At 46.3% G+C, this 72089-nt stretch overlaps 1 pseudogene; it reads left to right on the plus strand.

The window, feature by feature from the left end:
• Positions 1–17878: 17878 nt before the first annotated feature.
• LOC138487535 (zinc finger protein 883-like) lies at positions 17879–31321 on the plus strand (annotated as a pseudogene).
• Positions 31322–72089: the final 40768 nt, after the last annotated feature.

Below are 72089 nucleotides of genomic sequence, written 5' to 3' on the forward strand. Positions count from 1 at the left end.
CACAACCACGGCAATACCATGTTGGCAGTTACCATGAAAATGTGCATTTTGTATTTACAGCGGATCATGTTTTTGACACTAATTCCCAAAAACATTACTTTGGGAAAACTGGAATGGGTCACTTTCCAAGTAAATTTGCCCCACCCACACAGTTTCTGAAGACCCTCCTCTACCATTTGATGTATTCCTCCCCACCCTGAAGTTACAGTCTCGCTCTGTCCCTGATTCCCGGGTGTTCATCGATATAATCCGCTTGTGCTTATGCTTTCCTAGGTATTAACGTTGCCTGGTACCTCGTTAATAGCTCTCTCTTCAATCCGGACCATCAAATTTGTTCATGGGGCGTTACTGCCTAGGAAACCCCTGTTGCCCGGCGTTATTGCTTACATAGCTCAGTATTAATAGTCCATGCCTTAGCAGAGAAGCTTTTATCCCTGGCAAAAGCATGCTTTTACCAAAGATGAATAAGTGGTAAGCTACGAGTCCCTGCTGCATCGATCTGAGTATAACCTGTAGGTGACAGGCTATAATTCCAGAGGGTCAACTCTGCCCTTCCATGTTAGTAAATTAACTTTTATTGAGTTAGGGGTTCATTTCCATTACTGACACGACTGTTGGCTTTCCCCGTTCCTCCGAACACATTCCCAATATTATGAGTACAGGTTTGAAATATTTTAGGTGATCACTGGGAAGTTGGAACTCAAAAGAGGCCAGGGGCGGTGATGGGAGCTGTGCCGGTTGCGTCTCAGGGGCATGTTGATCATCACTTTATTTCTGCTCTTCTGCACACCTTACATGCTGTCCATTCCATTTATCTTCGTGCCATGCCCAAAATCGCACTCTCTGCAATAGCACTCTTTGGTGGTCCTAACGAAGAAAGCAGTGCTATACAAACCACACACCCTGTTTAGTTTAAGGTAAGAGGCAGTGCATGTGTCAGTCGGTTGGTGAGAAATTTGTGTAATGCTTTAGTACTTTGACTTGCTGTTTACTTCCAGTAATGCATTTATCCAATTTGCATTGGCTGGTATTTCATTGGCTTGCCTGTCAAACCCTCATTGCAGTCAAAATGAAAAGAATTGAGGAGGTTGGCTGGACTGGCACTCTCAGTAAGGCAGCGGGCAAGTTGAGCTGGGACAACAGTAGAAGGGCACACTGTTCCTTCCCTCCCTCTTGAGGACTCCTTTCCACTGCATATGATTCCCCCCTCATGGTGGCGTCATTGGTTTACCAACTGGGCATTATGGAAACTGTCCTCGGTGTGCTGTATGGGCATATTCGAATCTGGCACTGCAGTGCCAGTTGAGCTTATCAGGCTTGACGAAATCCACTTGAGCATTTGAATTGTTGCCAACATTTTAGGTTGGTAGAGTATCCTTTTCCTAATCCACAAAGCCTTGTCCTAGTTCACCTCGCTCTTCCTAATCCCTCTGTTAAAGTTTCCTTTCTCCTGTCTCCTCCTTTCTCGTGCACTCTCCCCTCTTATTCTCCTTCTCCCACCATCATGCTCTCCTGTCTTATCCACCATCCATTTCTTTCCCCAATCTCTCACAATCTCTACCTCTTTCATTTCTTCATTTTCCTTCTGTATATTCCTCTTTGTCACCCTCTTTCACTGCTCTTTCTCTCTCCTTTCTGCATGGAAAGTGTAAGGGAGCTGGCTGCTGAAAGCATACAATAGGATGCAATCTATGATAAGTAACCTTAATTATATCATGTTGATTTGTACCACACACCACTGCCATTTGCATGGTGTCTAGGTGCTCACATGGCTCTGTAAGAAAAGTGGGTGGGGGTTATTTAATGAGGGAGAGAGGGGTAGGATAGAGGTTGTGCTCTTCTGTTGGTGCTTGCAGGACCTGAGAAACTGCTGTATGTGTGTGTGAGCTTTCTAGATGTGATTTGTTATGTGCACTGGGCATGTGTCCAGAAGGGTGGTATCCAGTGTCTCAGTTGTTTGTTGTCTGCGAGTATTTGGTTTTGTAGCATGAATAGGGAGGGTGTGTGTTTCGTGTGTTTTAGGTGGGGTGTTTTACTAGCCCTCTGGGCATGTCTAGTACGCGAGAGGTGTGGAAGATAGAAGGGGTTGGTTAGTTGGTTTCTGGGGGTCTCTGGGTATGGAGTAGTTTCATTGTCGTTCTTCATTCTGTGTTGTCCCTTGTTTGCTTTGGTCCAGGTAGGTGGTTTGCCAAGTTGCGTGTCTGTTTGTCTCGTTTCCTAAATGTTAGGTGGTCTCCGTCATTCTCATTGCTTTTGGTATCGAGTTCCATAGTTTGGCTATCAGATAGGAAACGTCAGTTCCTTCGAATGTCTTTTTCTTGTAGCATCTTCCTATTTGGAGGTTGTTGCTCGAAAGTTTCTTCCTGGTTGGTAACGGGTGATTTCAGCTAAGCGCTTTGAAGTTAATGTGTTTCTTTGCTGGTAGCCAGTGCAAACGTCTTGGGCCGGTGTGATGTGGTCTCTTCTATTTAGTCTCAGGAGTAGTCTTGCTGCGTTATTTTGGATGTGTTGTCGTTTTTTTTGTTAGGCGTTCTGGCATTCCAAGGTAGAGACTATTTGCATAGTCTAGTCTTGATGAAACCAAGGAGATGATCGGAAGGGTTATGTGAGAAATTGAGGTAAGGGTGGATCTCTCTTATTAATCACAAGGGGTAGAAACATCTGAATATGCTGACACAATCACTTTCTAAGCCTGCAATTAGATCTTTGTTTGGTATTTCTACATTTTGCAATTGTGGGCTTGCTTGGTTGGAGGGTTTGAGGTATGCATGGAGCATAAGCTCTGTTATTGAGCATGAAACATGCAAGGCACACTGAGAAGAACAGCTATTTTCGTTGTCCCAGAGGTAAACGGTAAGCCTCTAATGCTGCACAAATCTTTCTGTGCCAAAAAGGGGCATGTAAACTTCATGGTATCGGATCATCCTCAAATCAGTTGTAGCAGCATGTTTACATGAATGTTGAAGCTCTCTGTGCATGGGCGTTGCTGGTAAACCGATGCTTGGTCTTGGCAGAGCACAGTATTATCATCCTATTGCAAACAGTAGTTAGCTAGCAGTACATGGCCTCCCCACACATGGTTGCATGTCTTGCATGTCTGTAATGTGTTTCGGACAGGGGCATTCCTGCGTTCTGTCCCTGCAGTAAACTGATTGATGCGGTTATACCATTCTGTTGGACATTGTTTATGGGTAACTGGGGCTGGAAGATGTGCTTTAACATTATTGCCAGCGGTGCAGAGATCAAAAGCATTTTATGAACCTTCCAAATGTAAGCTGCTGTGCTGACTTTATGCCTTAACTGATGATGTAAAATGCTCAGCCAACAGCGGCCAACCTATCACAAAGTAACAGTCAAGTGATGACCAGAATGTCAACCTGAATATACCTTGAGCTAGATTTCCTTGTGGGGCCAGCACAAATTCTGCTGGGTCGTGAAACACCAGCCCTGAAACGGGAACCCCTTTTTTGATAAATAGCGTGAACCTGGCTTACAAAAAAAGAACACTACTACGTAACAAGAAAAAAACAGTTTTTTTTTTTTAATTTTTTTTTTTTATTGTTACAGTTGATAAATCAACTTTTCAATATAAAATACAGAAATAAAAAGCATTACATATCAATTCAATTCCACCTTGATAACATGACAACATAGATTAAAGCTTACAAAGATAAAAAAAGGAGAACCATAAGCATAACCATAATCATAACCAAAGCCTTGGCCAATGACTAAATCGATCCTCAGATCATATCTAATCAAACTAAATCCTTAATGACACTAACTATTAAAATTTCATTCAACTCTCTATTTACAATACAGCCCACAGAAAAGTAACAGGACAGAAAAGTAAGAATGAAAACTAAATTAAAAATTCCTTCCTGTCTTCTTTACCCTTACAATGCAAGTGAAAATGAAAACTAAGTTAAAAGTTCCTTCCTATCTTCTTTACCCTTACAATACAATTTATTCTTCATTATTTCAGCAGCCAACGCCCTTATACGATTTCAAAGTTAAATACATTTGATATAACCAAGGCATTGATTGAACACATTCTTGCTTAATGATCGTACTCAACTATCACATCAAACATTGGATCATTTGTTGTCATCAGTTAATTTCAAGGCCAATAAATAGTTGACTATTGCAATTCTGACTTTGGTCAGTCTGGTATTATATAAATACCACCACAGTGATTCTTTCGACAATAGTGTGTAATCTTCGAAATGAGGTCTAAAAAACACAGTTCTTTTCTCAATTAAAGAGGGGCAAATGACTATTAGATGATGTAATGTTTCCCTCACTCCAGTAATTTTACAAAATCTACAATAGCTCATCTTTTCAGAGATTAGTTTCCATTTTGCTAATACATCCCTCGTATGCCAGATGTTAAGCCTAAATCTCAAGAACATGTCTCTATGTCTCGCACCCGGGAATTTCATTACGTATGATTCAGCTGTTCTTAACTTCTTTATCTCCACCTTATACACATTTCCTTGTTTACTATTTATGCATTGGTCATAAGTCTTGCACCAATCCCATAATAGAATTTTGGTCTTTGCTTTCACTGGATTAGTGATCAACATATTATCAGATACATCAGTTTTTATCAAAAAATCTCGAACCATTCGCCTCCACAATGCCATCGCATGGTGCTCTGTCGTTAGAATATATGTTGACAAGATATGCATGATTGAGTCTTCTACTATTGAGATAAGAAATTTACGATATATGCAGCACATTTTCCACATATATATTGTGTAGAGTGATGTCAACCCAAACTCATATCGAATTAAATGTATTGACACCGATTTGGGCAGCTTCAAGATCGATTTCCAGTAAATACCCTCTAACACAGACCAAAACCTATCATCTCTCCAGGATCTCGTTTCAGCACCATAGGTCACTGTTGGTACTGCTTTCTGGCAGTAAAATATGATAATAGGTTTCCATGTAAACATTCCATATTTATGATTCAATAAGGTAGCCTGGGCAGTGGCTGTTTTCATTTTCTGTCTAATTTCCTTATAATAAGGTGTGTCTGCCTCAGTTGTATTTACATTGAGGCCAAGGTATTTATATTCCTTAACATTTTCCAACCGCTGTGCTTGCAAAAACCAGGAGAGATGAGCGGTCTTTCTCTTGTACTTATTTTCAATCGTCATAGTCTTTGACTTTGCCAAGTTTATACTCAATTCATTTTGCTTGACAAAAGTTCCTACTACTTCCAGCAGCCTCTGTAACCCCCTGGCTGTTTTTGACAGCAGAACCAAATCATCCGCATAAAACAACCAGGGGATCACACTTGCAGCCAGCCGTGGAGAGTCCGCCACCACAGTCTTAAAATCCTCAGCTATATTAGCTATATAGAAATTGAATAAGGAGGAGGCCTATCGGCACCCCTGCTTCAAGCCTCTAAAGGTAAGAATGTTGCGAGTTAGGGTGCCATCGAGTGAAGTTCTCACTTGAATTGAGGTATTCGTGTGAAACTCCTGAATCCAATGTTTCACATATTCCGGACATCTCCTAAGTTCTAACTTCCTGAATAGCAGAGGCCTAGAAACAGAGTCAAAGGCGGTTTCAAAATCTATGAATGCCATGTACAGGTTTTGATTCATCTGGAGTTCGTGTTTTTTAATGGCATGAAGGACCTGTAGATTAACTCCTGTTCCCAGCCCCGGGCGAAAGCCCGTCTGAAATGGATCATTAATTCCAGATTTTACGGTCCATTGGTTAAAATCTTCCAACACAAAACGGGCAAACACTTTCCCAGGTGCATCCAATAATGCTACCGGCCTATAATTTCTGGGATTAGTTTTATCCCCTTTTTTATAGATAGGGATTAGTATTGATTTCTGCCAAGAGGTTGGTAATTTGTTTGTGTAAATTACTTGATCAAATATTACATGCAGAATGGCAGCCCATGCTTCAGGATGTTCTTTTAACATGGAATTTGAAAGCCCATCCGGGCCGATTGCTCTTAAAGAGCTCAATTTCTTTATATAGTATAAAATATCTTCCTCCAGGATTTTTAGTTGTACTAATCCCTTAGGAACCTGACCTGGTGGATATTTAGCCCAAGTACTACTCGCATATAAGGATGAATAATACTCTGTCCAAACTTCCTCCGGCACAGCATTAACTTGGCTAATAGATTGAACAGGAACATATACACTTTTTATCAAACCCCAAATCAAAGCAGAACTTTTAGTTGTCAATGAGTATAGCATGATTTTTGCATCTTGAGAAATCATATGAGCTCGATGCTGTTTTAGCCAATTTTTATATGAGTTCTTCATTTTAATAGTTGCTGCTTTACGTAGTACAGGATCCCATGTCTTGATTCTACGTATCTCCTTCCTGAGTTGTGTTTTTCTTAAGGACACCTCATTATCACTCACGTGTCTACGTGTTTTATAATCATTCTGCCCCCCATTAACGCTATTCTTTTTGAATAAATGCAAGGCTGGAAGATAGTTCCCCTCTTGATATAAAAGGTTTTGCTCCAACATATCTTTTGGATATGAGATGATTTTCAGTAGGTCTGATAACATAGGCGGCGTCCATCTAAAACGATTGCCCTTCGCAGAAACCACTACGGAGTTGTGATATGAATCCTTGGCTTTCCCCATCAAATCGACATTCCATTGCCATTTAATTGCCAATATGCTGTGATCACTCTGTTTAAGCTCTAAAACTTTGAGCTCAGTCAGCATATTGAACATATTATTATCAACAAAGATGTAATCAATTATAGACGTTGATTTGCCTCTTCGCCAAGTACACTTAGGGGGAATGTCTTCAGATATTGCACCATTCACCATATTTAGACCTCTTTCACTCATCAGCAAGTTCCATTGTCTAGCAGTTGCCAATAGTTTTCCCGTGTCACTTCCCAAACAATTCATATTCAAATCACCCGCCACAATAGTGTGGTTAATCGTGGCATCCCTTGCTATTAAGTCTAAACAGTCCCCCATGTCATTTAAAAAGGTGCTATCTTTAATATCCAAATGATTCCAGTAGATATTCACACAGGCTATGTTTTTTTGGCCATGCGTAATTTTTACAACTTGAATATGTCTATTTGGGGAGTGCCACGGCATCAACTTCCATCCATTACCAGTCTTGAGTACCACCAACAGACCCCCTTTAGGTCTACCACGATTTTTACTAGTCGCTGGTATCAGTTCCAGTTGATGGTTTTCCCAGACTGGCACAGATTCCAACCATACTTCTTGGAGCATTAATAAGTCATATTGTTCTAACTGTATCTGAGACGTGGAGGACAAATGAGCACTACCTCTCGTATTCCAAGATGCCGCCCTTACAAGTTGTTTTCCTGTGATGTTATTTAGCTAACATCTCCTCTGCATTACTTCATTAGCTGCAAAGGTGACTACTCGTGATTGTTTGACAGGCATATTGGAATACGAGACTGAGACCGGATTTTGCCTCCATGGTTTACCTTCAGGCATGTTGAACAATTTTGGTTGAGTTAGTTCACTTCTCTGCGTATTCTCAGCCAAATTCAGTAACATGAAACCCATCTTATAGATTTCCATTCTTTCTTGCCAGATTGCATCCTTTACCATATCTGATGTCATCCAGATCTTAACCACCGTTCTATCATATTCATGAATGAATTCAATCTGAGCTAAATCTGATGACTTCACACTTTGTAGCCGTGGAACATTTCCCAGAATATTTAGAACTGATGATCTATTTAGATCGTGCACCCCAAATTCCCCCCCCCCTGCACTGCATTATCAAACTTACATGAGTCAGCTCATTACAGTTACCATGTCTGCCGTTCATTCTCTCATTCTTTTCATTGTTTCTCCCATTATAAGTTCTATTAATGCTAGGAGTGTTCTGGGCACAGGGGATCAGAGGTAACCTCACCTCTACTTGCCTGCCGACAACCCCCCTATTCAATTCCAAATGACTCGACGGAGCGTTCACAGGCACATTCATTCTCCCCTCTTTTAACCACTTTGGAGGGTTTTCATCCATGTATTTAGGGGTCATTACCGGTTGTGTCAAATATTGGCGCAGTGATTTTTCAATTTCTTCTCTGCGCTCTTCTAATGTTAGATATTTCTCTGGTCTAGGCAGTGCGAGTAATCCAACTTCTGAAGATTGATCAACCTCACCAATTCCAGCCTCAGTTCTTTTGTCTACCTCCTGTTTCTCGTTCATTTTACCAATTTCTAGGACCAATTTATCCAACGGGGCATATTTTAGTTCAGATTGAGAGGTGTCTGATTTCTCCTTCACTACCTGAGAGTGTAGTGTTGATAGACCCTTTATTTTGGCTATTGCCGCATATTTTCTCACAATTGCAGCACTTTTATCCTGCAATCGTTTATCAGGCAAGGTTAATAACTTTATGAATTGCCTGGAGTTTTTACTTTTTTGCAGCTTCGTTATTTTCTGATTCTTTTCCTTCTTTTGTGATAGTACTTTAGTCCTATGAGCAGTTTTTTTAGAATGTATCTGCAGATTCTGAGCAGAAAATATATTAAAAACTGGAATATCTGATGTGACCACCTTATGCTCTGTAGCATTAAAATGTATTTTATTTTGTTCTTTTTGGTCACTTATCTCTAGAATTTCCTCCCCTTTTTCTTGATGCATCGCACAACCATTTGTTTGTTCTTTACATTTTTTCTTTTTTGGTTTTGTAACGATTGCCTTTACCTCATTGGCTTGATCTTCTTTATCTAAACACATTATCGCTCGCACAACCTCTACTATTTGAGTTTGTATGGTTTCCTTTTGGTTATTGTCCACTTGTATCATCGGGACATTCCTTACTTCCCGTTGATCATTTATCGATCTTGATTCAACCAATTCTTTTAGTAAAAAGTTTTGGTCTGTAAGACGAGAGTCTAAGGATTCATATAGTCTGGCCAGTGTAAAAAGGGCAGTATTCATAGCCTGTAGTGTAATTTCTGTCCCTAATGTTGCAACTAGCCCTCCACCTTCATTTAGGTCTCTTTCTTTAGTCCTGCCCTGTCGTGGTGTAGGATGCGTAAAGGAAATTGATAGTACTGAGGACTCATGTTGTGAGTCAGTAAACATCACTGGTGATTGCGAAAGATGGTCTCCTTCATCCAAATCACCAGCTTGTATGTCCTGATTATTCATATTCGAATTCAGAGGCCTAATGGCCTCCTCTATACACATATCAGCACATCCATTCTCTGATTCCTTACACACGACAGTCACTCCCATCGCTCCTTTGGTACCATCTTGTGGACAGGTAGTTACCGGTGCGTGTATTAGTACAGTGGTTATTTCATTTACTGGGGGTGGTACAATCAGACCCGTTTTAGCTGGCACAACAAATTCACCCAAAAGGTCCTTCTGACTGAATGCCATCATCAGGGAATCAGAGGGGGAGCATAAGTCTATTGCACAATTTGCATCACCCTCCAATTTCTCAGTTGCATTTTGCACTTCCTGCCCAACATTAGAGACCACTACTGTTGAAACACTTAAGGGTGGGCTTTCTTGGTAAAATTTCCGAATATCCGGCATATTCGATAACAATCTGGCGCGTGATACGTTCTTGCGAGGAGCGCTCGGAATGCTGTTAACACGTTTGGGAGTAACCAATGCAGTGTCAAAATCATCATTTCTAGCGCCTTTAGGTGGCATGCCTGTGCATAAGGTAAACATTTCACCAAGTTAGTGGGAGACTTGACAACACTTCACTAGAAGCAACCAAGGCTTGCCACTTATACAACCAGTTAAAGCAAAAAACAAGTCAATTTTTATAATGTTGATTCACCCCTCGCCACTCGCTAGCTCAAACAGCCGTAACAGCCCTTTTGATAGCCCTATCACATATGCACGTCCACAATACGCGTGTACTACTCCCAATGTAGGGTTTGATAAGAATTGGCTGACTGGGGAAGTCGCAGCCAAAATATCACGTGAAACTATAAAACACCACGTATAGATAAGTTTTCACAATACCTTCAAAATACAGGTTGTAGGAAACGCTTGCATTCTCATGTTAACCTAAAAACTTCAAAAGGACCATAGAATTTCTATTCGCTCAAACCAGCCAACCCAGCCTCACCAGCGAACAGCCAACAGTACTTTGCTGTACTTTTCGCGGGTGCGCAGCGCGTGTGTGCTAGGCTGCGTGATTTTTAAAGGGCAGGCAAGGCGTCATAGGTCAGGGGGCAGGTCCATCAACCAAAACACACCTTAAAAATAAAAACAAAGAAGGGAATTGTAAGTGAACTGCTTCGTATTACACGATCATCAAGAAGCCCACAGTGTTCTAGTATGCTTCTATGTAAATGTAAATGTCAGCACACAGTCACCTCCTTTTCCCTTTGTAGAAGTCCAGGCAGACCAGGTGTCTCTGTTATAGACGTCCTCCAGTGCCAAATGAAATGAAAGCACTCGATCGTACTGAACGCTTTGAAAGCACAAATAAAGTTGAAAGGCTCAGATTCCAGCAGCAGTCAAAAGCCAACACAGCCAACAGTACTTTGCTGTACTTTTCGCGGGTGGGCTAACTTCTCTATATTCTTTATTTTTCTCATCTCCTAGGTGTAGTGGCTGAAGCTAGAAGAAGGCATCAAGCCCTCTGATGGGGGTTCCCAGGAGCTCCTGGACCCGGTGAAGCTTTACAGATCAGGGCAACCTTCTATGCAGGATTGTACGGACTCCCTGGAGTGGGTGTCATGTCACGCGGGAGACTGGGGTCTGCCGCTCCCATTTCCTCCTGGCGAGTCTACCCGCGCGTTCGCGTCTGGGGACTCGCCGGGAGGGGAGCAACGGATTACAGAGCCGGCGGCCTTCGGCGCATGCGCGGAGGTCCTCTCTCTCGGTTCCGCGCATGCGCCGTGGGGGCTTGCCTTCCAAGCCTCGTTCTGGGTTCGCCGGCGCCCGGAAACGGAACGGTTTGCGTTCCAGGCCTCTCGGGCGCCGGCGGCCCATAAAAGAGGCCGCTAGTCAAAGCTGCCCGCGTCTCAACGCGGTTTGCTTCGCTTTCCTCGTTGTTCCTGCCCAGCCTTACCTGTGGCCTGTCCTGGGCCTACCTGCCTCCAGCCTTACCTGTGGCCTGTCCTGGGCCTACCTGCCTCCAGCCTTACCTGTGGCCTGTCCTGGGCCTACCTGCTTGCCTCCAGCCTTACCTGTGGCCTGTCCTGGGCCTGCCTGCCTCCAGCCTTACCTGTGGCCTGTCCTGGGCCTGCCTGCCTCCAGCCTTACCTGTGGCCTGTCCTGGGCCTGCCTGCCTCCAGTCCTTACCTGTGGCCTGCCCTGGGCCAGCCTGACTCCAGTTCTTATCCGGGTCCTGTCCTGGGCCTGCCTGCCTTCAATCCTCACCTGGGTTCGGCCCTGGGCCAGCCAGCCTCCAGCTACTACCTAGGTTTTGCCCTGGGTCAGTCTTCCCTCAGCCCATTCCGGAGTTCTGTCCTGAGTCATCATTGTGTAGAGGGGACTTATCCCACACTAGCCTGCATTCCCCCTGTTCCATCTTGGGCACGTTCCTACAGTTCTCTAATTGGCCAGACTACTAGTTCCAACTGTCCTCACTCTTTCCTGTCTTGCCTGACTCCGAATCTCATCCTGTGTACCATTGGAACTATCTGCACCAGCCAAGCTCCTTTGCCTACTACGAATACCTTTCTGCTACACTGGTCTATCTATCAACTGTCGCTGCACTGAGGTTCTTGGAAGATTCATGGTCTGGACAACAAGCTCTACCTGGACTATGGTTCCCTCCATCTGAGCCTACATCCTCTTGTCACGCTTACCTGGGAGAGTGCCTTTGTGACATTGGGGGTTGGTCCATCCTTCACCCAGTTCCTCATTTGGGTGGTGGAGAGGCTGATTCCTCGTGCCGCTATCTCATCAGTTCCTGGACTCCAGACTGGCGACCTCTGCGAGACCAACCACCAAGACTACAGGTACGCGGTCCTCTCGGGCCAATCAGCTTGACAGATTGAGACGCCTTCCTCCTGATTCAGAGATGGATGAATCGCAGGACATGAGGAACGAGTTGCTAGCGCTCAGGGCCGAGATGACCGCCCTGCGTCAGGAGAATCAAACATTACGACAAATGATAACGCAAGGAGCACCTAGTACCTCTCAAGGAGAGGGATCATTGGCTCATACAACACCCATCAAATTCGACGGAGACCCTAGACGGGTGGCGGAGTTTTGTAACCACTGCAGAATACACTTTCTCTTCAGGTCTACCTACTTCAACACTGATAGGGCCAAGATTGGTTACATCTTGGGGAACCTAACTGGGAACGCATTAGCTTGGGCAACTCCGTTTGTGGTTACGAACAGTCCTATTTTGAATGACTTTGCTGCCTTTGAAAAGGCCTTTCTTGAGGTATTTCAGACGCCGAACCTGGCCTCCGTTGCACAGAATCAATTGATGGACTACAAACAGGGAAGCAATGACGTCATCACCTACATCAGCCGTTTCCGACTTTTGGCTACTGACTCCCAGTGGCCCGAAATTACACAGAAGACACTGTTTCGTCGAGGCCTGAGAGAGGAGTACAAGGATGAGTTACTTCACATCCCTGAACCAGAGAGCCTTCAACTCTTGATCGATCAAGTACTCCGTGTTGACCAAAGGCTAGCCGAACGAAAGGCTGAGAGACGTCGGCTTGACAGAAGCGGTCCCCGGACAATCAACACACCTGCTGGTTCGTTTGGGTCGACCGAGTCCGGACCTGAGCCCATGCAAGTAGGAGCCATGAGGGGACCTTTGACGGAAGAAGAGAAGAAACGAAGGAGGTCTTTGCGTTTGTGTCTTTACTGTGGAGCAGCTGGACATTATTTGGGTACGTGTCCTTTGCGTCCGCAGAAGAAGAAGTCGGGAAACTAGGAGACCTGTCGTATACAGGAAGGGCAACGACAGGTCCCATTCCTTCCTCAGACCCTTCTGTTATTTGTTCTATACGTCTGCCCATGCAACCAGCGGTACTACAGACCCTGAAGGTCCGAATTAAACTACCAGACAAGAACCTGGAAGTATCCGGTCTACTGGACTGTGGGGCTTCCGGCAATTACATCGACGAAACGTTCGTCACCAGACATAAGATACCACTCGTTTCCAGACACACGCCTCTGTCGGTGGAGCTTATTGATGGTACTCCCTTGTCTTCTGGACCCGTTAGTCAGTTCACAGTTGGACTGGCCCTTCTGATTGCTGATCATTACGAGGAACTAGCCTTTGATGTTATCAAGTCACCGAACTACAAGATGGTTTTGGGATTACCTTGGTTGCAACACCACAATCCTTTGATAGACTGGAGAACCCAGACCTTGACCTTTTCATCCGAACGGTGTGCTCAAGAATGCAAGCTACCCGTTCCCACCAGGACCGTCTCGACTTCTCTAATAACGGACAGCAATGGGGTTCATCTATGTTCCACGTCTCTGGTCCCACAGGAATATTCCGAATTCAAACATGTGTTTTCTGAACCTGGCAACATACCCCTTCCTCCACACCGTTCTTTTGATTGCTCCATTGACCTGCTACCGGACCACGTTATTCCCCATGGGAAACTATATGCTTTGACACGTGACGAGAAGCTAGTTCTTCAGGAGTATTTGTCGGAGAGTCTAGAAAAGGGGTACATTGTGCCATCGAAATCGCCTGCAGGATTCCCCCTGTTTTTTGTAAAGAAAAAAGAAGGTACATTGAGACCCTGTGTCGACTACCGGCAGTTGAATGACATAACAGCCAAGGACCGGTATCCTTTACCCTTAATTCGCAGCATCCTTGAAACCCTGCATACTGCGCGAATCTTCTCCAAATTGGACCTCCGCGGAGCTTATCATTTGGTGCGCATCAGGAGTGGGGACGAGTGGAAGACAGCTTTCAAGACATCTTTTGGGCATTTTGAATACAGGGTTATGCCTTTCGGCCTATGTAATGCTCCCGCTGTTTTTCAACGATTCATGGACTACATCTTTGGTGACCTGTTAGGGTTATCCGTTTGGGTTTATCTGGACGACATATTGATATTCTCTAAATCCTTAGACGAGCATGTGGAACATGTTCGTGAGGTCCTTCATCGGCTGTCCGTCAATAACCTGTTCGCCAAAGCGGAGAAATGTAGCTTTCACCAACCCAGCATTGAATTCTTGGGATTTGTTATCAATCAAGAAGGCATTGGGATGGATCCCAAGAAGGTGCGAGCCATACAAGAATGGAGACATCCACACGATATCAAGGCTCTCCAACGCTTCCTGGGATTCGCAAACTTTTACAGGCGCTTTATCCCACAGTTCTCACAGATCTCGGCGCCCCTCACCAGGCTAACCAGCAGCAAGATCACGTTCGAATGGGATCTCGTGGCTTCCCGGGCTTTCGACGTATTGAAGTCGGCCTTTATGGCTGCCCCGATCCTGCGCCATCCCCAGGAAGAGTTGCCTTACATAGTGGAGGCCGATGCTTCCAGCTTTGCTGTAGGGGCAGTCCTTCTTCAGAAAGATCCTATCACGTTGGTAGAACATCCAGTAGCCTATTATTCTCGCAAGTTGAGTCCCAGCGAACGAAACTACGCGGTGATTGAGAGGGAACTGTTAGCCATCAAGACCGCATTCGAGGAATGGAGACATTTTCTCCTCGGAGCACGCTTTTCTGTGGAGGTGCGGACAGACCATCGCAATCTGCAATATCTTCGCTCTCTGCAATGTCGGACTCCTCGTCAAGCCCGGTGGGCCTTCTTCTTCTCTCCGTTTGAGTTCCATGTTACTTATATCCCGGGAACCTCCAATACGAAAGCGGATGCGCTTTCCAGGTCCCTGGAAAACGTAGATGGGACGCCCTGTCCAGAACAGCCACTGATTTCTCCTCGCCGTTTTCTGCTGGCCTTGTCCTCTCACCTTAAGTCCATCGCGGAAGCCACTCGGTCGGATCCAGAAAGAACGTCCCTTCTTAGTCGGCAACTAGTATCAGAACGAGACGGACTGTTGTTTTTTCAAAGAAGACTCTACATACCCAGAGGAGCCATTAGAAGGGGCATTCTACACGGATTCCATGATTCACCCATAGGAGGACATCGCGGGGTCAGAGCCACTCGAGAGTTGATATCCCGACAGTTCTGGTGGCCTGGTTGGGCGACCGAGGTCCAGAAGTACATTGACAGCTGTCCAATATGTGCCCAGTGCAAGGTTCCCAGAAGACGACCATTGGGTTTGTTAATGCCCACCGAAGTGGCTCCCTATCCATGGCATACCATCGCCACCGATTTCATTGTGGATTTGCCTCCATCTGAAGGGTACACCTGTATAATGGTGGTTGTGGACAGCTTCACCAAACTGGCCCATTTCATCCCATTCCGGAAAATCCCTACAGCTACTCAAATGGCTTCAGCGTTTCTGCACGACATCTACCGGTTGCACGGCCTACCGGAGAAAATCATATCGGATAGAGGTACCCAGTTTCTTTCATCATTTTGGAGACAGGTGTGTGGTCATCTGGGAATACATAGAGCTCTAAGCTCAGGCTATCACCCACAGACAAATGGGCTAACCGAAAGGACCAATCAGACTTTGGAGGGGTACCTCCGCTGTTTTGCCAATGCCACACAGTCTAATTGGAAAGGTGGGCTAGATCTGGCCGAAGTATCCTACAACAACACTGTTCATGCCTCCATTGGAGTCAGCCCATTCTTCTGTTCCACTGGTCTACATCCTCGGTTAATGCCTTTTCAACCAGTTCCGTCTAGTACTGTTCCCTCTGCTGATGATCTGGTCTTACACATCCGGGAACAGCAAGAACTTGCACACAAGATCTTAAGTGAAGCCAAGGATCGGATGAAGAGACAGGCAGACAGGAAGAGGAGTGCAGAACCTAATTTCCAGGAGGGCGACAAGGTGTGGTTGTCCTCAAAGAACCTGCCTCTCCGCAATCTGCCCGTCAAACTGGCCCCTCGATATTTGGGACCCTTTGTTATCACCAAACGGTTGTCCTCTGTAGCCTTCCGTCTTCACCTACCCTCTTCCTGGCGTGTACATCCCGTTTTTCACGTGTCCCTGTTAAAACCCTATGTGGTCGATGATTATGGCCGCACCTCTCCTCGTCCGGCCTCTGTTTTGGTACAGGGGGTCCCTGAGTTTGAGGTACACGAGATCTGTGATGCCCGGTACCGTAGAGGGGTGCTCCACTATTTGGTTGACTGGAAGGGGTACCCGGCCTGTGATCGTACCTGGGAACCGCGCCAGCACGTGCATGCTCCCCGGCTGATACGTGAGTTCTACGTACGGTTTCCCTGGAAGCCTGGGGCCCCGGGTCTTCCTGGGAGGGGGCATAGTGTCATGTCACGCGGGAGACTGGGGTCTGCCGCTCCCATTTCCTCCTGGCGAGTCTACCCGCGCGTTCGCGTCTGGGGACTCGCCGGGAGGGGAGCAACGGATTACAGAGCCGGCGGCCTTCGGCGCATGCGCGGAGGTCCTCTCTCTCGGTTCCGCGCATGCGCCGTGGGGGCTTGCCTTCCAAGCCTCGTTCTGGGTTCGCCGGCGCCCGGAAACGGAACGGTTTGCGTTCCAGGCCTCTCGGGCGCCGGCGGCCCATAAAAGAGGCCGCTAGTCAAAGCTGCCCGCGTCTCAACGCGGTTTGCTTCGCTTTCCTCGTTGTTCCTGCCCAGCCTTACCTGTGGCCTGTCCTGGGCCTACCTGCCTCCAGCCTTACCTGTGGCCTGTCCTGGGCCTACCTGCCTCCAGCCTTACCTGTGGCCTGTCCTGGGCCTACCTGCTTGCCTCCAGCCTTACCTGTGGCCTGTCCTGGGCCTGCCTGCCTCCAGCCTTACCTGTGGCCTGTCCTGGGCCTGCCTGCCTCCAGCCTTACCTGTGGCCTGTCCTGGGCCTGCCTGCCTCCAGTCCTTACCTGTGGCCTGCCCTGGGCCAGCCTGACTCCAGTTCTTATCCGGGTCCTGTCCTGGGCCTGCCTGCCTTCAATCCTCACCTGGGTTCGGCCCTGGGCCAGCCAGCCTCCAGCTACTACCTAGGTTTTGCCCTGGGTCAGTCTTCCCTCAGCCCATTCCGGAGTTCTGTCCTGAGTCATCATTGTGTAGAGGGGACTTATCCCACACTAGCCTGCATTCCCCCTGTTCCATCTTGGGCACGTTCCTACAGTTCTCTAATTGGCCAGACTACTAGTTCCAACTGTCCTCACTCTTTCCTGTCTTGCCTGACTCCGAATCTCATCCTGTGTACCATTGGAACTATCTGCACCAGCCAAGCTCCTTTGCCTACTACGAATACCTTTCTGCTACACTGGTCTATCTATCAACTGTCGCTGCACTGAGGTTCTTGGAAGATTCATGGTCTGGACAACAAGCTCTACCTGGACTATGGTTCCCTCCATCTGAGCCTACATCCTCTTGTCACGCTTACCTGGGAGAGTGCCTTTGTGACATTGGGGGTTGGTCCATCCTTCACCCAGTTCCTCATTTGGGTGGTGGAGAGGCTGATTCCTCGTGCCGCTATCTCATCAGTTCCTGGACTCCAGACTGGCGACCTCTGCGAGACCAACCACCAAGACTACAGGTACGCGGTCCTCTCGGGCCAATCAGCTTGACAGTGGGAGAAGGTTGAAGTAGAAGAGGGTACACCTTCCAGTGATTATCCTTACTCCATTATCCCGGTGACGATGAAAGTAGATTAACCTATTGTCCAGGATTGTAAGGACTCCACAGAGTGAGCGAAGGTTGAAGTAGAAGATGGTCCACCTTCCAGTGACTGTCCACATTCTGGTAATAAGACGGGTGATGAAGGGGAAGTGGTTTCTTTAAGGAATTGTCGGGTAGCCAATGATTTGGTGAAGGTTGAGGTTAGAGAATCTCTCTCTAGCGAAGATTGTCAGCATTCAGAGGACCCCATGAGGACTGAAGAAGGGAAAGCAGTTTCTGAGAGAGAAGTTCAAGACATTAAGAAGTGGGGGAACCTGGAAGAAGATGAGAAATCTACCATAAATTATCAGAATTGTGAAGGAAGCAGGATTGGAAACTCGACTGCAGGTAAAACAAAGTACAGTAATACATTTTTTTCAAATGGTTGCATTGCAACTTGCTTGACCTACAGGAGGAAAGGCCACAAAATGTGCACTCATTCCCAGTTATTAATGAGTGCTAAATCATGTTTGGTGAGTAAATGGTGTGCTGTGTGCTTGTTAACAAATTGCATTCGTCCCGGGGCAAGTGACTATTATGCCTGCCAATAGCCAGCAACTTGATAGTGTTACCCCAGGCAAAAGGTTGCCCACATGCCCCTCTCCACTGTTTCATTACACAACAAAGGCAGGGCCAACTATGTAATGCGACATTTGTACTGGCCTTTGAGCACTAATTATTTGCCTGGGGTGCACCATTACTAATGGTCAGGTGTTGGCTAATGAGAAATCATTATATCGGTTGTTGGCATATGAGCACTTATTACTTGTCAGGGGATGCACTTTTAGCACTCATTTATTTATTTGTATTTGTAGAGCGCACTACAGCCCACAGGCATCGAGGCGCTTTGCATGAAAATGTAAGGAAGCTTAATTGTTATTACAGTAAACCAGTCTTGGTTACAGGCATGTTACAGAGAACAAATGATCACAGGGAACACGGGATTGACAATTCAGACAAATAGCCTAGTTTTGATGGCTTTGCGGAATGCCAAATGGGAGTCAATCATCCTAAGGTGCGCAGGAAGGGCATTCCAGAGTGAGGCGGCCATGGAGGGGAAGCTAGTGCCACCTGCCTGCACTTTCCTACTTTTGGGAGTGGAGATCAGGTTGGTGTAGGCCACCCTAGTAGGCCTTAGAGAGGAGAGTTTCTGTAATTGTATGGCCAGGTAGGGGGGTGCTAGATCATGGAGGCATTTATACGTGAGTGAGAGAGATTTGAAGATGATCCTTTCTTTAACTGGCAGCCAGTGCACCTGCCTCCTTGTTGTGGAGATATGATCCTTTCCGGGACCTTGTAAATCCCACTAGACATGCAAGGCTAGTTCCTTATTTGGTATGACGAACTAAGAGAAATGCACTCTCCCCATGGCGACAGGTGACCAAATACTTAACAGTGCTTTGTGTAAAATGGTGCATGTCACCATACATTCACTTCATAGCTGGTGCAAAATATTTACCAGTACTTTATGTAGAATGGTGCTTGTCACCATAAGCACTCTTCATGCAATGGTGCCACCCAAAAGCCAGCCATGCTATTTACTGCAAAGTTAGTTTTCAGTAAATGTAAAGGTTTCACACACTCCCATACTTGCCAGCAAAGTCGGAGCCATGCAAATAGGGCTGGCCATTCATAAAATCTCCTCGACAATGTGAGTGGTCTAGCAGATTTTGCGAGCCCTAACATGTCAAGTGTTTGCATTAGCTAATTAAAGAACAAGTGCATTATTTTTATTAAAAGGTATCATGTAAGCAGCATGCAGAAAAATAAGTATTTGCAAAACACAAATGTGTGAGTGAGTGTGAAAATTTCTATAGCGCGCACTAGAGAAATATAGACCTCTTTTGTGCTATGTTGCACAGAGCAGATGCAAACATGTTCTGGTAGTAAGGAAAGTTTTACAAAGGTCTGTCGCCGTTCATGTCTTACAAATTAACAACATAGAAGTTCAAAAACTGTTAAGCAAATTAATTAATAGTAGGACAGACAACCCATTCAAAAAATTCAATTAAAGAAAGTTATCTGCTAACATTGCCAAAAGGATGAAGATCTTGATTGATCAAATCAACACAGATCGTTTAAATGTACATAATTGGAAGCTCTTTATTACTATAAGGTCAGTGAGCAGTGACTTACAGTGCAGTGGCCTCCTGTCCCACATAATGAGGAAGAAATGTCCCTGAACAGCCTCTTCACTCTGGGTCCGCAAACAAGAGTGCGGTGGGGAGTTATTAGTTCAAGTCGATGTACCCTCTGACAAACAAGGGAGGGTTAGCATATGCTATGCTTTTTGATCTCTGGAAGAATCCATGGGTGGGGCACAATGGTGTCCAGGGCACCTATCAGTATCGGTACAGGCTGATGATGTGTATGCATGCATGTATGCGTGCATGCTCTGTATAGCCCAGAAATTAAATGTCTTCCAAGAGACAACACACTCGTGCTCAGTTTTCTATAAAGGGAGTGTAATGGAAAATATCTATATAGCCTATCATAGCAATTTCAAATGCATTTTCCACGCCATATGAGGGTAAACCATTTACACCTGTCTCCATGCAGACTAATCCGCTGCAGTGATACACTTCGGATCTCTGCCGACGGCCTCCCCCCATTGGGCCAATCCCGCTTCAGTGATATATCTCTGCTCTGCCTAGAGTCTCTCGATTGAACCAATCCGGTTTCAGTAATGCACATGAGCGCTGTCTCGAATTCCTTAATTGGACAAATCACACTGCAGTGAGGCACCTGGGCTCTGCCTATAGCCTTTGGGTGGAGCAGTCCTGCTGCTGTAATGCACCTCTTCAAATGTTTTGCCTTTGCTTTGTCCCCAGAAAGCCTCCTTGGCACCAGGCTGATTGATCTGCATCACAATGTTATGGATACACGCCATCATGCTCATTCTTCTCCCTTGTCGCATTCCCAGCTAATTATAAGCATCCCCAGTATGGGTATTTTATAGATGCACATACTTCAGAATATACCCCTGCAGACTTGGAATCCACAGAAACCCATTCTTAAAGATGTTTCAAATCACAGTCTGCTTGCATTATTGTGCTCCTTTAAGAGCGTGTGCACAGCCCAGCCATTGTGACACACCCAGTGCTACCAAACTACACTCTACAGATAATGGTTTAGCTTTCAGATTTTTTCTTCTGCCAATGCAGTGTGGACCCTCAGAGAGAGCAGACAATTGTTGGCTTCCAGATTTGTCAGGTCTATGTGGCTCATTTTATTTGCAGCTGCTCTGTCTCTGTGCCTCTGTGGCTAGCCAGGAAGGGGCAGTAGGAGATAACTCTTTTCAGACTGTGCCCGCAGTTTCTAAGAAAATATTTGAGCAGGAATGCCGCCATGACCATAGCATCTACCACAAGCACCCACATGATGATGAGGCCTGTGACATCTGTAGCAGGTCTAGCCGCAAACGTCATCCCAGTTAGATGAACTATCCCGTACTCAAGCTGGAAGCTCTCGTCATAAAATGGGCAGTTTACAGCGTGCAATACTATCTTTGCAGCCGAAGATTTAAACTGGTAACTGACCATGCTCTTCTAGCCTGAATGGCCAACCGGTTTCATTCATTCTCCTTAGAACAAAGGGCGGGCAGCAAACTACCCAACAAACACTGCAACAATGCATCATTACACCTGCTTCTGCTGCTAGTATTAACTTCCTCAACATTCGCAAAATGCGTACAAAAAACTATAATCTCCACTTTTGTGCTCATCAAACTGTAATACTGCTCGAGCCTACGCCTTGGCCTTTGTAGGAAAGACAGATCCTGGACACCAAGGTAAGTTACACAATGCTTTATTGTCATGGTCCTGTACTCCTTCAAGATGTACAAGGGATGGTAGGGGACACGGGTGACAAGACATAAGAAGGAAAACACCGGGCTTGCCCCCACACCCATACACCTCAGTTTTCTCTCACTCCAAGCCCAATGGTCAACTGTAGAACACTCCAACCATCACATTCTGCACCAACGCATGACCTCCCCACACTCCAAGCTACATTACAACACCTCTCCCTCCCTAGGGAAAACCCAACAGAATGAAAATGGAACCATGACCAGCACCAAACCCCAATCACACAAAGCACACACACGGCACCAGAAATCCCGCACACAGCAGCTGCCTATGCCCAGAAACTCTGGCAACCAGAAACACATAAGGAACCATTCACAGACCAACCAGACCATATAGAAAATGCCAATGACCCACCAGACCAAAACCCACAACGAACAAAAGCCTAGACCAACTAGGTCCCAGAACCCCAATCCCGGAACCCACAAGGACCAACATGACCAACATCGCGTTGCCACCAACAGCAAATGCTAACCTGCCCACCAGTGTACCACAAAACCCCTCGCGCCCGGGCTGCCACCCCAGGCCTCCAGCTTGCCACACCGGAGCACATACAACCGAACACTGGGCCCGACCGGCCACCCAATGCCCCACAGCAAGCACAACAACTAGCAGGGACGACATACCGAACCATAATCCTACTCCTCTACTCGCATTACCACCAACCGCAATGCTAACCTGCCCACCAGTGCACAACAAAACACCTCTCGCCCGGGCTGCCACCCCAGGCCTCCAGCCTGCCACACCGGAGCACATACAACCGAACCATAATCCTACTCCTCTACCACGTGCTAATAGGCCATTTTCTCTCACCCAAACTACACCACCTCTAGAAATCACCAGAAAAGAAAACCTGACGTGCAGTACTTAGAAATCATATAAAAACTAAAATAAATCAATTCCCCATAGCAACCTACCCCGGCACCATGACCATGCTCAATGAAACAACAGGCAAAGCCACAATTAAACAATAGGCAAAGCCAAAATACTCCCTTGGGTATAGCGACCAACCCCAGCACCATGGCCAGGCACTATGAAACAACAAGCAAGATTGAAATACTCCTTAGGCATAGTGACCTACCCTGGCACTCAGACCAAGCACTATGAAACGAACAGAAAAAAATGAATTACTCCCTTAGGCATAGTGACCTACCCCAGCACACAGACCAAACGACAGGAAAAACTGAAATACTGAACGCCCCGCACGTACCGCCAACTACATGCTGTAGACGCACACATACACCGTCACGCTACATACCACACAACCTCAAACCATAAATGGCATGACACGCAATAGCGTTACATCAAGACAACACAAAAAAAATATACAGGTGCATGGGAAAACTGGATGCCATCCAGTCACACCATAAGTCAGATCGAAAATTCATTGGACAACTGTCCACATCCAGGACGATAGTGTTAGTTCTTGAATGGTATGCTGTATGATGTCATTATGATTCCAGAATACTACATGGTCTGAGTAGATCCGCATGAGACCCCTGAAGGAACACTAATAGTTGGAAACACCGTTCAGTCCCCCTCGGTGGAACAACACGAACATAGTACAATGTGCGCAGAATGGAGTAGTTCCTCGCCCCACCTCCCCCCATGTCCATGGGAGACAAGATGAAAAGGGGCCAAAAAAATAAATATTACATGAGCCCTCACCAGGGAACTAACTTTAATGCAAGGCCACAACGACACACGCCACAGGCAACTGACAACAGCCTTGGATTACGCCACCGCTAATACTACACCCGGGGGCAAAATATGGGATACCTTTGTCCTTATCCCATTAACATGGGCGACGACCTATGCACAACCACACATATACGCATGCACTCTGGCCCAAAACACTAACTTGAAAGAATGACCCCTTAACCAGGCTCACGACCAGCTGGGTCATGGAAGTCCTTTTCCTCTTTTTCCAGAATTTGAACCAACATGCGGAAATGCAACAACTGGGGTTCAACTGGCTTCTGACTGTCCCTCCACCACGGCCAGTCTATTCTCCAAAACCCAACAAGCTCTCCTGATGCTCCTGCAAGAACTCCACAACACACCCTCTCATCGATGCGTTAATGTTTACTTATGACCCAGGGTGCGCGCGGCACAACCCATAGGGACGCCAACGTCCACTGCCCAAGTGACTGGCCAGGGACGGCTGCACTGCTGTGACGTCACCGTTACTTCTTGGGCCGCCGTCCCTGCCACCATGGGGGCTCCATGTGAACCCGCACCGAAGCTCCTCTCGACGGGAGCCAAACACAGGTTGCGGCCCATCACGCAATGCCGCAGGAGGACCGCGGGCATCCACAAAAGTCGGGGCGATGTCCCCTGTAGTGTCACAGGTCCCAGCTCAACCGGCTATAGCATGTTCCCGGGCACTTCTCCGCCCAGAGACAACGCAGGAGAAAAATGAATCCTCTCCCCAGCCCTGCGTTGTCGGGCACTACTCTGCTCGTTAACTACAGGAGGGAACGAGTTCACTGCCAGGTCACTCCACAATGACGCCACCAATACAGCGGGAACTTCTTTGCACGGCCTCCACAGGCACCAACTGCGGACAACACTGAGAGAGCTACTCCCGACATCGACTTTGTCGGGAGAACCGCAGGAGCAGCGCACTCTGCCAAGGTAACGCTGCTTGGTAGGCAAACTCAACATGCAGCTCGCCTGGGTGTGGGGGACATCCATCGCGGCGGTGTTCCTCAAGTGCTGCACCCCCCCCAGCAGTGCCGATGGTGAAGGCACAGTCCCCCCTACCTTCCCATCGTCGTCGCCAGTGTAGGGAAGACGGATCCTGGACACCAAGGTAAGTTACACAATGCTTTATTGTCCTGGTCCTGTACTCCTTCAAGATGTACAAGGGTTGGTAGGGGACACGGATGACAAGACATGAGAAGGGAAACACCGGGCTGGCCCCCATACACCTCCGCTCTCTCTTACTCCACGCGCAACGGTCAACTGTAGAACACTCCAACCATCACATTCCACACCAACCCATGACCTCACCAGACTCCATTACAGCAGCCTTCCTCCTTCTAAACAAAGTCCTCAACCTTGCTACCCGCACTCTCTGCAAACTAGCCACATCCTCCCCCTCTTCTACCTACCAACAACATGCTGATTGACTCTCCATGCACAGCCACTCTCTTTTCAAGTGCCTTCTCCTAGTCTGCAAAGCTATCAATGACCTTACTCCTCAGTATCGGTCACATTGTACCTCTGTTTATTCACCATCTCTGTTCCTCGTCTGCGCTCAACCTCTCGGTGCCTGCTCTTGATTCTGCTCTTTCTCCCTACTTACCCCACTCCAATGGAGCCTGCTGCCCATCACAATCAAAGCCAGCCCAACAGTGGATCTCTTCAGCGCTCGGCTTAAACCTTGCAACTGCTTCCTCCCCCATTCTCCCTACTTGACTCCACCAGTGATGCTTAATAATGTACTTTTGTATATTCAATTAGTGCTCCACTTTAGTTTAAAAACACTTACCCCCTTAGGTTAATGCCTTGTAAGTGACCTGATTTCTTTTACATATTTTGTTTTTGTTTGTTTTGTCCCTGGAATATACCCCCCCCCCTTTTTTTACACCCTCATAAATAAAAGCAGCAGAACATTTTAAGATGGATACACAGGAGACACAGGTAGACAGGGACGTTGTTGAAAACATACTGGGAGATATAAAGTCTCCTACCCAATTCATTCTCATACTCCAATCAATACAGAGGCGAATTCAACCCTCTCTAGTCACTCCAAATTTAACACTGGCTGTTAACCCGTGCATTGAGAAAGTCTTCCAGCCAACTCCCTCAGACCCCCTTTACATCAGGGGACAATTAAAACCAGACTCCTTAGTGGAAAGAGAGGGGGAACACCTCTAGCCTCTTCAGAAGCACCCCCGGATAAGGAAAGTAAGAAGATTTATGCTTTTAGTAGGAAAGTAGCCTCTTAGTCAGCTTACCGTACGAGAATCGCCAATAACACCACCTTACTGGCTAGCTGCAACTGTCATAAGTGGGATGAGTTGTCTGAACAGATAGCTTCAGTCCCAGAGCCCCTGAAGACACAGCTGTCACTCTCCATTGCAGAAGGTAAAGCTGTTGCAAACTGCATCCTTTAGAACAACCTAGATGCAGCAGATAGTGCGGGGAGAATAATAGCTGAGGGCACGTTAATCAAACGCCACGCATGGCTACGCCAGTCAGGGTTTAAGCTCGAGACACAGGCTTCCATTCTTAATATGCCCATAGAGCCAAACGTGTTGTTCGGCAAGGCGCAAGGCGGTGGAAGACGCTCTAAAGAGCGCCAAAGAAGAATATGATACCCTAACGTCACAAGGACAACTTACTAATAAACCCTCTGGACAAAGAGAGGGCTACAATTTTTTGCTGCTTTAGAGGGCAAAACACACAACGGGGGTCGGGTTACAACCAAGGTCATAGCTCGTCCTGGGGCTTATTACAGGGTCAGTCCTCGCACGGTTTTCAAAGAGGCCAGCGAAGGTCTTGCAGCAGGAGTAGATTGTCCTTTTCCAGAGGCAGCTCAACACCCCCCAAACAATAACCACCCACTACAGGTTCCCTCCTATGCCACTCCAGTAGGAGGCCGCATTTCATACTTTACCCTCGTATGGGAGGGATTCACCTAAGACAAGTGGATAGAACTGCTATAGCAACCCACCAACCATCCACCAAAACAAATGAACACCTCCAAGGAAGAACAACGCATCCTACTGGAAGAGGTGACAGCGCTGTTCTTAAAGGACGCTGTAGAAGTCATCCCGGCGAACCAGGTAAACAAGGGTATTTATTTAATGTACTTCTTGTGCCAAAAACAACCTCACAATGCGCCCTGTCTTTGATCTGCCCCCTGCAAACAACTATGTCAAGCCACAGAAATAGTGCATGACAACACTACAGGAAGTAATCCCACTGCTGAAGCGGGGGAGTACATGGTAACCATGGATATGAAAGATGCATAGTTTCATATTTCAATGTTCCCAGCGCACAGAAGATTCTTGCGTTTCAAGATAGCTAACCAGCACTACCAATTCAAGGTGCTACCCTTTGGCATAGCATCCGCTCCAAGAGTATCCACAAAGGTACTGCCGGTGGTGGCCACGGCGGCATACCTTCGCATGGAGGGAATCCCATTGTACCCTTACCTGGACAACTGGCTGATCACAGGGGAGAATTCCCAAATTTGCAAGCAAAATACCCAAAGAACGATCAACCTACTTTTCCAATTGTGTTTCTCAATCAACGAGAAAAAGTCCAGACAAGACCAAACCGTTCATAGAAGCTGTCATATAAACAGAAGAGAGACTAGTCTTTCCATTAAAAGGAAGAGTACAAAACATACTGCTGCAAATACCTCAGTATCTAGCCAATCGCCAGATAACCGTACGCAAAGCAATGCGCCTGCTCGGGATGATAGCATCATGCATTTACCTGGTCCCACGCGCACGATTGTGCATGTGCCCAATGCAAGAGTGGTTGGTGAAACAGTGGTCTCTCAGGCAAGCAGTCAGTGGGATGATCTAGTGGTCGTTTTGCCAACCCTAGTACAAGCTTTACTCTGGTGGACAAAGGAAAACCTATTGAAGGGAAAACCCTTCCACGACCCGGCTGTGCAAGCATTTGTCACAACAGATGCGTCACTCACCGGGTGAGGGGACCATTACCTTCATCTCACAGCGCATGGTCTATGGACTCAAATCACAGCACAGAACCACATTAACCCGCTGGAACTTCTCGCCTTGCTCAAAGCATTACAAGCCTTCCAAGCTCACCTGACAAATCAAACGGTACACATTCTCACAGACAACACCACTGTAATGTTTTATATAAACCAGCAGGGGGCACACATTTTCCAAGTTTGTCCAGGCTAGCACAAAAAATATGGAAGTGGGCACTCAAGCGGGGCATGTTCCTAACATTGCATGTTCCAGGGGAACGCAATACTCTGGTGGACTCGCTGAGCAGAGATCCTCTACCAGAAGAACACAAGTGGCAACTCAACAAACATATCATAGACTACATTTTCAAACAATGGAGCTACCCCCCGTTAGACTTGTTTGCAACAAGAGAAAACAAACAATGCTCAGACTTTGCATCCAGGTTTCCCCAACACGACTCTAACTCCCCAAGATTCACAAAGTACGGATGACATTAATCCTAGTTGCTCCTATATGGGCGAGACAACCCTGGTATCCACATCTGCGCAAACTGGCAATGTGCGAGCCCATCAAGCTCTATGCCCATTCAACATGCTCACACAGCACGGGGGAACAACGATAAACCCTCAGTCTACGAACTTGCCAGCTTGACACCTGAAGTCATAGAGTTTGGACATATAAATCTACCTCAAAGTTGTATGGAAATCCTCAAGGAGGCACGTAAACCAAACACTAGACACTGTTACTTTAATTAGTGGAAGAGATTTGTAATTTGGTACCAGTCAAAACAAATCAACCCAATAAAATGTACACCTTCACACATTCTTCATTACATGCTTCACATACTAGACTCAGGACTAGTGTTTAACTCAAAGTACACATAGCAGCTCTATCCAAGTACACGACTTCCCAGAGTAAGGTGTCGTGGCGGAAAATCCCACTCATTAAGGCCATCCTAGAGGGAGTAAAAGGACTCCACCCTCCTATTTCAAACCCGCCGCCAGTTTGGAACCTCAATGGTGTACTTGCAAAGCTCAGAGGACCCCCCTTTGAGCCTATGCATACATCCAGCCTTAAACACCTTTCCTGGTGGCTATCACCTCCATAAGAAGAGTCGGTGAACTGCAAGCTTTGTTAGCGCATAACCCTTACTTTGTTATCCACAAAGACAAATTAGGCAGAACACACCCTCGGTTTTCACCTAAGTTCATTTCAAAGTTCCATGTTAATCAGGCCATCAAACTACCAGCTTTTTTCCAAAATCCATCAAGCTCAGCTGAGAAAAAAAACTCCATACTCTAGATGTAAGGAGGGTGGTCCTTTACTATGTAAACATGACCAGTCTGCTAAGGAAAACAGACCAACTGTTTGTCTCCATAGCGCCAGGCAGGGAAGGAGACTGCCAAAACGCCATCCCCAGATGGATAGTCAGATGCATACAGCTCTGCTACTCTCGATCAAGCAAGACACTGCTACAGAAGCTACCTTGGCATTTATCGCAAACGTCCCGCTAGATGCCATTTGCAAAGCAGCTACATAGAGCTCTGTCCACACTTTTACTCAGCACTACTGCATCGTCACTCTCTCTACAGCAGATTCTCGGGTGGGGCAAGTGGTGTTAAAACATCTATTTTCTGCTGTACCTTCTCACACCCACCACCTTCTCCAAACACTGCTCGCTAATCTATGCATAGCATGTGATCTAAGCATATTCTACAAGCCTCAGAAGAGATACATTACTCACCGTAATTACATTTCTGATGCTTGTATCTGCTTATATTCACATGCACCCACCCTTCCTCCCCTGGAGTAGAAGATGCATAGATGTTTGTCTGGGCTTATCTGGTACATAATCTGTAGACGTCACACTAGGGGTAGTATTACTGGCACGTCCTGTCGACGCCCCTTTTTGAGTTTCAAAAAGAACAACTATAATACTCTGCAGCTTCCACTAGAATAAGATTACGAGGTGCTGCCTCCTTCCAGATGAAGAGCACATCTCAGCGGCCACAGCAAGCACCATGAAACGGCTGAAGGGTTTGCACTGGAAGGTTTGTGGAGGACCAGGACCAACCAGAAAAGATATCCCACCTGGTGAAGCACAGACTTGGCCACAGCAACCATGATTGATACCTTTTCTGGTTGGTCCCAGTCCTTCATAACTTGGAAAAAATGTACACAAACCATGCAGATTCATTTCTGGCCATTCTAAGGTCCTAACCATAATGCACCATGGAAGATATGGCTATAGTTTGGTTGCCATTCTTCACTGAATTGAAAAAACTGTGTTTAATGTTTTCTAAACTAACAAAAGAATGTACTTTCGCACCTTGCTGCTGCTTTCGAAAGAAACTTGCTGAAGATCCATCCTGCAGAATAAGCTGTGCAGCTCTCTGCAAATTGAGCATTTCTCCTATGGGAAAACTGATGTAAAAGCGGAAAAAACACCCTTTTTTGCTGACATATGCCCTTAACCATTGAACGGGTTTGCACAGAATGTTCCAGTTTTGGGCATCCGTGGCCAAATAATAAATCTAATGGGTCAAAGGTTATTAGCCATGGAATTTTGGCACATCCAATAAATAGCTCATAGATCTCAACGTAACTGTTTGGAGACGACTGTCACCCTGTAATATATATGTATAGATCATATGTATATGAGCAGCTTAACAATATTATGAAATGAAAAAAACATTACACATTTGTAAATTCTTCTTAGTGTTCTTAGTGTTCTGTATTGTGACTTTCACTGGTAACTTTGATTAGAGGGGCAGGAAAACTAATATGTTAAATTCACAGCTCTAGACTCAGTCTATTAATGTTAGGCTATATTAATAATGCATGTATTTCTGCTTCTTTTTACAGAAAATGGAGCCATTACCAAAACCCAGAGCCTGCAAATGAAACCAAGAAAACGCACACACTGTGCCCAGAGCTTTATCGATCACTCCCAACTTCTGATACATGTGAATGTTTACACAAAGGAGAAGGCATTTACCTGCAGCATCTGTGGGGAGTTGTTTGCAAACCGATCACATCTAATCATACACAAAAGATCCCACAAGGGAAATAAACAATATGAGTGTACAGAATGTGGGAAAACCTTCATGTTGGACTCAAATCTCTATGAACATAATAGGATCCATGCTCGGGAGCCACTGCACCAATGTAGTGACTGTGAGAAGAGATTCACCTGTAGCTCGAGTGTGCACAGCCATCAGAAGGTTCATGTTGGGGAGCGACCATATTAGTGCACAGAATGCAATAAAAGCTTTAGTCATTCCTCATCTCTGACCCGTCATCAGATGATCCATACTGGGGAGCGGCCATACCAGTGCACGGAGTGTGAGCAAAGCTTCAGTCAAATTTCACATCGTCACAACCATCAGAAGGGCCATACTGGGGAGAAACCATACCAGTGCAGGGAATGCAATAAAAGCTTCCGTCACTCCACATCTCTGATCCGTCATCAGATGATCCATACTGGGGAGCGGCCATACGAGTGCACAGAATGCAATAAAAGCTTCAAGCACTCCTCATCTCTGAGCCGTCATCAGATGCTCCATACTGGGGAGCGGCCATTCCAGTGCACAGAGTGTGAGCAAAGCTTCAGTCAAAGTTCACATCTGCAGAGCCATCAAAAGGGTCACACTGGGGAGCGACCATACCAGTGCACCGAATGCAATAAAAGCTTCAGTCACTCCTCAACTCTGAGCCGCCATCAGATGATCCATACTGGGCACAAGCCCTATGTATGCACAGTGTGCAGTAAAATGTTTTGTCACTCCTCTGCTCTGAGACATCATCTCAGGGTCCATACAGGGGAGATGCCGTATGGGTGCACGGAATGCGGTAAGCACTTTAATAAAATATCAAATCTGAAGGTACACCAGAGAGTGTGTACCAGTGCACAGAGTGTGAGAAAAGCTTCACTCTGAAATCTCATCTGTGTTCCCATCAGAAGATCCATACTCGGGAGAGATCCTATGAATGCACAGAATGCAATAAAAGCTTCAGTCACTCCTCATCTCTGAGTCGTCATCAGAGGATCCATTCTGGGGGGGAAGCACAATTTACTGGGGCACGCTTTGAAACACAATTTAGTTGATGTATAAGTGCCTTACAAATGTATAATACATACAAATAAATAAGCCATATGCATGCAAGGAGTGCAGTAGAAGGTTCCCTCATTACTCGGACCGGAGAGGCCATGTGAGGGTCCATACAGGGGAGAAGACCTATGGGTGCGCAGATTGAGGTAAGCACTTTAAGAAACTTTTAAGGTACATCAGAGATCCCACACAGAGGTGTGTATGTACCAGTGCACAAGGTGTTAGAAAAGCTTCACTATGAAATCTCATCTGTCTCAGCGTCAGAAGATCCATACTGGGGACCTCCCATACCAGTGTACTGAGTGTGAGAAAAGCTTCACTCAGAGATCAAATCTATGCAGCCATCAGAAGATCCATACTGGGGAACGGCCATAGCAGTGTACTGAGTGTGAGAAAAGCTTCACTCGGAGTTACCATCTTTACACCCATCAGAGGATCCATTCTGGAGAGCGACTGTAACAGTGTATGGAGTGCGGGAGAAGCTTCACTCTGAGCTCAAGTCTGTTAAGCCATCAGAAAATTCACAACGGGGAGAGAGCAAACCAGTGTACAGAGTGTGATTAAAGCTTCATGCAGAGTTACCATCTGCACCACCATCAGAGGATCCATACTGGAGTGTGGGAAACTCTTCACTCGTTCTGTACAGCCATCAGAAGATCCACACTGGGGGGACATCATACCGCTGTAACAAGTGTGAGAAAAGATTCACTAGGAGGTCACAGCTGTGCACACATCAGAAATGCCATTCTGAAAAAAAGCTTTCCGGGTGCCCAGAGTGTGCTGAGCACTGAAGACCTGAGAACACAGCAGGGGGTCCCATCTGAGTTGGTGGGCTCAAAGTAGTTGCAACAGAGTTGAACCATCATGAATCTGTTCTGATCTGTAAACCCTGTTTATGGTCCCAAAACAGCTGAGGTTTGAATAAAGAGCAAGATCAATAAAAAAAGGCAGTTTTTCAAATACTTTCGATTGTGGCCATTTTCAACACTTTGTGTCTGAATGGGAGGTTGGCATGGCATGGGTTCACATACAGCGAGACACTTATACATAGGGAGTTTAGCATAGGAGGGGGTTTGCATACGAGACACTGCACAATGTGGACTCTAAGAGGTTGGCATGATGGGGGTTGCACACAGCAAAACACCACACATACACAGACCCTCACTGCCCCATTCTGGATAACCTGAAGGCGGTGGAAATCTGTCATGGTGATGCCCACCAGGAGGCTGCCACAGTAAACCAATTTGGAACCGATAATAGCTCTAGCTAAAGTCTTAGGGCCTCATTATGATATTGGCGGTAGCGGTGCCGGCAAAACCAGCACGGCTGCCGCCGGTATCATTTTTTATCCAGCGCCCACGAATGGGCAATTACCGGGTCATTACGGCCTTGCTGGACCCGGTAATTGCGCATTCGCGGTCGACGGAAAGAAATGCTCCCCATTCCCATTGAGCCCCATAGGCACCATTACTACCGGACTGGCAAACTTGTAATGAGGCCCTCAGTGTTTTTCTCAGAGGGCAAAGGTAGAATAAGAAGAAGAGGAAACCAAACTGTTCACCTGAGCCTTCATATTCAGGTTCTTATATAATATAATGCCTAGCGTCTTCACCTTACTCTTTACATCAATGGTGCATTTATCTATGCTAAAATTGTTGTACATGGGACCCAGCTTCTCCAATTTAGTGTCCGAGCCAACAATCATAAGTTCAGTTTTGGCACTATTAAGTGCCGAACTATTTGCCACCATCCACTTTTGAATCTTCTGATATATTTGATTGATATATATTTCATTCTCGCGATGTGATCAAGAGATTGGAATAACACATTGCGTATTATTGGCGTAATTGGTGAAAACAATCCCTTCTTGTTCTAATTTGAAAAAGAACAGAATAGAAGCAAGGGAATACGCAAGATCCTTGCGGAACCCCCTACAACAAAGGAATAGTGAGACATAACACAGACACAGTAGGAGCTCTGTAAGTGGCATAATGTTCTAGAACCAGGGCATCACAGGAGCAAAAATAAATGCTAAAAGAACACTGTGACAAAAATTCTTAGAATACGAGCTTAATGAAGAGAAATAACATCATGAAATACGTGGCAATTAAATTGAAACTTTCTGAATGTGGATTAGAAAGACATGTAGTACTGATAATTGTAGATGGACACAACTTATAAAGAACCCCTCGGCACACCCAGACATATCGACTCTAAAATGGAAACAGTTCAAACTCCAAAAGAACATAAAATGTAGAGGCTAAGAAGAGCACTTGAGGGTAATCTAAGGAATTTCTAACACATTTATCCTACTAACCTCTGACTGTAGAATGAGTTGACATCTGTTCATGGGCTCAGATTGCGAGATACAGTTCAGGAAGCCATCTTTAAAACCTGGCGGTGAACTGTAAGGGTGTTGAAGGAGGAATCTGACAAGAAGGTGGCATGATGGTGGTTATAGACCGTCATTTTCAGTACGAAAAACCTATCTTTCGAATCGATTGTGTCCTCCCACGTATTCCTCATCTTATGATATTTATCTCCAGCTTCAGCTGCTTTGTAATTATTTTCGACAGGGCGCGCTGCGTGCCATCTAGTCGAGTCGATGTCCCTCGAGGGGCTCTGTTCGACGGTCGACATCATCCGTATGAGTAGCGCACGCAGCGCCCGTTGGCTTCAGTTCTGTTTTTCCAAACTAACGCTTTGGCAGAATTACGTCGCGCTTCGGTTTGTCTGTGAAAAATAGTGATTTGCGTTAGAAAATGTCTTCTTCGTCACCACCATCGACACCCAAGTCGGGCTTCAAGAAGTGGCAAGACTGCAGGTCGAAGATGTCGATCACGACCCCCACTGCGTATGTCTGTGGTGTCTGGGTTCTGGGTATTGTACCGCCGACTGTGGCTTCTGTCATGTGATGACCAAGAAGGCTCTCAGGGAGCGTAAAGGTAGACTTGGTCGAAACTGACTGTGGCTCTCCCTCTCTGCCCTGAATCTTGTAAAACCAGTTTCCTGTCCATTCAAAGTTTCACCTCGCAGAAGATCCAAGCTTGGGTGATTCACACAAACTCCCCGCAATGAGGGGGCACCAAGCATTCAGAATCATTTATTCATAATATCCCCCATATCTCCCAACTATCCCAAAAAGCCACCTGTGTATGTATGTTCATGCATGTGTGTGTTTTAGACTATTGTGTCCCCTCATCACAATCTCCATTAACAACCTTCTATCTTGCATGTGCGTGTTTAACTCTTTGCTTCTCATTAAGGCTGAGTGAAACTTCATGCAATTATATTGTATCTATATCATATCAATAAAGTTGTCATATTGCTGCACGTGTGTAAATCTAAAAATGTATCATTTACCCCATTCACATTAACTGCACTATATTTGTGCCAATTTACAACATCGCCCTCACTCCCGTCCCCAATATGGCGCATGTAATTCAAACTTCTCTTTACCTGTGGGACCTTTATTTACTACCCCAACACAACTAACATACGTTTCTTAGCAACAAGAAGGGCTACTTAGCTCTGGTTTGTAGGAATCGTTTGATTCTGTGCTAATACTGCCTTCACTGAGATGCTCCGGCTGAGCAGGCTAGCAAACTGGAAAATAAAAGCTATGATCAATATCAGGGTTCTCAAAGCATGCAGAGTTATTTATTTTTATTTCTTTGGTTTACTAAAACCTTTACAAACAATTTAACATACATTTAGCTTTAAATAATCAATTTTCATACTACAAACAACACCTCTGTTGATACATTCCATACAAAAATAGCTCTCAATTCAGTCCATATATTGCTTGTCCTCTATGTGAGTTCCAAACTTAATATAAATGTCACTATCACTATCTGGACCTTCGGTCTCTGTGAGTGGAGTAATAGTAGCCACAGAGTTCCCGGTGTCAACATTCTATAATCTTCAAATAATGTCTTAAAAAATAATGTGGTCCTGCTTTTTACCAGTTTTGGGCATTCAGACAACAAATGTTGTAGTGTCTCTGATTGGTGGGGGTCACACACTGCAGAAATTATCATTTTTTGCTATTTTCCTTCTTCTTGATTGTATTTCTTTCGTATTCTGAAAGTTCAGGCAAGACCGCAAATAAATATGTCTGTACGAGGGGGAAGGAAACTTAAACAAGTATCCTGCTGTTGCCTAATTTGTTTCTCTTTGCAAAAATCAGTATTAGTTACTTTATGTAATTTGGATTTTGTCATGGTCTGTATCCAATCTTGCTGTAGAAGTTTCGTTTTTGCTCGCATGGGATTATCTACCAGGAGGTCTTCTGATATTCCGGACTTTGTTAATATTTCTTGAACAAATTTTCTCCATCTTGACGGGAATAGATGATTTGACATTTTCATATATTCGGCTAACGTACTATGGAGGGTTTTTCTTGTTCCATCCTGAAAAAATTGTTTGTATAGGGAACACATTTTTCATTTGTAAATGCAGAATAATGAAGGGATCCCAAGTTCAAACCTCAATATCACCATAGGTTGGTATTTTGGTACGCTCAAGACAGCTTTCCAGTATGCACCTTCAATTTTCTCCCAATAAGATTCAGTGTTAATTGACTTCGTATCTGCGCCATAAAGAATAGTAGATACTGATTTCTGTAAATAGAATGTTATTGCAGGAGCTATTGAAAACGTTCCATGTCTTGCTTGAATGATTTTGGTTTGTGATATTGCTGTTGTCAGCTTCCCCCGAAGCTCCTCCTGATATGGCAACTCTGTGACATGGTTATTAATATTAACCCCCAAATAATTATATTTGTCAACAACTTGCAGCGTTTTATTACTTAGATGGCATTTATTCATGTGATGGTGTTTTATTTTCTCCGATGGATGGTAATACAGCACTTTTGTTTTCTAAACATTGATTTCTAGATCATTCTTGCAGTGTATTTATCAAGTGTGGAAAGCAAATTTTGAAGACCTTTTGGCGTCTTTGCTATTAGCACCAAAGCATCCGCATAAAAAAGTCAAAGCAGGAATTAGATGCTATGGGCACAGCAGGGGAGAAATGTTTTGTGATAGCATGGGTACATATCTGTCCTGATAGCGGGGATGGTGCTGCAGCAGTTAATGACTTTGTTAGACTAGGTGTTAAAAATGACAAATAATATAAGACAAGGAATCCTATTCAACCCTTTGTTAAATTATGAAACACATCAAGGACGGTGTATACCCGAACTCTTTTGTAGACAAGGTTCATGCCACACTAGGGATGTGATGGGTTGTTTCTCGCTTTGAGTCTCTGACTAATATCGCCCCATTCACTTCTTGACGAATCAATCCCAGTGATCTTTGACTTTTATAATGCTCATTGTGGTCTGATTGTGTTGTTTTAGGCTTGCACGTTATTTGGAATTTGGCTAACTTCTAGATTTTAATTTTAGAAACAGTGTTTTTCCTCTCTTTTAGTGATAAATATTGCTTTTAGTTATTTCATTTAATTTGTTTCAACTTTTAAAAATTGTGATTTTGCCCTGTGTTCAGAACCCACCTGCTGTCAGAAAACATATGTTGTGCTTCTTATCTCGTTGGCTGCGCTACGAACTACAATTCCCATCAGAATTGTAGTACCCACGCGTACATAGGCTATCTTCAGGCACGTCAGGGGCTTGCAAGTCTGAGTTAGGACGTGTTCCTGCTGGTTGCCTGCATGCTGGCATGCTCGGTGTAGAATTACAATTTCCGCCTACTGCATTGTGACTTCTGGATTCTGTGGAATGGGGTCACACCAGACTTTAACTGATATGCTGACCGCTCAACGACGGCATCGGGAAGCTATAGTGCAGCGCTATACGGCCGAGCAGTCTCTGGAAATGGGGATGGATCGGATGCTGGCCAAAAAACAGCTGTTGGGGAGTCTATACTCATTGGGTTGCTTCCATCCAATATACTGAAGGTTGCAGGAGAAGGTTATTGTTGTCCAGAAATCTTACTTACAAACAATATGCCAGCGCATGTCATTTTAGGGTGTGAGGATGAAGAATATACGCCTCACAATCAGGTTAACGGTGGCTAGCATGGTGGGGTACTAGATAGCCCCAGTAATATGCAAATGATGAATGAGCTAAACAAGGTGCCCACTGATGCCAATGCTATTGACACTGGGTTAGTAGAAATAACATTACTTAATGCTAGGTCACTGCCAGCAAACCCTCTTGATATACATGATCATATTGTTGAAAACAAGATGGATATTATATGTCTCACTGGGACATGGCTACAGACATCGAGTGTGCCAAAGAAGTTACCCCCCGCCCCCCGGCTATGAATTTTTTGGTCAACATTGAGCTGAAGGCTTTGGGGGTGTGGTCGCTATAATCTTTCGGAAGGAGCAAGGAATGTATGAAAGCAAGATAGAATGTGAAGGATGTGAAATTATCCACACAAAAATCATACCGGATTATAATCGTATTGAGAATTGTATGCTAATCTACAGACCTCCTGTAGAGATGCTTAATTTTAACAATCACTTAGGGCGCAACTACTCTTACCTTTATATAAGCCAAACGCTGGCCACATTCTTTTAGGAGATTTTAACCGATAGAAAGGAGATCCTAAGGACAAGCAAGCCAAGGACCTAGAGCGTATGTTAAATAACATGGACATACAAAACCATAATTCAGATCCCTCTCCTATTAGGGGGCATACCCTTGATTGGGTTGCTGTTAGGAATATGAACATGGTAAGTGTCAAAACGGTACTGTGTATTTGGTTGAATCACTGCTTTATTGCATGTGAGGTGCAATTAAAAGTAATCCAGCAGCAAAATCATAGCATCTCTACACAAGTTTGTAGTAGGAACATTCAGAAAATAAATATCCAAGAGCTGGCTAATTGTTTAGAAGAACTCATGAACCTGACAACTGATCATGATTCTCCTGATCCTTTAGTGGAAAAATATAAAGCTCATTTGCAAGTCTTTTTGGATAGAACTGTCCCTTTGAAAGTAGAAAATATAAGAGACAGCCCGAATAATCAGAATTAGTTGACTCTGGGATTGATGTTGCTTAAGCAAGCTAAAAGGATGGATGAGCTGTTTGGTCAAAGGAAAAAACAAAAATAAAGAGGCCTGGAAATTGATTGAGAAAGAATACAAAATGAGAATCACAGAGACAAAGAAAAGCTGATAAAATTGCTATAGCACATGATAAAATCAGTCAGGACTTAAACGAAAAGGCATTCATTCTGTTGAGTGTTGTTTGAGTTCTGTCCCATCTCGGTTATTGAAATAGAAACATTTAGGAAGGACATGCCTTACCCCAGAGACCTCTTACCCTCAAATTATTCTGGTAAAATGTTTGCTCAATTTCTTAGGAGATTTGAGAATTCTTTGCTTGGAAAGGAGTAGTGTAACGGTTTTATAACACGGCACACTCCAGCTAGGAGCTTCTTCCACTGATAATGAATGTGGCGCTGTCATGGCCACAGGCCCCAGAACACAAAAACAACACCATCTAGTGATGGGGGCAATGGATCACTTGACTCACTTATGTCACTTTGGGACCTTTAAACACAGGGGCCCTGGCTGGACTCAGCCTTTGGTGCCAGGCTCATCTAAAGATGTGAGCAGGAACACTTTATTTCAGTGCAGGAGTACCTTTTTCTTTATTTAGGTGCAGGAGTGCTTTTTTTTTTTTTACAAGAACTTTCCAGGAGCTGAAAGCCTTTATTCCAGAGAGCATCCTCATGTGCTGACTCATCAGGTTTGGCTCCCTAGGACTGGCCTTCATGTGCTGACTCATCGGGTGTGGCAGGTAAGCTGAAGCTCAGCTATATAAGCTGCTCAATCCTTAAGGCTGGTGGTTTGCGTTACTGTGCACTCGCGTGCAACGTGACACTCACCGCCTCTTGGACCAGTTTTGTTACCTTTGAAACCAGGCGTTCTCCTGCATACTCACATCCAGGAATCCATTGCTCCTGTCACTCACCTGGTGAGATTCCTGGTGATACTGCAGCAACCTGGTTGGACTTGATAGTAGAGCCCTAGTTAGACATAAACCAGGGTCACCTCTCTGTTGAGGGATTTATAACTCTTTTTAGCAATATGCCCCCAGACTGTTAAGAACAGACAGTCAAAGGAGGCCGATCACTCAAAAGAGTGGAAACACACACCGCTATGAACACCAGCTATAAAGGAAACAACCGTGTTTTAATAGTAGGTTAATGAATACAGCAAAGCACAGTTAGATTGCAATAATATAATACCTGAACTAACTAGCAGCTAATCCTCTTCTAGACAACCTGACCCTGGAGAGAAAATAGACAATGGACTAATCGTTATATTCCCAGATCAAGGAGAAGAAAAAGTATCTAGTAATGGGTCACAATTCTTACCGTGTTAAGATGGTAAATTAGGTGCAAAAGAAATGAAGTCCCAAAATGATTGGTACAAAACAACAAACAGGGTTTGTTAGTATGGGTGCTACTATATCCCGACGGCACGCGGAATGTACTAGAGTCAGGGTGGTGCACGTCTCAGCTTAGCGTCCCAGTGTGCACATGCAGAAGCGCAATGTTATCAAAATGGGGCCAATCACAACTATTTGTAGGTATGGATTAGCAATGTTATAGACACGGGATAGTGTACTAGTATTTACTAGACAATAACAGTAGGTAAGCAAAATATACTTGCAGTGTTTCTTTTCTTTAAACTGGTGCAGATGTGGACAGAGAAGGCCAGTCCATAAGGGGAAGTCTAGGTCTGATGCACTGGCGGTAGAATCCAAGACAAAATCAGAACCGGAAAGGAGTCCGTCAGCAAGGCAAACGTCCTGATGCACAAGAGGAGGAAACCAAAAGCCACATTAGGATCACGAAGGGCAGTCCGTAAGCAGGCAGGGAGTCCGGTATACAGAGATCAGTCCTTGAGGCGAGCGTAGGAAATGGAACACAACGGGAGTCATAAGGAAGGAGGAGCCAAGGTACTCGGGAAGGCAGGAAGGTAAACAAAGGAACGAGGATCTGTAGACGAATGAAGACGGAACTTTAGGAGCAGAATCCACCATAGTAACTTCAATAAGAAGCAGCCAACCACATCCTTCATGGCCTGAAATAATAATCGAAACGAGGCTCAAAGTTCCCCATTGGAAGGATTGGAATGGAGATTCAAGGACGATGGGAAATGTAGTTCCACAGCGTAATTGCCCACCTTACAGCAACCTCCAGTGCCTATGGAAAGGGGCTGCGAAGCGCTGTATTTTGTGTAAATAAAAGGTGTAATTTCTGGCAGCACGTTTCCGAGAGTTAACACGGGTGAGTGTAGATGTCCCTGAGGGGCCGGTGCCCCCTCATTCATAACAGCTTAATCGATTCATCTGCAGACTCATCTCCTGACATCCAGTGATCTTGATCCCGATGTCGCAGCACTGCACTCCGCATCCACGAACTCGGAACCTGTGAATAAGAAGAACGACAAGGTTAGAACATCCATCATAGGGCCGCACCGCATTTGAATCCTACGCGCCCCCTAGTTAACAACTTAGCAGCTACTGTACTGCTGCAGCTTCGTTACTCATTCCCTCCGGCTGCTGCCTCGAGCTCTGCATCTTCTGCCGGGCCTGCAACATCACCTGCAGGGGAAGAACGTAAAAGAGCAAATATCAAAAGTGGAACGGACAGCAATGCAAGACAACAAACTTTTCAATACAACAAAAACAGACGAGGAAAGACAAAGGCAAACAGGAACACTTACCTAAAGTATAGTGGCTTAGTTGCAGCATGACTGGACTACCACGTACAAGGGACCAGTGAAGGAACTCGGTCCAGATCATACAAGCGCCCCTGACAGAACCAGCAGGACGGAGTGCTCGCCAAAACTAATCAACAGGTGAGCTTTCCAGGGACAGCGCATCCCACGGGTACCACGGTTTGGGAGAAGTGGTCTGGAAGGGGATCAGGCGCACAAGCTGGCATACTCATGCCCCCTAATCTCCACGCAGGAGCAGTCCTAAGCAGCATCACCTATTACCACAAGTCACCACGTAAGCGCAGAGGGCGAAGTCGGACCCGAGCGACCTCGTCCCCGTGAGGGCTGCAACCGTGCCCCAACGCCTCTGCAGAGACCAGGTGAGTGTAACAGAACGCAAAGCCTCTTCAAATCTCTGCCTGGGCATTATGGAAACTTCTGAAACTGACCAGTTGGCCCGATTACTGGGAGAGTTACGGGCTGAACTTCATGCCTCAAGACAGGAAACCTATGTCCTAAGGAGGGATCTTATTGTGAACTGGCAGCGGACAGATGAACTAGCAAGGCAAATGCTCCAGGCACAGGCAGGCCAGGTCCCACTGCCGGGGTATGCCCCTCCTGCTGCGCCTCCACAGCACACGCCAGTACAGGTGGTTCTTCCAGGGGGGGGAGGTTCCCCTGTCTCCACCAGAACGCCGCACAGGCGATCCGAATAAGTACGCCATCTTTATAAATCAATGTCGCCTGCATTTCTTGTGCAGACCTGGGGCTTTCCCCAACGATCAAGCGAGAGTGGCATTTGTACTCTCATATTTGGGAGGTAGTGCAACGGACTGGTCAATACCCTTGGAAAGCCAGGATGATCCTTTGCTTCGAGTCTTTGGAGGTTTTCAGCATGAAATGGATAAACTATTTGGAGGGATTACTCAGGGGCGGGCTCTGGATAATGAACTGTTATCACTACGCCAGGGTAATCAAGACCTACTAACATATATCGCTTCCTTCAATCGTCTGATAGCACAAACTAACTGGCCAGATGAGAAAAGAACTACGCTCTTTTACCGAGGATTGCGAGGGGAACTTAAGGACGTATTAGCCCAAGTAGTAAATCATCCGTAAAGATGTGCTGAAAACATCGACCTGACAGGGCAGCTCGATCACATATTGCAGGATCGGAAGATGGATCGGGCCAAGGCCGACCCCGTAAGAATCAAACCAAATGACACGATCAGTCCAAGCCAATGCAAATCGGAGGCTTGCGGATCCCACTCACCAAGGCAGAAAGGGAGAAAAGGAGACAGCAGCAGCTTTGTTTGTACTGTGGTAAGGCAGGTCACTAACTCAGAGAATGCCAGTCGAAACCACCCAGGAAAGCAGTTGGAGCAACTGACAAGGGTGAAGAAGAAGAACAGGACTCGGGAAACTCCAATGCCCGGGCAAGCTTAGGGGTCCACTAGTCGAGCGGTGAAAAGGAACCTATACAGACCTCACATCTAGTCATCCCTGTGCTCCTGGTAAACCACAAGCAACCATTGGAAATACCTGCCTTGGAGGCATACATTGACAGTGGGGCTGTGGGAAATTACATGGACCAAGATCTGGCTTCCCGGATAGGCCTTCCTCTCCGACAGAAGCAGGTTTCGGAAAACGTCACAGCAGTTGATGGATCTCAGCTATCATCCGGCCCAGTGACGCATTACACCGAGAAGGTCACGCTTCTGTGTCAGGAAGGTCCCCAAGAGGACATCACCTTCGATCACATTGGCGCTTCTCAGTTCCAGATGATATTGAGAATGCCCTGGCTGGAGACCCACAATCCCAGGATTGACTGGCATTGTCAAGACTGTCAAAGGTGTCTTCTTCGACCTCAGAGAACCTTGTATTCAATTCCCCCTCTTCCTCCTCACCTGAAGTAACGGATGCCGGAGCTGCCTTTTTTGTCCTTCTTCTGACAGGTAACTCCTTTTTTTGTGTAGATACAGTCTGCCCCGAAAAGGAAGCAGCTGTGACCGCGAGGTCTCAGCGGACCAATGACCTCTCTTCCGGAAAAGCTGAATATACGGGGGAAAAAGCCTCCAGGCATAAAAAACCCCCAATGAAGAACCAGGATGTAAGTAACTGGCGAGGTACAGGTAGAGCGGATCAGCGATCGGTTGCGGATGGGCTTCCGGAGAACTGCAATGGGAGTATGGATGTCTGTGGTAGGAAGGTAAGTTAAGTATGGGCACAAGCTCCCCAAAGGAAATAGATGGGAAGTACACAGAGGGCTGTCGGGGAGTAAAAGATAAACCACTGCAGGGAAATGGTAACGCTGAAAGGAGAGGAAACTGAGCCAAAACGGACCGATCCTGGCAGCGTAAAAAAATAATGAAAATAGCTAACAATAGAAGAAAGCAGAAAGAACGGAGAAAAGAGCAGAGGAGACCATGGCAGAGACTCAGGGAATGGAAAGAGGGCAAGCCGAAGCAAGCAGCAGTAAGGAGGGCAGCAAAAACACAGAGCTGAGGAGAAAAACAAAAGAGGAAAAAAAGAAAGAGCGGATCACTGCAAAGTGAAAGATAACATACGGAGTGTAAGCAACAGCAGGAGAAACCTAGTACGTTGCAACGGGCCGACCCCCGGGAAACTTCTGATACAAAAGCTCCCGGCGGCGGCCATGTTGCAAAGAACTAGACCGCTGAGAAAGGATGTCAAAAAACGTGAAGGGGAAAGTTAATGGAGGCGATGTCTCCAACGATCCCATACACACCATCTCCCTGAGTGTATGACAGGCGTAAACCAGTTCTGACCTTTCCCCAAGACTGTGCCGACACCTGTTATAGCAAGGCATTCTCATTAAAAGGTCTTACCAACCCAGGTCCTTCTAAGAAAGAAACCATACTGGGCCTCACCAGTTCACTAACACCTGAATACCTGGATTACCAAGTGTTAGGCAGAATCCTGTGCAGTTCCCTTGGGGAACACTGCAAAAAGATGAAGACTACACGAATAAGCAGTAAACCCAATTGGTAGCAGTCTGTACCACCCAGATTTACCTGGTAGCTGTGGCTGAGCAGTCATACTTCTCTCAAGAAGAGTAGGGCAGTATATAGAGTATACACAATAGGGCTAAAAACACAGTAGAGCAAACAAACACTGACCAGAGCTTTGTATAAAAAAGTATATAATTATTTATTTAAAACACACTTTAGGTAATATACTAGCACTCTAAATCAAAAGCAAGCTAAAACACAGTCAGGTAAAGTATACACACCTCCCTTGATAACTATCATACTCCTACATCCCGTCCCCTTTCCTCCATACTTGTGGGACATCTCTCCGTCCTGTGGGACGGGACCAGAACACTTTGTAAAAAAGCATCCACATTTTTTTCAAAAATGTGTCCCACCTCTCTTTCCTGCGTGGGGCCCAGGAACGCGGCCGTAACCCTGCCCACCTTGGCTCCGCCCTACGCATCGCCCATCAGTCCTTTTCTCCGGTCGATCGGGGCCGGACGCACTTGCATCCTCGGAAGATTTTCTTCCCTTGTTTCCTCTCTAGCTCTCGCTAGCGTTCGTTTACTAGTCTGTCTATGTCTTTCAAATTAGAGTTTCCAGATTGTTCATCGTGTCGCCGTCGCTTCGTGAGGGCGGATCCCCATCCTCTTTGTTTAGAGTGTTTGGGTCCGGAGGGGGCCTTGATCGCTCTGTTACCGGGGTTCGCCCTGAGGTGCCCATTGGGCCTAATAATTCTACCGGAGTTTTCTCTGAGGGTCTCTGTAAGGGGCCTGTGAACACCGGAGTACGCTCCGAGGCCCCTCCTGTGGGGGCTGTTTGTAGACCCAGTTCTACTGAGTCGTGGGGTACCGGAGTTCACTCTGAGGCCTCTCTGTCGGCTTCCATCAAAAACAAAACTGGGGTGCGCCCCGAGGCCTTGGCTGGGCTTGTAGTTACCGAACCGATGTTCGAGGCCCGCGCAGATAAGGCAGTTACCGGACCTGGGTACGAGGTCCCTCGTACAGAGGCTAAAGCTACCAACAGTTCTGAGAGGCCGGACAAGGCTTTGTCAGTGAAAGCGGTTGCTCACTGGTCCCGCTTTTGTGGTGACACCAGATCTGTTGAGGGGGCAAAGAAGCAAAGTTCTTCTTTTACCGGCAGTGCCGAGGTCCTTCCTTCGAAGGCTCAGCTGGCGGTTGGTATGTCACAAAAACATTCCAGGCTTCATAGTACCGGCTCGGCCGAGGTTCCTTATGTTAAGACTAAGATTAAGACCCCTGATCCAGCGATGGGGACCCCTGCCTCACTTCCTCACGTGCCGCAGTTCCCCTCAGATGAGGACAAAATGGCACCCGTTCTCGCCACGACCACAGCGGCCATTTTAGGTGCTACCACTGAAACTACGTCATCGGCTTCTGGTGTAGGGCTCGGTCTCTTGGGTGAACCTAAGGTCCCTTGTGCGCATCCTTACTGGCTGGTTTATGATTAGAACACCCGGATGCCTCTTCTGCACAATGTTTCGTTGCCCGCGTGGGCGGCTCCTTTGATTTATGTGGATACAGTGGAGGTTGCCGGTGTGGCACCCTTCCCCGTTACGTCCCTGGATTTGTCCACCTCATGAGAGGCCTCCTCCGGTCCCGAAACAATCTCCTGAGGATGCCTTTTTCGGTAAATTTCAAGCGCTTATGCGCACCGACCCCACGAGGGAATATTTCAAAGGGCTTTTCAAGGAGATATGTCCACCTGCGCCTTCGGCTCCACCCGTTCCTCCGGTGGTTCCGTCGGCGCCTCCCTTGCCCGTGGTGCCCCCCCTGCTCTTCCGCCTTTGCCTCCATTGTCCCCAGTGGACAAGGCAGTGCTTGACACGGCTCAGCAGGATCCTGACCTGTCAGATGACCCTCAAGGCGATCAGGACATCGAGGACCTTCCCCAGAGTCTTTCATGACCGGGTACTGGACATGATGAGTTTCTTAGATGTTCCGGTGCCCGAGGCACCCGCTCCGCAGGAGGGCGTGCTTTCTGGGGCGTTCACCCTGTCTCCCTTGGAGCGTACTGGCCTGTTCCTGCAGAAGGATGTTCTGGCCGAGGTCCGAAGAGTCTGGGAAAAGCCACACTCAGGACTTTTTGTCAATAAAAAGATTGATGCGAGGTACAGGCTGCATTCTTCGGGAGAGGTGGCCCTGTCGTCTTGTCCGCCGCCCTCCTCCACAGTGGTGGCTGTGGCCACTTTGCAGTCCAGGCCTGCAGCATCCTCTTCCACGACGGCTACTCAGGTTCTGGGAAAGGAGGACAAGCTCCTCGACTCCCTCGGGAGGAAAATCTTGCCAACTCGGCCTTGCAGCGCAGGCAGGCCAACGCCGAATTGATATTGGCGGGAGCTAACATGCGGATGTGGAAAGGTCTGTCGGAGACTGAGGAGCACATCCCAGTCGAGAAGTTGGAAGACTTCAAAGGAGGCCTTTCCGATGCCAGGGTCTTGGCCCAGGATCTCCTGGAGGCTGCGGCTCATCACGTAGACACCTCGGCTCGGGGCCTGATGCTTGGGGTTGATACCGCACGGCACGCGTGGCTGCATGCCACTAAATTTTCTAAGGAAGTGCAAGACAAGGTTTTGAACTTCCATTCGATGGTAAGGAGCTTTTTCATTCTTCTGCTGATGTAGAGCTCATCAAAACCAAAGATAGCACTCAGAAGGCTAAATCATTGTATGTTCTGGTTAAAGCTCCTTTCAAATCCCAGAGACTGTTGTCGCAAAGTCGACCTTCCTCTGGTTTTAGGGGCTTCCTCGACCGCAAATTTCAGAGTGGATACTCCTGTGGGGAATAACCGCCGTAGATAACAGCACACGCGGTTTTCTCCCGCTCCTCAGCCTCCTCATCAGGTACAGGTGGCACCGCTACCGATAAGCCTGCCAAATGAGGATTTTCCACGCTCGCACGAGACCCCGGTGGGAGGACGCATTGCGTCTCATTGGGAGGCGTGGCAGACAATCACAGAAGACAAATGGGTCTCGTCAGTCGCTCGAGCGGGCTTCCGCTTACCTTTGCCCCCCACCCCACCCCTCAACCCTTCTTTTCAGCTGTCGGGCTCACCCTCCCTCAAGGCCGAGGTTCAGAAACTTCTGGACCTCAGAGCTGTGGAACCCGTTCCACTTGGGGAGTGAGGGGAGGGCTTCTACTCCCCACTGTTTACGGTGCCCAAACCCAACCAGGCTGGCCTGCGCTCCATCCTAGACCTTTCCCAGTTCAATCTTTTCCTACCCCAAGAGAAATTCAAGATGATCACGCCCAGCCAGATACGCTCCTCTTTGCAGATGGGCGATTGGCTCAGCGTTATGGATCTTCAGGATGCGTACATGCATATTCTGATTTGGAATCCACACAGGAGATACCTCCGCTTCTCTTTGGGAGAGGAGCACTTCCAGTTTCTGGTGCTTCCTTTTGGCCTCAGCTCGGCGCCACGTGTCTTCACGAAGCTGATGTCGGTGATTGCGGGCTGTCTTCGTCTCCAGGGTATCCATGTGTATCCTTATTTGGACGTCTGGCTCTTACGCAGCCCTTGTCCGTTGGCAGCAGCGGGCAACCTCCAGTCTCTCCTTCAGCTCCTGTTCCGTCTTGGGCTGTCGGTGAACTGGCGGAAATCCTCCATGACGGTCTCACAGGACCTAATCTTCCTGGGTTTTCGTTGGAACACGATCGACTGCAGAGTGTATCTGACCGGGGACAGAATGGCGGATCTGTTGGCCACGCGTCAGATGTTTGCGCAGTCGGAGAGCATGTCGGCCTGGTGGTTCCAGAGGGTTGCCAGACATTTCGTCGAAACAAATTCGTCGACAGGACATTTGGTCGAAACCATTTGGTCGAAAACCAAATGGTCGAATTTCTTTTTTATTTTCACTTTTTTTTTTTTTTTGGGTGGGGGGGTCCCCCCCAAGCCCCTTTTTTCCCTAAACTACAACCTAAAAAATATATATATATAAATTAAAAAAAAATTCGACCATTTGGTTTTCGACCAAATTACGTCGACCAAATGTCTTTCGACGAAATGGGCCTCATTACGACCCAGGCGGTAAGTTACCGCCTGGGCCGTGACTTTACCACCATGGCGTAAACTACGTTTACGCCATGGTGGTTGGCGGACTTACCGCCCCATTCCGAGGTTGGCGGGGGCGGTAAGTCCCCAATCCCCATTTACCCTTCCCCATTCCCATTTTTGCCCCATCGGGCATAATGGGAGTGGGGAAGGCGTTAATTACGCCACCGTAAATTATGGTGGCGTAATTAACTCCATGGTCCCTTAGCGCCATGGATTTTAACACCTGCTAAAAGCAGGTGTTAAAAGCGCCATGGCGCTAAGGGACCTCGTACTCAGGCGGTAAGGGTCGGCGCTGTTAACGCTGCCGTAAACCCCTTACCGCCTGGGTCGTAATGAGGCCCAATGACTTTCGACGAAATGTCCGGACACCGTTCCAGAGGCTTGTGGGCCTCATGGCCTCGTGTGTACTGGCTCTTCCTCTTGCTCGTCTCAAAATGAGATGGACCCAGATGGCTCTTCGGAATTCATGGCGTCAGGTAGTGGATCCGGATTCCATGCAGATAATGATTCCGGATTCCATGAGAGTGGACCTGGATTGGTGGTCATCTCTCAGCAATCTGTCTGGGGGCCCGAGTTTCAGGACCCGGTCCCCATGGTGACGATCACAACGGAATCCTCCCTCCTCGGGTGGGGTGCGACATTAGATCTTCTTCAGGTCTTGGACCTCTGGTCGCCTCAGGCCAAGCTCCTACATACAAATCATTTGGAGCTTCTGGCGATCATCCTAGCGATCAGGGCGTTCAGACCGCTCATTGTCAACAAGGTGGTCCGCATAAGAACGGACAATGTGGTATCAATGTATTACATAAACAAGCAAGGGGGAACAAAGTCTCCCCCCCCCCCTGTGGACCTGTCCATCCAGATTTGGGAGTGGGCCGTGCTTCATGGTGTCTGGCTGCTTGCAGTTCACATCCCAGGCCAGCTGAATGTCACAGCAGATGCCCTCAGCTGGCGGACAGTGGTCAGCTACGAGTGGGAGTTGAAGGCGAAGGTCCTCTCATGGATTTTCTCGCGTTGGGGCACACCGGAGGTGGACCTCTTCGCTACGGCGGTAAACCAGAATCTTCCTCAGTATGCCTCCATAGGGGGGCTGGGAGTCTCCTCTCTGGGGGATGCTCTCGAGATTCCATGGCACAACATGAGAGCTTACGCCTTCCCGCCTCTGCCTCTAGTTCATCGAGCAATTTGGAAGTTGAAGAACCCTGTGAACTGTTCCCTTCTACTGATAGCCCAGTGGTGGCCGGCCAGGTTTTGGTTCTCAGAACTTCAACACCTGTCGGTGTATCCGCCAATAAGGTTGCCAGTAACTCCCGATCTTCTTCACTAAGGGGCACAACAGATGTGGCACCCCTCCCCACAATCGCTCAGCTTGGCGGCATGGTGCCTGAGTTCAAGTCTTTAGAGCATCTGAGTTTGTCTGCGGATAACATGCGCATTATCCAGGCAGCCAGGAAACCCTCGACCAGATCTCAGTACAGGAGTAAATGGCTCAGGTTCTGTCATTGGTGTTTGGAGAAGAAGTTGGATCCGAGGGTGGCCACGATTGACACGGTGCTGTCCTTCGTGTCCTCTCTAGCAGTCAGGGGTTCATGTTCTGTCATGCAGGACTTATCTCTCAGCGGTTTCCGCTTACCTTTCTACAGACCTGTGTTCTGATTCTCTAACTAAACCAGTGGTGAAGAGGCATTTTGCTGGCTTGACACGCCTCTACCCTCCGGTTCGTAATCCGCACCTGCCATGAGACCTAAATGTAGTCCTGACGGCGCTGTGCCATAAACCCTTTGAACCAATGGCTACGGTAGACCTCAAGTACTTGTCTTGGAAAGTGTCCTTTCTGGTCGCCGTTACGTCAGCAAGGAGAGTGAGTGAGCTCCAGGCATTGTCGGTGGAGCATCCTTTCTTGGTCTTTCACAAGTACAAGTTAGTCCTTCGGACAAACCCGCCTTTCCTACCGAAGATAGTGACCGAATTCCATCTGAATCAGTCGATCTCCCTTCCGGTCTTTTTTCCGAACCCTGCCTCAGAGGCTGAAAGAGTTCTACACTTTTTGATGTCTGAAGAGCTATTACGTTCTACCTGGACAGGACTTCCGAGCTTAGGAGTTCTTCTCAACTCTTTGTGACCTTCGGTAAACCTCAGGGCAAGCCGGCGTCTAAGGCAACTATTTCCAGGTGGATTGCCTCCTGCATCACTGAGTCTTTCACCGTCCAAAGGCTGAAACCTCCCAAAGGTATCCATGCACACCTGGTACTGGGCAAGGCAGCCACGGTTGCTTTTCAGAAATATGTTCCCTGGGAGTCCATCGCTAGGGCAGCTACTTGGGCCTCATCATCTGCTTTCTGTAAGCATTACTGTCTCGACATGAGCTGTAGAGCTGACGCTCAGTTTGGTCAGGCTGAAGAACCCGTTTCAGTAAGGGATATTTCCATCCACCCGTAGTTCCTGTAAGGAGTGCTTGGGAATCTCCCACAAGTATGGAGGAAAGGGGACGGGACGTAGGAGTATTAGCAGGTTACTCACCGTAGTGACCACCTTACTCCTAGTCCATAGTCCCCTTTCCTCCATACGCCCGCCCGCCGTCCCCTCCAATAAGGTTCCTCAGTTATTGCTAATTGGTCTTTTACCCGGCGATAGAAAAGGACTGATGGGCGATGGGCGGGGCCAAGGTGGGCGGGGTTACGGCCGTGTGCCGGGCCCCGCGCAGGAAAGAGAGGAGGGACACATTTTTGAAAAACATTTTGATGCTTTTTACAAACTGCTCCGGTCCCGTCCCACAGGACGGAGAGATGTCCCACAAGTATGGAGGAAAGGGGACTATGGACTAGGAGTAAGGTGGTCACTACAGTGAGTAACCTGGTAAGACAAGTCAGAGTTAAAACACCATGGTTTGTTAAAACAGATGTGAGCGCGTAACCTGATGGCACTCCAATAGTTCAGTTAAAGGGAGAGAAAAAAGGCAGAGCATAGAAATAAAACAGGTCCCAATACTTTTAGGAGTTCTCAACAATGGAATAAAGGCAGTATATACTGTAGAGCCAAAGTTCATAGGCCAGGCCCACTTTAAATGGAGCAAAGCGAAATGTGCCCAGGATCACACGGTTTAAAATGCACTAAAAGTCTTTGCAGAATGTTCAAAAGAGGTTGGGGCGATTCAAGAAGGTAAAGTTAGAAGGTCTGGGACCAACCCAGTTGGAAAGCCAAGGATTTAAGGGTCACCTTGGGCAAACCGAAGAAAGGGAGGCCAGGCAAGACACAGTACCTTAAAGAGAGAGGAAGCTCCAGCAGTTGTTCCTGGCAGTGGTTGCAGTTCGTTGTTTCGACCAGGGGAAGAGAGGATCTCGTTGAGGAGGAAACGTGGAGTCGTTGCACTGCACAGGGATGAAACCAGCCGCGGAGTTCGTGGTAAAAGGAGCGTTCCTTTTATTCGCGGTCAAAGTGGTGAAGCTTGGCTATCCGGCCGCCGGGGTGCTTGGCACGGGCAATTCGACCAAGAAACGTCTTTGGAAGGCGAAAGGGACGAACTGGTTGGTCCCACCAGCTCAGAGAAAGAAGACTCGTCCAGCAGAAGATCTTCTCTTGTTGTTGGGAAAGTTGTGAGTTTGTTGCAGCAGGGCTTCACCGGTGGTGTCATCGTTGCAGATGGCTCAGCTTCTTCCCTCTTCGGATTCTTAGGTCCTGTGGCGACTTCTGAAGTTCCAGTCCCAAAGGCCCTGCTTTTATGCAGAAAACCCCCCATTCAACAGCCTAGCTGTCACTCAAACATGCTAAGTGGTGAGCCGGGCGGCTCACCACTGGCCCAATCAGAACAGAGTGCAACTTCAGTTGCTAAGGCAACGAAGTCCAGGGTGCCAATTCCCCTCCCCACCCATCATGTGGAACCCAGACAGAGTGGCACCATTTGGAGGGCTTCTGTGGAGAAGCCCGCCAAAATAGTGGAACAAAGGACTCGACCTTGGTTAGAGTTACAGAGATGGACACGAACGCCATTTTAGAAAAGAGTTCTGGGAAAAAATAAATAAACCAGCGGTATCTTTAACATTGTACCAAAAAGTGGTGCATTTAAAATCAATTGGAAAATCGCATAGGAAATATTCCGGTGGAATATTTTGCGTGGTAACCACTGCCACCAGCCAGAAACTCGACATGGGGGGACTGCACAGTGCCCCCTTGAAAACAGACCCAAGGGCAATCTAATTACCCCCTTCCAGTACTTCCACACTATGATGGTTTGTGCTGGTTCTGTTCACAATTTTGGACTAGTAAAGCCAATGGTGACTTTACATGCCCTGGGAGACACTAGTCAGTCCCAGGGTATGGAGTCTATGTTTGGGGGTCACTATGACACCCCTGTGTTACTGCACTGAGGATGTTGTGTAACACACATAAAAAACAGATGATACCCTATGGAATAAAAGACCCCATAGCCCATAAGCACACAAAGAGTCAAAGTCATACCTCAAATCATGCCTAAGAGTGGGAGAAAAAGAGTCTCACTCTTAGCAGGAGAGAAAAACAAACACCAAAAATCCAGCAAAGCTGCTGTGGGACTCACTAGGTTTGGGAAATTAGCCTTATAAGAGAATTCTCCCTAACACCAAGATGCTTTTCAAAAAGAGCAAGCGAACACCTACCTCCGCACAGACCGTATGACTGCCAAATTGATCTGCTACCTGGAGCTCAAGTTTACTGCAGCCGGAGTTACGCCTTAACAGAACAGGAAAACCAGCATCTAAAAACCTACCTTGATCAGTATCTGGCAAATGGCTTCATTCGTCCGTCCAAGTCCCCTGCATCCTCGTCCCTCTTTTTTGTGCCTAAAAAGGAGGGAGACCTGAGAACTTGCATTGACTACAGAGCACTTAACCAGATCACGGTAAAAAAAAACGGTAACCGTTACCGCTTATCCCCGAGCTCTTGGATCAAGTCAAAAACGCTCAGATATATACTAAAATAGACTTAAGAGGGGCCTACCGTCTAGTAAGAGTAAAAAAAAGAGACAAGTGGAAGACGGCCTTTCGCACAAAATATGGCCTTTATGAATATCAGGTTATGCCCTTTGGACTATGTATTGCCCCAGCAGCGTTCCAATTTTTCATGAATGACGTGCTCCGCAAACGTTTGGAGGTCTGCGCTCATGTCTATATTGATGACATTCTTATCTATTCGACCACCAAGGAGGACCACGTCAACCATGTCCGGGCAGTTTTGGAGAAACTGCGGCAACACCGGCAATATGCCAAATTGAAGAAATGCTTCTTTCATTTGACAGAGGTAGAATTCCTTGGCTTTATTCTCTCACCATGGGGCGTACACATGGACACGCGCAAGGTAGACGCTATCCTTAACTGGTCCTCACTGACACCCATAAAAGGAGTACAGAGTGTACTCTGGTTCGCCAACTTTTATCGCCGGTTCATTCCCGGGTTCTCCAGATCGTCCAGCCAATCACCACTTTACTACAGAAAAATAAACAATTTAATTGGTCCGCAGAGGCAGAGAAAGCCTTCCAGGAGCAAAAACAAGCATTTACCACAGCACCAGTTCTACGGCATCCTCGACCAGAACTACCATACGTGGTCGAAACTGATGCTTCCAACATAGCAATGGGAGCAGTCCTGTTACAATGAGACCTCGAAACAGGTCAGTTGCATCCTGTGACATTCTGGTCTTGCAGGTTTTCAGCCCCTGAATTGAATTATGCAATCACTGATAAAGAACTGCTAGCAATTAAGGCAGCGTTCAAAGCCTAGAGGCATTATCTTCTTGGAGCTAGACATACAGTCACCGTTGTCACGGATCATCGCAATCTACAATATCTGAAGACCTCTAAAGCGCAATCATCATGCCAACTTTGCTGGGCTCTCTTATTTGCAGAATACAGCTTTGTCATCACCTATAGACCTGGAGTACGCCATGGAAAAGCGGACGCTCTGTCTCGCATGAGTGAGGGAGAAGAGGCATTCACTACACCAGACCCTGTGGCCATCATCCCTGAAGGATGAATCCAAGGCTTGATCGCCGCAACCACCACTCTAGACAACTTAAAATATGACCAGCAATACACAATGAGTCCACCAGTGCAACAGGAATGGCTAGAGAAGGGAGACCAGTATACGATCGAGGACAACCTACCATACTACCAAGGACGATTGTACATCCCGGATAAGAAATTACAGAATCAAATCATCGCAACCTATCACAAATCATTAGTAGAAAGGCATCTGGTAATAGCCAAAACCCAAGCTAAAATAAAGAAAAATTACTGGTGGCCAACTTGGTGAAAGGACATTGTCCAGTTCATCGCAACCTGTGGCACCTGTGCACAACACAAGTCCCAAAAACAAAGTCCTGCAGGTCTGTTACGTCCTTTAGAAGTACCCCCAGCACCTTGGCTTACGCTGTCAATGGATGTTATTACAGATCTTCCCTCCTGTAACGGATACAATACCATCTTAGTCGTAGATCTGTTTTCCAAAATGGCTCACTTTATTCCACTGAAAGGTCTCCCAACTGCTTCTACTCTGGCTACCGTGTTTTTAGAACAGATTGGCCGGCTACACGGGTTCCCATCAATATTGATATCAGACTGAGGAACTCAGTTTGTCTTTGCATTCTGGAAAAGGTGTTGTAAAATTGCCAAAATCGACCTCTGGTTATCTACAAGCCATCACCCCCAAACCGACGGCCAGACCGAACGGACTAACCAGACCCTCGACCAATACATAAGGTGTATGCTGCAACAAACCGAGGATACCTGGAAGGACATACTTTGGTTAGCAGAACACTCATATAACAACTCCATACACACCAGTACGGGACAAAGCCCATTCTACATAGTGTACAGTCGACATCCACAGACATCCGTTTTCGACCCGCTCAAATCATTAGAAATGCCCGCTTTAACGAACTTGCACAAAACCATCACTCAGGTTTTTAAGGAAGCAGCAGAGCATCTTGCCAGAGCCAAAGAGAAACAGAAGCAGTTTGCGGATTGACACCAAAGGGAAGCTCCCAACTACCAAGTCGGAGACAAGGTTTGGTTAGCATCCAAAAACATTGCCCTGAAAGGACCATGCACGTTCCGTCCCAGATATCTGGAACCCTACACTATCAAGGCTGTGATCAACCCTGCAGCCATGAAATTAGAATTACCGACCCACATGCGGATCCACTCGGTGTTTCATGTCTCCCTCCTAAGAGCATTGAGACCAGGTACGCAGATCGATACTCCACCGGATCCCAAAATAGTTAAAGGAGAACCAGTATATGAAGTTAAAAGGATCCTAGACTCTAAAATGGTCTGGTCTGAGTTATACTACCTTATAGACTGGAAAGGTTATGGACGACAAGATCAGACCTGGGAACCCAGTGAGCATGTCCACGCTCCACGATTAAACAGGCAGTTCCACCGCAATAACACCTCTAAACCAGGGCCATGAGGGAAGCCACCCATGAAAGGGGCCTTGAGGGGGGGTGATGTCATGGCCACATGCCCCAGAACACAAAAAACACACCATCTAGTAATGGGGGCAATGGGTCACTTGACTCACTTATGTCCCTTTTGGACCTATAAACACAGGGGCCCTGGCTGGACTCAGTCCTGGCGCCTTTGGCGCCAGGCTCATCTAGAGATGTGAGCAGGAACACTTTATTTCAGTGCAGAAGTGCTTTTACTTTATTTCAGTGCAGGAGTGCTTTTATTTTACAAGAACTTTCCAGGAGCTGAAAGCCTTTATCCCAGAGAACATCCTCATGTGCTGATTCATCGGGTGTGGCTTCCTAGGCCTGGTCTTCATGTGCTGACTCATCCGGTGTGGCAGGGTGTGGCAGGCAGGCTGAACCTGGTGGGCGTGGCTTCAGAAGCTCAGCTATACAAGCTGCTCGATCCATAAGGCCGGTGCTTCGCGTTACTGTGCACTTGCGTGCAACGTGACGCTCACTGCCGCTTGTACCAGTTTACTTGTCTTTGAAACCAAGTGTTCTCCTGCATACTCACCTCCAGGAAACCAGTGCTTCATCGCTTCATCTGCCAACACCTCTCCTGACATCCAGTGATCTTGATCCCAAGGCCGCAGCACCGCACTCTGCATCCACGAACTTGGACCCTGTGAAGAAGAAGAAAAACAAGGTTAGAACATCCGTCCTAGGGCTGTGCCGCATTTGAATCCTACGCGCCCCCTAGTTAACATCTTATCAGCTACTGTACCGCTGCAGCTTCGTTCCTCATTCGCTCCGGCTGTCGCCTCGAGCTCCGCAGCTTCTACATGGCTGGCAACATCCCCTGCAGGTGAAGAAAGCAAAAGAGCAAACATCAAAAGTGGAACGGGCAGCAATACAAGACAACAAACTTTACAATACAACAAAAACAGACGAGGAAAGACCAAGGCAAACAGGAACACTTACCTGAAGTATAGTGGCTTAGTCGCAGCAGGACTGGAATACAACGTGCAAGGGACCAGTGAAGGAACTCGGTCCAGATCATACAAGCGCCGCTGCTAGAAGCAGCAGGCCGGAGTGCTCGCCAAAACTAATCAACAGGTGAGCTTTCCTGGGACAGCGCATCCCACGGGTACCGTTGTTTGGGAGAAGGGGTCTGGAAGGGGATCAGGCGACAAGCTGGCATACTCACGCCCCCTATTCCCCACGCAGGAGCAGTCCCGAGCAGCATCACCTATTACCACCAGTCACCACATAAGCGCAGAGGGCGAAGTCGGACCCGAGCGACCTCACTCCCGGGAGCGCTCCAACAGTGCCCCAACGCCTCTGCAGAGACCTGGTGAGCATAACGGGTGCACAATAAAAACACGTTTTATCTTTAATTAACCACAGGTTCTTTATTTGAGTAGGCCCCCAACCCGTCTCACACCCACCTTAACAAACACCCTGTGTTGCAACGGACTAGGAACCAGGCGGGCGTGTAACAATATGATATGTATTAATTTAATTGATCAAATGAAAAATAAAAGCAACATCAAACAATAGGGCAGCAGCCACCAAGGTTGTGGCAATACAAATGCAAAGATTACCACAACACAGTAGTTCAAACTCCTAACACAATATACAGAAACCTTTAATAGCAAACAGAATCAAAATAGTTTTTAAAAGCATCAGAGAGCATTTGAGTTAAGCACTCCCCCTGCAGCACTCGCCCCCAAACATCTGCTAACTAAGTTCTTAGTGGATGGAAGGCAGTGTCAAGGAGTCAGACTGAAGAGGGAAAAATCACATTTATAATTCAGCCCACCACCCCAAGATGGGAGGCCAGAAAAGAAAAGTAAAACCTTATTTACGAGCAAAACAGCATAATCGGATTTTACTTGCTACTCGCACAGCAGCTTACAACCGCGATGGGATAGCTAGGGAGGAAATTCGTATTGCTACACTGGAGGGATGAGGAAACTTACAGGCTACTAGCAGGTCTCCGAGGCAATGCTAACACAGGTAAGAAAAATCTATTTGGGAATGAAAAAAAATGCAAAAGAAAACACACGCGGCAGAATGGAAATTCGTTGCTACACGGGACTTGTGATGACAGGCAGCAACAGGAAGGGCTGGACTGTCAAAATCGAAAATTGGTTTTCAGGACGAAGAACAAAGGCACATAAAAGATGGGATTCTGATAGAAAAGGATTACTCTCAATGGGACTACAGTTTGGGTTTTTCTATGGGACAAATGCAGATTGAAATTCATAGGAATGAACAATACACCTGCAAATACAGTTTTTGTTAGACTAATTCTGTTGAGGCTATATTTTAATGGCTATAATTATTAAAGAAAGGCACTTTACATGAGGTGGTTGATTTCGAATGTCAACCAACTCACTGTGAATCTCTTTATAGGGGAATTGATTTACTTTCAAAATGATGCTAAGGATTTATACAAACTATAGAAAGATTTATCAAAGGAATACACTAACATACACATGGTAATACAGATTGTCTATGGAAAGGTAAATGGATTATACTGGCAATTTGGAACTTGAATGGGATTTTTTCAATGGGATGCACAGGGTCAAAACAGCGGGATATGCAGTTTGGGGACTGGGGTTATGTGCTACTTACAAGGTAAGCTTGAGTTTGGGATTCTGGAAAGCCAGCAAGGTCTCTGGTTACTCTGGACAGCTAGGCCAAGGGATCTGGTCACTGGACAGCTGGGCCAAGGGATCTGGTCACTGAGCTCTCCTGGATGGGGTCAGGTAGGTGAGGTCTGGTCACTGGGCTCTCTTGAATGGGGTTAGCTGCCTCCTCTCCTATCTCCCTGGATTCTTGTGTATGCCTGGATCTGGAAGGATAGATCTGCCTGGGTGGATGTATCTCTGCTTTCCTGGATCTTGAATGGATTATGAGTCTCTTGTGTTTCTCTGTCTCTCCCTTATATAGCCAAAATGGGCATAATCGATTTGACAATCTGGGGGAAGTATTCTGGAATTATTCCTCTCCTGTGATAGGCCAGCCTACCGGTCCTTCCTCCTCCCCCTGGGCCAATTGGTTCAGGGGGAATTACATCATTTATGTGTTTGCATTTATGGCCTTTCTTTGTCTCGCAAGGCTAGTTTTGACCAAAAATGAGTATACTAGCCACTGACATAAGAAACAGATATGCGGATTCCATCGGTCACAGTGAATTGGACAATCCGATCGCAGACTCTGTGCGAGGTCGCATTGCCCTTTGCCACATTTTCACCCTTTTTATGAAATGCATATTTAAAATACTGCCAATGACTCGCATATTCCCAATAATAGTTTGCATCTTTCCACCTAGTTTCATATTTGTCCCATATATAATTCACCCCAAAATGTGTCTTTCCTGGTCATTTCGGTTCCCCGCGTGCTAGAAACATGTACTTGGTCGCTTTACATTAGTCTAAAAATCACATGGAAAACTGGCATAATACAAAATTACTACTTATTCAGGGTGCTGGGAAAAATGTCATAAACTACAGAATCCCTTTAATGTCAATGGTGAGGATTTGTCACATGTGTGGCTGGTGCTGCAGACCCCCATAGCAAACTGTCTTTGCCAGGCTCAGCTTGGAACAAAGGACTTTTATGATGATCTTTGAAGTTTGACAGTTCCTCCTTCAGAGTGGGGGCTGGAGGAAATCGCACCTCTCGGTCATGCACCAATCTTACTGGCTTCCTTTGTTCCTCCTTGCAGGACTGCCTGCTAGTCTAGTAGGGCAGTGAATCCTCACACTCTCTGCCACCTAATATGTCATTGTGGGCCGGTTCACTTATGGATGTGACTTTTCAGTGGAAGGCAGGGCTTGCCCTTGAATTCAGCGCCTGGGCAAAAACCCAGTTTTACTGGTTTCTGTGTCTTTTCCAAGGGAACCAAATCTTGTGGGGACAAATATACTGTACATTATGTAGCCAAACCCCCACCCACATATTCAAAAACCTTTCTGTGCGAGCAAAAGCTGTCATTTGACATTGCCATTTAAACAACATTTTCCTTATTTTCAAAAGAACAGTTCACACATGGGCAGATCTTTCATTTCAAGTTGCAAATGTGGTTCTGCAAACCACAGGATTGTTTTTCACTTAATCCTTTGCGGGGTCTGCCTGTACTGTGGGTTCATGGACAGAGGGATACTGCACATAATTTCTTTGATATTGACATGGACAAAGAGAGAGAGCCACGCTATTTCTTTCATTTGCTGTAATTTAAGCGCGATGGTTCACTTCAAAAGGAAAAAAAAGCCGTGTCGAGTGAGAAGCAGAAGTCTTTGCCCCTCATGTGATTTATTAGTAGACAATGCCGTTCTTGGGAGGCATTGCTTAACTTTTTAGCAATCAGATGAAATAAAGCACACAGGGGTGTGTTTCAATGGAGCGGACAACTTGGTGATGTTTAAAATGAAAAGAAAGAACAAATACAAGGCCATCTTAAATGCTCTGCGCAGCTTTAGTATTCAGATGACAGAAAAGCAAATGTAGAGCCGTTCTGACTGCAGGTAATTTTCTTATGATTCACATGAAAGGACAAGCAAATGTAGAGCCATTCTTTGGGTGGCTTGTTAAATGCTCGCCACACATGTGCCAGGAAGACTAGAGCACAGCCGTTTTTTTGTGGCACCTTACAATGCGGTTTTTGGTTGAAGGGGATTTCTGCTTAGGGCCTTAAATGTACCCCACAGATTCCCTCTTGCTCTTCTGTGACTTTTTCTTGAGGAAGAGTAGGGCAGAGTGGGGTTCATTCGGCAGAATTCTCCTTCATCAAGGAGCGGCACTCCAGGATCCCCTTCCGTCCTTAGGTTGGAGGGAATGGGGCGGCACCCTCTTTCCTTCCTTCCCTTCCAGGTCCCTGGGGTGATCCTCGCCAGGCTAGAAGGTAATGATGTTAATGATCTAAGAGAAGATAGATAAAAACAGGTTTTAGTATTTTTCACTGCCATTCCCGGAAGATTTACAACAGTGGAACAATGATTACTGTTAGGGAGAATTTTCAGTTTAGTGCTAAATTCCTCCCACCTTTGAGACCCCCAGATCTTCTGCTGAACTTTGGGACTTTGTACTTTCAATTCTATGTGTTTTTATCTGTGTTTCTTTTGATTGTGGAGTCTGACAAACTCCATAGGCATCATCTTTTACATTATGTAACACAGCACCTTCAGTGCAGTGACACAGGGAAGTCATTCAGATTTCCCCAAGGTTTCCAAGAACAGTGTAGTGAAATTGACTTTACTTACATTATAACTTTATAGACCCAGCACACACTATCTTACAATAGGGTGCTGGAGGGGTTACTTAGTATCCCCATTGTTTAGCTTCTCATGTAACATTTTTATGTTACCCTTTCCTTGATGAATGGCTGGTGGCAGTGGTTTACTTTTAACTACCGTGGTGTGCATTTACCACAGGCTCCGTTCGCAGCTGCAGTAAAGCACCCAAGGGTGCCATTTTGGTCAAAATGGCCCCAGTCTTTTTTCGCCATTTCTTTGTGGAAAGGTCCTTCTTGAGATTTATTCTGCGCGCCAAACCAGGTTTGGTCCCTTTGTTTGCTTTGCCTTTGGTGGGATTCACAAGTGAAGCCCACCTCTGGCTACAGGGTGTCTGGCAGGGGTAGGAAGCAAGGGAGGTGCCCGAAACTCACTGTGTTTAGTCTCCAAGGAGACAGAAATGCCACCTTAGGTGATTGGCCGGCTGGCTGTCTGGCAAGGACAGCCACCCTGCTGGGTGACTGATAGCTAGGCTGGAATGAATGGGAGAAACCTGCATAAAAGTTGTGGCTTTTTGGCTTGGAAGGCAGAGTCGACCACTGGACGAAGGAATCCAAAGAAGAACGTTAAGAAGACACCTGCTGCAACCCCTGGACCGTTGGTTTGGCCGGTGAAGCCCTGCTGCTGTGCTGAACCTCCAAATTAGTTTCGACTAGAGCAGCCCTGTAAGGACGACTTCTCCCCTTGAGTTGGTGAGACCAATCAACTCCAAAGTAAGCCAACTGGACATCCTCTCGGAGCTGGTTGAAACTCCACTGCAGTTGCTGCTGGAACCGAATAGTCAGGGAGAGGAACACCAGATTGTGTGCATTACTTTTAAGTTGGCCAAGAGCTCCAGGAAGATCCTCCAGACTCTCAGGAAGCAGGACTGACCGAGAGTGAGCCACCTCAACAGAGTGCTGGATCCCAGATGCAAGGAAAGCCCATCTCAACAGCCAAGAGTCTACAGTGGTGCTATTTGCTTAGACGCGAGGAGCTGAATCCACGAAGTGCCACTGAATAGAAGTTGGTCATTTTCTGTCGCTGACCATCCCATTGCAGTGCAGGAGTCCTCCAGACGTCCTCCCTCTTGTCCCCACGTCTGAGGCCTAGGAACAAAGGATCTGCAGAGCTGTGCAGGAACAGAAGCCAGCCAAAGCCCCTTTCTTCTAACCAAAGGTACTGTACAGTCTAAGAGTACTTACCTCTTGTCGTATAACCCCACTTGTTCTCTGCTGAGACCTGTCGTGGATGCTCTGTGGAGTTGCTAACAGCTTCTTAAATTCACAAGCCTAAACAGCTTGTGGCCCTACTTTGATTTCTTCTTTTCTAAAAAGATTTATAAAACAGTGTGCAAGACTTTTTACCTACCTCTGAGAAGTGCTTCATCTCACCTAGACGTTTGCCCAATTGACTTTGGCCTAGCCTGGCTCCCTGAATGACTCTTCTTCCCTCTGACATTGTGTTTGGTCTTCCAGGTAGGGGTTAACTAACTTTGCATTGGGGGGGTTTCAAAAAGTACTTATCTGCTTTCAGAATATTTGTGAGATCTCTTGTTTTGTCCTAATAACCTTTTTCTTTGGCAAACTCTTAAGTCTGATTCTAAATGCTAACAGTGATATATTAATGTCCACAGTGTCCTAGTTACTAAAGTCACCTAAGGGTGCAGGACGTGTCTGTGTGCCATCCCAAAAGGGTACTGACTAATTTATAAATATTAAGAGTGTGTATTTTGGAGTGTATTTGTGTGTTACTATTATATTGCCCCTTCTGAAGAAGGCTTATTCAAATTGACTGTTAAATAAATTAATAATTGTTTATTCAAGAAACTTTGTGTGTAAGAGTTTATTTGAATACATGTCACTGTGAATGTTAGGCAGAATCCTGTGCAGTGCCCTTAGGGACCACTACACACAATTAAGACTACAAGTGGTAATACAAGTTCACCTTTGGTACAAGCCTGTACTACACTGTTAAAGTGGTAGCAGTAGTGGAGCAGCCAGACTTATCTCAAGAGTAAATGAGCAGTAGCAGAGATTACACAAAGGACCACAATTACTGTGACTCAAGCAAACTCTGACTCAAGGTTTCAGGTAAAAAAATACAAGTACATTTATTTTAAACCATCTGTTATAAAACACTTCACTTCTATAAATTTGAAACCACACGTAAAATACACTACACACAACCAATTCCACTTGTTTCAGTAAATTCAAGGTAAGTACATTAGGATTTGACAGACCAGTGTTGCGATACTAACGCGTACCCGCGGATAGAAATGCTCACAAAGTTAAAACACACTTTGTACTTAAGAATTTCAAACAAGGGAACAGTGAATAAAAATCAAAGGCAATACTTTTTTCAAGGCAAGGAGACTCAAGGACTTATTTTTATTTTTTTATTTTATACGGTTTTAAAATATTTTACAAACACATTAACAAAACAACATGAATCATGTGTCAGTTTACATCTTATCGCAAATTCCTCCCAACTTCCTCCTCCCTCCACCATCCGATTCGCCCTGCTCTCCTTCTGGCCGTTTCTTGTTTGTTAAGCGGCATCAACCAGACTTAGACGCTCTTCGGTTATTCTTAAAAAAGGGTCAGATGGATTAACAATTTGAAATCGGTTCCATTGAACATGTGGTTCCACCAGTCATCCGCATCCAAAGAGGGGTGTTTATCCCGCCAGGGGCCCAGATGTAAAGTTCTTTGATTGTGGAAATTAGTACAAAACAGAACCAGATGCTTCAATGTTTCCGGTTTACTTGTACAAAATCTGCAAATGAGATTCATGTTACTATTCCCTTTCCATCTCTGTATTCGCTCTTTAGTTTTGAATAAATTCTTGCGAAATAACATAAAACGTCTACGTGCCTCCAGGTCTGGAAAAAGACTGATGTAGCGTTGTGCCATGGCAAATGCACGAGCTTTGGCTGGGACGTCTATCATCAGTTTCGCTGCTGATCTTTCTGCGCATGTTCGCTCCCAATCAATACGCCATATTTTTATTTTTGCAGCGGTCGGGTTTTCATGTAATGTGAGTATCTTAATGTCGAATTCAGTTAATAGACTCTCACATCTCTGCATCCATATGGACACTAGATTCTGACTGTTTTCCTATGCGCTGTGGAGAATTTCAAACTGCGGAATGTTTTCTTGTACTCTGGTTTTACGGAATAAGGATAGTAGATTCCAAGTGATTCTAGCCTGAAGTGAAATGAGAGAAAGTTCATATCTGATACAAGCCCTCTTCGTTCCTCTTGGGAGTCCCACAACTTTCGTCCAGAATTGATTCTCTAAAGAGGACCATAGTTCGTGTGTGCACCCCAGCGCATTTTCGGCCCCATAGATCAATACTGGAACAACCTTCTGTTGATAAAACAGCCTTAAAGGTTCAAGAGGGAACTTCCCGAATTTCTTTTTCATGATTACTGCTTGGCTGGATACTAGGATGCATTTCCTCTTCGTGTCCGTTATCCAGGGAACATCATTAATGCAGGAACTTAGTGTCATTCCCAAGTATTTCACACTTTTCGATATCTTTAGAGGAATTCCACCCAAAGTCCAACTGCACTTTTTACTTGATTTCAAGAAACCTCCTTTCAAGTTCTTAAATACTAGGATTTCACTTTTGTTTGAGTTAATCAGCAGCCAATTCTCTTTTACATAGTTCTGGACAGCATCTAGTTTTCTTTGTAGTTCAATAGGAGTTAAGTCCATCACAACAAGATCATCGGCATAGAGCAACCAACTTATGTGAGATCCATTTATTTTCGGCAGAAAAGAACGTGTTGCGCCTATTGAGGTGCCAATATCCGCTATAAACAGGCTAAAGATGGCTGCAGCAAGTGGGCAACCCTGCTTTACACCATTGCTTGTAGCTATTGCCGATGATAGCCTTCCGGCTTGGTCCAGCCGAATCTTGATCGATGTACCCGTATGTAGTTCTTGAATTGCAGATACAAGTTCTTCTGGGCAACCTCACCGCCGCAGTTTTGTCCACAAGAGGACACGATCGACAGTGTCGAATGCGCTCGAGAAATCTATGAACGCTACATATACTACAGTGTTGGTTTTTATAGCCTCCATCTTTGCCAAGTTTAGTAGGAGTAAATTTAGAGAACAGCCCACTTGTTTGACAAAGCCTGCCTGTCTGACATCGACGTGACCTGATTCTGATGCCCATTTCACCAATTTTTGCTGGAGGGTGGTAGCGTAGACTTTGCCCAGGACGTCTAGCAATGTCACTGGTCGATAGTTTTTCGGGTTTGACCTATCCCCTCTTTTGAAAATTGCCATAATGATCGCCGTTTCCCAAGATTTGGGGGAGTTACCCAAAGTGTTTATTCTTTCGAATAATACGGCGCATATCTCAGCCCAGATCTCGGGATGTTGTTTTATGGTGTAATTCGCTAGACCATCCGGGCCGGGAGCTCTTGAATTATTGGCCCTTTTAATTATGTCCACGATCTCATCTTTACAATATGTCAGACTTCTAGGTGGAAATATTGTTTTTGCCTCGTCACACGCAAGTGTAGTTCCCATGTAAAGGTCCTCAACGTGGGACGTCCACGCTGTTTCAGTCACCGGACACGTTTGCTGCGACTTTTGCGGTGCCTGCATGTTGTTTGTTATCCTCCAAAACTCTTTTGTGTTCTTATTCTTTAGGATGGATAGCATTATCTCGGCATTATTTTGCAAAGTCATGTGTATGTGGGACTTTAGCCAGTTTTTGTATGACTTCTTTGCCGTTTTAATTTACAGCTTTCTAATATTCGGGGCTGATGGTCGAGCCTGTCGGATTTCCAGTCGCAACTTCCGTTTCTTTTTCTGAATTTCCGGATCAAACCAATGTTTTCGAACCAAATTAGGTTTTTTCAATCCGGAATTCTTTATCTTGAATTGGAACAAAAGCTGGTCATATTCCAGTTCGGTACTGTCCTGACAGTAAGCAGTTGATATCTCAGAGACTTTATATTCTTCGAGGCGCAGTCTTACCCTGTTAGCTACTGCTGAGATAGTGTGTTTCCATTTCAGGGGGGCATCCTTTGACGCGGTAAGGAGTTTTGTTATTAACATGTTGTGATCACTGTTTGTTTGGCTCTTGATTTCAAACGATTTTATTCTGGCATGTAGATCAGTTGATACAAAAACGTAATCGATTGTTGATGTTTGGTCGTCCCACCGCCACGTCGGGGCCAGAGGGATGTCCCCAATCGTGTTTCCGTTCAACATTTGCAGTTGTCTGATTTCCATTTCTTCAAGCCAGTCATTGGCAATCGCCTTTTTTCCTTCAGTTGCCAATTTAAAGAAGTCAACGTTCAGGTCCCCACATATCAGGATGTTCGCCCTTGCCCTCCCTTCGAGGAGGGTATCGAGAATTTCTGCAATTTTCTCTATAAACTCGCATTTGCCTACTTTCTGATGGTTCCAGTAGACGTTTAGAAGTGTTATTTCTTCGGGCTTGCATCCCAAAATCCCATTTATAATAGTTGTTTCCTGAATAAATGGTGAGTGGTTGTAGGATTTCAAAATCCTAAAGCCGGAAGACCTGTTTACCATTGTTAACAACCCTGCCGTGGGGCGCCCTTTTGCCAGTTTTACTGCTGGATTCATGGCCACTTCAAAGTTGGTTGCTAACGGCATTTCGGTTAGCCATGTCTCCTGCAGACATGCAACCGCAAAACCCTCCAGCCAGTTAGTGTTGAAAAGATGTGTAAATCCTCGCGTGTTCCAGGAGGCCACTGAACACACATTTAAGTTTGACTCTTCCTGGCATTATTGTTGATCTCTTGTATTAAGTGCTGCGGCAAGCCAGCCTCAATCATCATTTTCCTTGCCTAGATTGGTGAAATTATGCATTTCAGATATCGACGATTGAGACTCATGATTTTTACTTATGGTGATTCTGATCTCTGTTTTGGGTGCTTCCGATACGTTTGTGTCGTTTGTCATCTTGAAATTGAAGTTTGAGACCTTTTTTCTGTTGTCTTCACATGTTAAGTTCGAGCACTGACTGCCGGCCCTTGGCCTTCCTTCGATCGTTTTAATTTGCAAGTGTTCTTTTTTGTTCAGAGAGCGCAACTCAGTACTCTGGTATAGACAATTTAGCGCTTCTTCATCGTCTCGTAAGGTCAATGAATCGTGTCCCTGGCTGGCGCAATCCACTGTGTAAACTTCAAATCCCAATGAAAATAGCGCAACATTTGCCTCGATAATTGGGTTCGCTATCAATGAAGATCCGACATGTAAAATTATTTTGTTGTTTCTTTTTTCATTGGGTAATTCGACAATTTTTATGTCTTTAGACGTGATGGCTCGTAGGCTTGGGATCAAGACAAATAGTCTGGTGATGTTTGCTTGATTTAGGATCAACCTATCCTTTCGAGTCGAACCTCTCAATCATCACCTTAAAATCTTGTTCCATTTTGTTCTCTCGTTTGGCCTTACCTTTGTGTCTCCCATGGGAGACCACTAGTGGGGCCGTATGAGTGATGGTTAAAGAATCGTTTGTTTTCTCCTCAGATGTTCTGTTCACACCTACCACATCTCTTCGATTGTCTTCGAAGTTTACTTTCTCATCACATTTCGTGGTGATTCTGAAGTTCTCTCTTTCACCTTTTTGTGCAGCTTTTAGTTTAGGGCAATGGTTAGTCCTTTTGTCATATAGGGTCACAAATGGCGGACTTCTCAGGTTTTTATGGTCTGCTTCTGGATTTGCGTGGTCATTAGCAAGATGACATATTCTTAGAGACTTTAAAATCCCCATCTGTAAAGAAGCAGCCGCCTCTGTGGTGTGATCCCTGGAACCCAAGCCTGTCAGAATTTCCATCACTGTTTCCACAGGACGATCATTAGGTAAGTTCTTTTGTGTGTCTATAGTCGATTTGGTGGGGCTTTTATTGTGTCCTTTTATAACCTCCACTTCCTCCGTGTCATCATAGGTAGACATATTCAAAAGCTCTTCAGGAATTTCAATCGTTGGATTAACAGCCACTATCTCTGAGTGGATGCTATCCACTTCCTTAGTCAGCTCGGGTCTACGGGTCTTTTCTTTTAGTTTGGGTTCCGTTAAGTCTTTCGTTACTATTTGAACGAAATGTACGTTCCTCAAAAAGTTTCGTGCTCCTGTATTTTTGTTAATTCTTTTAATCGGTTGGTTCTTTGGTTTTTTGATCGTCTTTGTAGGTTTAGTTTTAGATTCACTTGATGTCACAGAATTTACAGGAGTACCTCTAAAGATCGAGAATACATTTGGTTTCTCCACGCCTTTACTAACAATTGGCGTGTCTTCATCCTTACTTGTTTGAATCACTGTGTTTGAAGTTGTTGCTTTTGGTTTACAAAGCCCACATTTTTCTTGCAGGCCCTCGCCTGTTCAAAGGCAGTATTGAAAGAGATGTCGACAATTTTATCAACCTCGTGTATGATGTTTTGATCCTGTCCACTTGTATTTACCACAGCATTGGCTGGTTTCGAATGGGCTAGCCCAATTTGAGCCAAATCGTTACCATTAGTAAGATCTATCACCTGTGTCGGAGCTGTTGGCTCACGGTCCTCCAACGCGTGAGATCCCTTCTCCATTGTAGTTGAAGTTACAGCCCCAACGTCTACTTTCTTTAACTCAAGCCACCCGGTTAAAGGTGTAGGTATGCTTCTTCGGTGTGTGTTGTAGCTATTTGATTCATTAGCACAGTGAGGACCTGTATGAGTTAATCCTTCATATTTAAATAGAGCCAGTGCCTCTCTGGCAACTTCGGCTGAGAGTTTTTTATCCAAGGAGTCATTTCTCTTTTGTTCGCTTAAAGCTCTAAGCGAAGTGTCTAGTCCTTTTAACCCTTCCTTGATGTTACAGGAAGATTGGTTGGATATTAAGTCCAGATGGGCAACTTTAGTGTTCAATAGAGCCATCAAGGTTGAAGCATCCTTTAGTGAATCATTCAAATTTTCATAGAGCTTCATGAAAGGGGCCATGGTGATCGCAAGTGAGGACATTATAACGGCTTGTAGATCTATTTTCAGGCCAGCGTCACAGCCCTCAGTGGTCCTGGCCTTAGAGTTCCGCTTCTTCACTTTTCTTTGTTTGGAAGGTCTTCCCCTCGTTATTTTGGGGAAAGGGCGTTACATGAGAGACGAGTCAGATGGATCACAACTGACCGATGAGTTTGAACAGCTGCTTGTCTGTAGGTTTTGCGTATTCATTGGTATTACCTCAGGTTCATGCCATTTCGCGTTGACAGCTCTTTTCTGTGAATTCATTTGATGAAATGACAAGTCCTCCAGCGCAGCCACACTTGTCTCCTCGGTAGGTACAGCAAAAGCCTGCTTTGCACGTTTGTAATGGACATTTGTCCAGATATCCTCATTTGGCTCCATTGAGTGTTCTGCCGTTTTAGGGCTGCTTTCTGCATTTGTGGTGTTTTATCTTGCAAGTTATTGCCCTCTTTCGATTTGTTGTTGTATATTTTATTCAATGCAATCGTGTTATGCAGTATATTATTAACTACATCTATGGAGTCACGGCGCTCGTCATTTTTTAAATCAGCCTGCTCCTCTGTTGTTGGTATTTTTGTTTGACCATCCGGAGTACAAAGATCATGAGATATGCCCATCGTTGAGCAGAATACCTCATCATTCAGTTCCCCAGGGATGAGCTCAGTCGAGAGAGCTGCAGATCTTACCTGTGGGTTGCATGCAAAAGAACATGCAGTTGGTCCGTCACTCAGTAGCGTTCCCCCTCTCTCGGCTGCTTGCAGTGACACTCCAGTGAAGTCGGCGTCTCTAATCATTACTGGCACTTGCCCTGACGCGAGCGGAGGGGCTCACTCCCCCAAGCTCACAGGCACGTCTCTCTCGCGTTCCGAATGGCTCATGCATCCATCTGAGGCTGCGCCGCACACATGCGCGACTCCTCCAGCAGGACTCCGCCGGCTCCAGCTCCCTCTCCACAAGCTATGCTAGTCCGCGCCAAGCGTCCAGAGTGGATCTGATGCCCGAGCTCTCATCGCGCCTCCAGCGTGGATCCCTGTACACCCAGCGCGGCAGCCGCGCCTTCCCGGACGCCTTCTCGAACAGGCGACATCTCGAGTAAGTTGTCTCTCGCGTTGGGCTCATTCTCATCAGATAGTGTTGAGCTCTGTCGGGGCCCTCTCCCATTCGTCCCGTCCTCACCCCCCTCGCCAAAGCTGAGGTCCCTGTGGCGTGGGGTGTGACACAAAGATTGTTCACTGTCGGGATTACATGCTTTAGAGGGCATCGAGCTCTTGTCGATTTCATTGTTTGCTTTCACAGCTTCACAGCTTAAAGTTCTGTGTTCGTGTCCATGCTCATGGAGTGCCTCTGAACAAGCCTCTGTTGCATCATTGTTAGTAGATTTATTATTGGGAGTGTTAGTAATAGTGTTGTTATCGCCCCCACCCCCACCCTCATGTAGCTCCTCAGTAGTTGATGAGCATGTGTAAAAGCGATTTGCTTTCCTTGAAACGTGCAGATTTACCTCACTGCTAGCATTACTGTCTGCAACAGTTTCCTCCTTACCACGTTTCTTCTGCGCATGTGTTCTTGATGTTCTTGATGTGGGAGTAGCCATAGGTTGTCTGCGCTGCCGCCACTCGCCAAACAGCCTAACAGCAGTTTTCCAGCCCTTTCAGCACAGGGTTTACAGTCACAAGGGCGGTAGAGGCGGCCTTTTAAGGTCAGCTGAACAGCAGATCTTGTTTCCTGAAAGGCACACGCACCTCTCTCCAGTATCCACGGGGTCTGAGTCTCCTCTTCACTCGCTAACAGCGGTTTTCCAGTCCTTTCAGCTCAGGGACTTATTCAAAGATACAGATTAAAGTCAATAGGCCTGCGCCAGTGTCAATGGAGCAGATGCTCAGTTGCCGAGGATCACACGTTGAACAGTTCGAGATTCGAGATGCCAAGAGTTCATAAAGATTGTCAAATGGAAGGAAAAGTTATAAGAAGGAGGGAAGAAAGAACAAATCTTTGTGGAGGAAAAGGGTTCACCCCGATTCCGGCTGGTCAGACGGAGAGAATGACCAAGTGTGCACGGTACTTTATTCGTTGGAGAAAAGCTGGTGCCACAGCAGTTGTTCCTGTTAGTTCCTGCAGACTCACGGTTCCTGCGGCTTCAGTCGTGGGGACAAGAAAGAGGATGTCTGGAGCGATCTGCACTACCCAGGGATGAGGCCAGCAGCAGTGAAAAAGACAATGATGAATAAAATGTGTGCTCCTTTAAATCTGGAGAGGGCTCTTCTGATGGCTATCCGGACCACTACAGCACAGCAGTGATTTCAACCCAGGGGGGGATTCTCTGACTGAAGAATAGACGAGCTGGTTGATCCCACCAGGCTCAAGGGAAGAAGACTCCGGACTGGATCTTCTCTTGTCATTGAAGGGTAGATAGCTCAGGACTGCAGCCGAGCTTCACCGGGACTCGGGGTAGCAGCAGCCGTCTTCTTCGCCGCTTCTCTTCGGTTCCTTGCAGTTCCAGTGGCGACTTGACTTCTAGCCCAAGAGTCCTGCCTTTTATGCCAAAATCCCCCATTCATACAGCCTGGCTGTCAATCACTCAGCAGGGGGGTTGTCCAGTCCGGATAACCACCTTAGCCAATCAAAACAAAGTGTGACTCGGGTCTCCAAGGAGACCCTGTGCAGGGGGTGACTACACCCCTCCTTCACATTCAGCCCACCTAGAAACCCAGACGCCAAAGGAGGGCTTCTGGTCAGAAGCCCACCAAAGGTTGGCGAACAAAGGAGGCAAACCTGGTTTGCCGCGCAAAGAAAGACCCAAGAAGGATGTTAACAAAAAGAAATGGCGATTAAACCCAACCGGAACCGAAATAAAAAGTATTTGGGCTAGCGGGTTTAAAGTTTGAGGCTACTAAAATAGCCTAAAACCATACCATGTTATGTAATATAACCGCGGTATGAAAATTAGGGTAGATACCACTGCCACCAGCCAAGTCTTAATGTTAAGGGAGCGAAAAAATGCTCCAAGAGGTACAGATAAAAAGGGCTAAGGATTAACCCTTTCCAATACTCCATGTAAGATGGGGTGTACTGGATCTGTGGTTAATTGACTATGTAAAGTTAATGGCAACTTTACCCTTTTCTGGGGGACAGTAGTCAGCCCCAGAAATGGAGTCGGTGGGAAGTCTAAAAGACAACCCTGTGTCACTGCACTGAAGGTGCTGTGTAACACACAAGAGTGGGGCTACTGAAGTGGTGTACTCCAGAGTCCACAATCACAAAATCAGATGAAATGCACATGGCAAA

The sequence above is a fragment of the Ambystoma mexicanum genome, chromosome 9, assembly GCF_040938575.1.
Source record: "Ambystoma mexicanum isolate Mex_15411 chromosome 9, UKY_AmexF1_1, whole genome shotgun sequence".
Lineage (NCBI taxonomy): Eukaryota > Metazoa > Chordata > Amphibia > Caudata > Ambystomatidae > Ambystoma > Ambystoma mexicanum.